The sequence below is a fragment of the Bidens hawaiensis genome, unplaced genomic scaffold, assembly GCF_021521415.1.
Source record: "Bidens hawaiensis isolate Kalapana, Puna unplaced genomic scaffold, B.hawaiensis_p1.1 tig00000820_1, whole genome shotgun sequence".
Taxonomy (NCBI): Eukaryota; Viridiplantae; Streptophyta; class Magnoliopsida; order Asterales; family Asteraceae; genus Bidens; species Bidens hawaiensis.
In genome coordinates, this window is record NW_027491048.1 from 2,902,662 (window position 1) to 2,972,891 (window position 70,230).

General features: G+C 36.4%; 4 protein-coding genes and 1 pseudogene across 5 annotated transcripts; 3 read left to right on the forward strand and 2 right to left on the reverse strand.

Annotated features, from left to right (window-relative positions):
• Window positions 1-1,966: 1,966 nt before the first annotated feature.
• On the reverse strand, window positions 1,967-2,468 carry LOC143540120 (glutaredoxin-C1-like). Its single transcript, XM_077033267.1, has one exon. The coding sequence runs from the start codon at window positions 2,382-2,384 to the stop codon at window positions 1,974-1,976; it is 411 nt and encodes a 136-aa protein (XP_076889382.1). The 5' UTR covers window positions 2,385-2,468; the 3' UTR covers window positions 1,967-1,973.
• A 5,929-nt stretch (window positions 2,469-8,397) lies between these two features.
• On the reverse strand, window positions 8,398-42,668 carry LOC143541349 (SNW/SKI-interacting protein pseudogene; annotated as a pseudogene).
• Window positions 42,669-44,495: 1,827 nt separating this feature from the next.
• Window positions 44,496-47,684, forward strand: LOC143542616 (serine/threonine-protein kinase PBS1-like). 2 transcript variants are annotated; one of them, XM_077035176.1, is made up of 5 exons: window positions 44,497-44,799; window positions 45,902-46,107; window positions 46,181-46,370; window positions 46,473-46,864; window positions 47,149-47,684. In XM_077035176.1, exons 1-5 carry the CDS (start codon window positions 44,676-44,678, stop codon window positions 47,611-47,613), a joined length of 1,377 nt encoding a protein of 458 aa, XP_076891291.1. In that variant the 5' UTR covers window positions 44,497-44,675; the 3' UTR covers window positions 47,614-47,684. The 2 variants fall into 2 exon arrangements, with proteins under 2 accessions (XP_076891285.1, XP_076891291.1); XM_077035170.1 differs by having other exon boundaries at window positions 44,496-44,799; window positions 46,181-46,864.
• Window positions 47,685-59,018: 11,334 nt separating this feature from the next.
• LOC143540131 (glycerophosphodiester phosphodiesterase GDPD1, chloroplastic-like) lies at window positions 59,019-63,362 on the forward strand. The gene is made up of 7 exons (XM_077033278.1): window positions 59,019-59,427; window positions 61,021-61,080; window positions 61,182-61,262; window positions 61,370-61,570; window positions 61,663-61,758; window positions 62,715-62,911; window positions 63,019-63,362. The coding sequence occupies exons 1-7, from the start codon at window positions 59,080-59,082 to the stop codon at window positions 63,221-63,223; spliced, it is 1,188 nt and encodes a 395-aa protein (XP_076889393.1). The 5' UTR covers window positions 59,019-59,079; the 3' UTR covers window positions 63,224-63,362.
• A 1,610-nt stretch (window positions 63,363-64,972) lies between these two features.
• Window positions 64,973-67,653, forward strand: LOC143542631 (11-beta-hydroxysteroid dehydrogenase-like 4A). Its single transcript, XM_077035181.1, has 6 exons — window positions 64,973-65,224; window positions 65,396-65,594; window positions 65,695-65,774; window positions 66,898-67,029; window positions 67,120-67,272; window positions 67,348-67,653. The coding sequence occupies exons 1-6, from the start codon at window positions 65,030-65,032 to the stop codon at window positions 67,552-67,554; spliced, it is 966 nt and encodes a 321-aa protein (XP_076891296.1). The 5' UTR covers window positions 64,973-65,029; the 3' UTR covers window positions 67,555-67,653.
• The last annotated feature ends 2,577 nt before the right edge of the window (window positions 67,654-70,230 follow it).

Consider the following 70,230-nt stretch of genomic DNA (forward strand, 5'->3'; position numbering starts at 1 on the left):
CTTGTGACCTATAGGTTACAAAACCAACTCCTTACAAGCTGGACCAGAGTTTCAAATGTTAATAAGATGGTTTCTTCCTAATTTATAAGGTGGTTCCTCTAATATTTTTCATATACTAACACTATTATTTCGAAACTCAGGTGGTTCCGGAGAACCACCCATTTATGCTATAAATCTGCCCCTGGGCTTGTTGGCTCCCATGAACCGCAACAATGTCTAGCTACGTACTCCTTTTAACGGACCTCCCCTCATAGAGATGGCATGCAACGCCTTGTGGACCGCCCGTCATAATATATTATGTTACATATATAATATGTTAGTATCAAAGATCCTTTGTATTACCGATTAGTGAACAATGAGCATCATTCATTTTCTCCAACGTATACTGTTAAGTGTCAAAGAACACTCGTGTTACTCGTATAGTGATTTTTTTTTTTGAAAATAGGAAGAAATTTAAGGATAAAATGGTTTTTATGAGAGAGAAAAGTTGTATTATGTAACTAGGAGATCCGTCATTTGAAATGACGGATGTCAAGTAAAACGTAGGCCCTGTTAGAACTTGTCTGGAGAGGTGGACGACTATCAGGTGTTCCGACATTTCAAATGGCGGATCACGAATATTTTATTTATGTTCCGCCATTTGAAATGGCGGATGTCAATTTTTGTGATCTGTCAGTTTGACTGACATGTCACAATTCCCAACGTAGGCTACCCTTATATGTCCAAATGTAATTTGATGGACATCGTCATTTGAAATGGAAGATGTCATCTTGACATCCGTCATTTCAAATGACGGATGTGAATAGTGTATTTTCTGACTAATTTGACCACACACTACATTCTCTTTTTATTATTTCTTATTTTCTAAATAACTTTTTTTTAAATAAAAAGTTTTTTAACATTAAACACTAATATATGTAATTTTGATAAAATACTCTTTTTCTTTTTATTACTTATTAGTTTTCGAAATATCATTATTTAAAAAAATACAAAATTTAATATTAAAAAGTTTTTCGTTTTATTAAAAACAACATGTGTAATTTTAATATTTTGATGGACATCCGCCATTTGAAATGAAAGATGTCAGCTTGACATCCGTCATTTCAAATGGTGAATTCAAATAGTTTACTTTCTGTCTAATTTGACCACACATTATCTTTTCTTTTTATTGTTTCTTATTTTCTTAAATAACTTTTTTTTAAAAAATAACAAGTTTTAATATTAAAAAATAACAAGTTTTAAAAAGAGTTATTTAGGAAATTAAAGACTAATAAAAAGAAAAGGTAGCGTGTGGTCAAATTAGTCAGAAAAGTACACTATTAACATCCTTCATTCGAAATGACGGATGTCAAAATGACATCTTTCATTTTAAATGACGGATGTTCATCAAATACATTTTGACATATAAGGGTAGCCTACGTTGGGAATTGTGATATGCCAGTCAAACTGACGGATCACAAAAATTAACATCCACCATTTCAAATGTCGGAACACGAATAGAATTTTCATGATCCGTCATTTGAAATGGCAGATCACCTAGTAGTCGTCCTCGTCCACCTCACCAGACAAGATCTGAAAGTGCCTACATTTTGCTTGCGATCCGCCATTCCTAGTTACCTAACACAACTTTTCTCTCTCCTAAAAACCATTTTATCCTTAAATTTCTTCCTATTTTCAAAAATTTTACCTCGTATAGTATGGGTAGCTGTTTCGTTTTTCTTTGATCGGTTAACACACACGGTTAGTTACTTGGTGCTTGTTGTGTGTTACTTAGTGATTGTCATAGAAATTAATATCGCCCGGAATATAATGACAATGAGATCAACGTTAATGTTATGTTAGAACAATCAATGTCACATTGTACAACCACTTGAATCCAATCAAAATATCATTTCTTTTCTAAAACCACCATTACATAATAATCAAGTAATCAATAAACATTACTAATCAAACATATCCCATCAACTAATCACCTAAAGCCAAAGAGCTCCAGCCTTCTTAAGAAGTGGAACCAATGTCCCATTAATATGTGAACCCATCACTCTATCCATCGATCCCACCAACTCACCACCAATAAACACCACAGGAACCACCGCAGAGTTGCCCATAAGTCTAACCAAAGCCCTCTCAATCTCTCTACCTCTAACCGGATCCTCATCGAGTTCGTAAACAGTCGGGTTCACACCCATGCCGCTAAAGAGACTCTTGACGGCATAACACATGCAACATGTGCTCAAACTGAATATTACAACCGCATTTTGTGACACTAGCTTTGCAATTCTCTCTAGTGGATCAACTGCATGCACCGTCGGGTAGTAGTGGTGTCGAGTTACCGGTATGCAGTTGTAGTAGTATCCCGTGGCAGATACTGCTTGATATTGCATTGTGGTATTTTATGATTACTATTATTATTATTGTTTATTTACTTGTTAAAGAAATGATGAGTATATGATTATGATAATATGGGAGTATATGTGTTGATGGTGGTGGTGTTTATATAGGGATTGACTAGCATGTTTGTAGAGAATACAAAAGGTGGTGGGGGACATGAATATCGTGTTTCAATACAAGAATCAAAATAATTCTTTAATCCTAGGGATATGTTTTATGTGACATGTGTTGCGTAACAAGCTTTTACCCTTGTTGTCAAATCAAATCTTTTGAACTTTGTATGTCTTATTTTTCATTGTTCAAAGACTACTTTTTAAGTACTCTAATATTAATATTAGTGTTTTAAAACATGAGTGTATATATATATATGTGTATAATTTATTGTATATGATTAAGTGATACTTAGCTCATGCTATGATTATGTGATACTCTATGTTGATTTTTATTAGAAACTTCAAGTTATTACAATTATAGGATCATTAGAAATATAGTTTGAGTATTTAAAACTTAAGTTGAACTTAATTAAGATTTTATTTCGGGTAATATGCATCATGTGAACAAAATTTAATAACATGAGATGATAAAGTCATAAACGAGTATCTAAGACCTATAGGTATACATTTGAACCCGATAGATAACGACTACTACTGGATATATTACAGGTATAAGACTGAGTATGTTCTTTTTTCTTTTTTGAACGACCAACAATATATATTTATTAAAAAGCTAGCAAGTCGCTAGACATCAATACATGCACCAACACGTCCAATAGACACGACACCAAAGCAAAATACCATGGAACACACCTAACAACCAAATAACCCCAAAAGCACTAAAGGACATTACAACCGAAAACAACACCAATCTCCCAAGAAAGCCCGTCTTTTTTCCCCTATTCTTGATCAAGAGAAAACCCAAGACTTTTATCTCTTCCACCAAGCTTGACACTTGAATCGGCGTCCCGGAGTGTACCAACGCGTTCCTCTTTTTCCATAAACACCATGTCGCAATCAAACATAAAGCTTGGAAAGCCTTTGCTTTCTCTCTAGGGAAAGCCGAGAACTTATGAAGATTTACCACATCCCGAAAACTAAAAAGGAACAATGCGGGCAACTCACACCATTGAGCGATCACACTCCTCATAGTCTGAGCTATACCACACGAGACAAATTAAAGAGTTTTATTATAAAGTATGAACTAAATTTATTTTAAAAAAAACAAAGAAAACAAAAAACCATATCGTTTTCTTCCATTATATACATGCATCTAAATATTCCACCAAACAATCGATAAAAACATCCTTTTGTTTTATCTTCTATATGAAACATTATAAATATTAATCCTAATCTGAAAAATTATGTTTACAAATGTTTCTTTTCAAAAGATGAACATCTTTTTGTTTTTTCTTTTCAAATAAATGTTTAATTCAAAAAATTTAATTGAAGACATAAAGTCGCTTGGTTTCTTTTGGTTTTTTGAATAGGGGTAAAAACAATAATTTAGATTGGTTGAAATGGTGTAAATTTGAGCTTATGTAAAGTTTTTTCGTTGTTTTGGGTTGCTCTCCAGGTTGTGGAGGCAGCCTGTGGGTGTTCGCGGTTCGTTTCGGTTTTTTGGTTGTTTATAAAAAGCTTATAGTTCGAAAAAAAAAGAGTGGAGTATAGTGTACAACTTGCCTTGTTAAAAATATGATAAAATGATAGGGGTATGTTAGGGTTTGAAATTTATGTAGGAGGGAGAGGGACAAGCAAACAAGATTATAGGGGTAGAGTTTATGAATATTCACAAATGTTTTGATTGTATGATATCAAGGAGGCAAACTAGTTTAGACTGTACCATGTTGGCGGCTCCGTTGCTTTTTTGCACGTTTAAAAGACAAGCACACACATGTTACATATATACGTACAAAAGTATAGATACAAATATTAGATATGCGTGCATGAGGCCCCGTATGTCATTGCTGTCGGAGGCTCAACTTTTATGTGTACTATTTTGCATGCGTAAGGCCTCATTTTCTGTTCCTTTTATTTTCCAGTTTTTTTTGAACGGTCAACTAAATAACGTCGGGTACTTCGCATGCGGTCACCATTGGCTAAAGGTAGCCCGAGCCAGCAACTAGTCCGGACGGACGGAGCCCCTAGCGGTCACCTATTGAGGGATTCACCGGATAAAACCCGACCACCACGCCCGCCAAATGGCACGACAGCGAGGGGCTGGTAAAACCGGGTGAGATCAGGACTCGAACCCTGGCAAGCCAGGGTCATCCCTCATATCTCCCATATAAATTGGTGATAGTTATAATAAATATTATCTTTCTTAATTTAATTTTGTGTTAATTTAGTAATTAGTATATTAAACTTGAATCATATTCGCGATCTCGTAACTCCAGTGTACATCAAAATTCATAACATTGGAAGACATCGCGCTATATACAAAGTATAACTGTATAAGTATAGTTAATAATCTTAATTGGTTAATATCAAGTGAATTTTCTTGTCGCAATAATATACTAGTCTATACTCTATACACATGCACCATCAATATTGTTGTGTGTGATATATGTTAATGTGCATAGGATTAGAAAAACAACGTAACTAGTTTAAGTAATTCAAAATACACGGGTAACATATTTATATTATAAACTGATTAGTAACAAATTTTATTATAAAATCTTTTTTCGAAAGTTGTTTTTAAGGAGAGAGTGTATAATCTGGTGGATAAAAGAAGGAATAAAAAAGGTGCAGAGTGTGTTGACTGTTCACCTAAAGTGACGACATGTGTGCAGCATATGTGGTGTTTCACGACCAGCAGGCGGCGTAAACGCACTCTTGCCCAGCCAGTCCTTAACACTTTAGCACCACATGTAGGCTTGGATCGGTGAGGTCTAGTCTTGGTTGGACTTTGGTGACCTATATTGGGCTTCTTAACTATAAGTAATAAGTCTATTGGGTTCGGGCATGGAGCCATGGACAATGTCATGTCTAATAGAATTTGTTCAAAGAAACTTTGTATTTGTTAAAATAACTATCCGAGTTTACTTTGTGTTGTAAACTTGTAATACAAACAAGTTTTTATTCTTGGGTCATTAGCCAAGGTGTAATCGAGTTGACTAACTCACGAGCTACTTAAACCGACTCTAATGTTATTTGAAATCGACACAGTTTAGAGTCAAGCTCAAGCTACAAGAATAAACTTTCGAGTTGAAAGTTAGACGCTTAGATTAGTTAAGCCATAAATCGTGTCAACCTTACTTAACTTACGTGCCTTTCAAAAATTGAAAAACTTTTACTTGTGTGATTTCACATATTTACCCTTTTTTGTATATGTACATGTGTAGATCTACATAATTATCATATTATGCACTCGAGTCAAGCGAGGCAATATGTAACACGATCCCAAGAGAACCGTCACAGGATATTGTCTGCATTGCCCTTGATGGGTTGTCCATCACCTTATTTAACGTTTGTGATTTTACATAGTTACCCTTTTTGTATATGTACATTTCACGGTATTATCTTTTCACCCAATGAATTTCTCGCCCAGGCAAAACACGTTTTGGTAGTAAAGGTTTTCACCAGTTATTAGAAACACTATTTTCTCCTAGGGATGAACTCGGTACTGGGAAAATACCGGTATCAAAATCCCCAAATATAGGTACCGGTACCGAAGACCAAAATTTGGGAAAAAACTGGTAATGTAATGATCTCAAATGTCAAAAGGTTGGTATCAAAGGTGTCCAATTCGGTACCAGTACTTGATATCATTTGCTATCGCTAAGTCCTTCCTCTCAACCAATGTGGGATTGTGGGACTTACACAAATATAAATTAACTTTACTGATTATTATTTTATTAATTAGTTAATACCAATAGTTAAGTCGAGCTTAAAATGCTTAATTGTCGAGTTTGGGTTAGGCAGCATCAATTAGCTATACTTGTCACATTTTTTTTTTCTAACAACAGTTATTTTTTAACATGGACTTAATTTGTTGAACACACAGTTGTTTGTGCTCACCGTGAGTGACCAATTGATTTTAAATGCATTAGCTTCTAGATGTCGTTTAAGAAACCAATTGAAAGACAAACCACTTTTCAGTGATCAAGTCATCAAACTGGTTGCGGTTGGTCTTACGGTCTTACATTACAGACAAACCGCTTTTAGCGTCTTGTGGATCAGTCAACAATTAATATTCACATGTAATTAAATGTGAGGCAGTGAGCAACATATATTCATATGTAATACAATGTTCACATCCACAAAATTACATCCCAACTGTCATATTAACTGATTGTATCTCAATCTCCAAACAATACTCATTGAAAATCATAATTAGGCCAAACAAGTTGATTTGATGATAAATGACTGCAAATTTAAATTTAAAAATATGAATAAAAACATAATTGAATACGAAAGAGCAATGATGAATGATACAAGTAACATCTTTAGCTAAAAGTGAATAGTAGTGTTTTTTTTTTTGTGCATATGGGCCATCATTTCTCATCAACACTCACTTGACGCAATCCAACCATAATCATGTCCACATTTTTCAATGGTTCCATTCTTATCCCCATTCTTGTACTCTTTCTCATAATGTTAGGCCGGGGGTAATGGTGTGCAAGGCCAACCATGGCATATGGCAGGGTAGTCGACGGTCATAGGCCCGACTACCCGTTAGGCCCGGATTTTTTTTTTAAAATTATATGTATTTTGATGAAAAACTATATCTATACTTAATGTTTTAACACAATTATAAAGCAACTAACTTGGTCTAGTGACAAAGGGTTTTGACTTCTAACTAAAAGGTTGTGGGTTCTAGCCTCATTTGAAACATGTTAAAGCCTATATTTGTACATAGTTTTTTAAACAACCCATATTATAACCAAGGAAGCCAATTTAAAAAATAGATTGTTTAAAACCAACAAAATACTCTTATTTACTTTAGGCCCAAAATATTTTTCGCCTTCGACCAATTTTTTTTTTTTCAATTCTCAGAGCTGGCCCTGATAGTGCGCGAATTAGGTGGCAGCAGGCTATGGTCGCGCATACCACTACCACCCTCACACGAGCTTGTAGCATCAAGAACCTGAAAAAATAAAGATTGAACATTAACAAAATCATCGCTTCTAGCTTCAAGAACCTAACTGTTAGTTTTCAACTTACACCTAAGGAACATAGATATTAATATTAACTTAATTTAGTTCCATCATCAATTATAATAAACCACAATAGGAGGTCAAAACCAACAATGCAACAGAGTGCAGAGAATTAAAACATTCGCATAAACAATAAATATTTTTTAAAATCAACCAGAAACAAAATAAGCACAAAATCGAGTATGCAGAATCAGTTTATTAATTGATACAATATGGAGTATTACACTTTTATTTAAAAGTAACAAGTCTGTCTTGAATACATTCAACCAACATCAAAACAAAACAATTCAAAACTAGCAGCCAACACTTAAACCACTCGCCGATCTCATGCTCCCGGTCGGTTTGTTGACCCCTTAATGTTGTATAAATTGCGTACCTGGAGGATGAATTCGATCAATGAAGCAAACCTGTAATTATGATTTCAATCTTACTTTCTTGAACAGTTGCCTGGATTAATCTCTGAATCGTGAATCACTTTAAGATAAACCTATTTGCGGGTTACACGCAATGATTTATTGGATAAGACAGAGATTTTCTGTAGTTGGAATTGGATTTTGATGATCCTATGAATATGATGAAGAACCAGCGAAGAAGTAACCGTCTTCTCTGTTCTTTGAATATTCGATGAGATGATATGTTGTTATCCAGAGAATGAAATCAGCGACATATATAAATCAATTCCCATATCTCACGTGAGCCCAATTGATTAATCATAAGCCCACTTATCATTATACTTAAGCCCTAGTATACAAAGCCCAAATAACATTATTATTAAACAAGCCCGCACTCCCGCGTCACCTAACTCGTTTAATCTCTAACGTTATTTCCTCCATCGACAAGTTAATCCAATAACACTAAAATATCCAACACTTAACCCGTGTTATAAACTGGTCCAGACCAAACTGATCATCATACATGATAGTGCTATCCTTGACCGGTCTGTATAAAGCGGACAAAGTAGTAGGCTGGGCAGTAAGCAAGCCCTTGTCATAAACACTGTACCGATCATCGGTTGCAAAACCAAACCCGGAGTCCATACCCTTCTCTTGATTGAACAAACGCTGGTCATACATAACTTCACAGCCTGCACCGGCAGCCGAAGAAGACGCCATACCCAAAGCCACTTTTTCACTCATGTCACGATCCCGTTGTTCTCGGGTGATCTTACGCTTTTTCCCCTTGGCGGGTCCATCTTTAGCCTCCAGCCGCCTTTCCCTCTCCCGTTCTTTATGTCTTTCCTCCCGGATTTTCTCTCTTTGGACCCGCTCTTCTTTCATCTCATGATTATTTCTTTCAGACCGTGCTTTTTGAGCCAACGCACGTAACTCTTGCTCTTTCTTTTCTTTTTCTTTCAACATCATCTCCTCTAGCACTTTGGACCTGATACAAAGATCTTCGCGGGCATGTTGTTCAGCTACGTATAAAGCTTCCGCAAACTGTGCAAACCCGTCATTAACTTGAACTTGTTCAAGCCCCCTGCCCGCACCATCTGTAGCAGCTAAGCGTTTATCGAGTGGGATCGTGTACCCTTGAGGGTTTTTCCAGTTGGAAATGCAGGGCGGGACCTTCCAATCTTTTTGGTCTTGAACCGGGGAGTGCATGACCAGCACAGGCGGGGAGCGGTTGCCCCGCGCTTGTGTTTAAACTTAACGGGTCAACAGGCGTTTCCACCATCCTGACCATTCTTTGCATTGCGCCTGCACCCGAGTGTTTATACTTTATAAACTTTAAAGAATGTTGTTGGGACTGTGCAGCATGAGTACTAGCTAGCATAATGTTTACAAGAGCTTTAGTTGTTTCTAGTTTGGTTTTCTCAATCATATCCTTTTGTTTTGATGAATCTTGAAACTCATCTAAAAATCTAAAATCTGTATCATACCGTTGTTGTTGTTGTTGGCTCTTCGACACTATTAATGAAACCTTAATTCGATACCCTAATACGATGATGATAGGAACACTATTTCTATTATGTAGTGTTTGTGGATAATGATATGGATCACAAATAATATTGTAGGTATTTATATATAGAATAACAAGCTTGTTCAACAAGTAACGTGATCTCAAGGGAACCGTCACAGGATATTGTCTACTTTGTCCCTTGTGGGTTGTCCATCGCCATATTTAACGTGTGTGATTTTACATATTTACCCTTTTTGTATATGTACATGTCACGGTATTATCTTTTCACCCAATGAATTTCTCGCCCAGGCAAAACACTTTCTGGTAGTAAAAGTTTTCACCCATTATAAGAAACACTACGTTCTCCTAGGGATGAACTCGGTAATGGAAAATACCGGTATCAAAAATCCCCAAATATAGGTACCGGTACCGAAGACCAAAATTTAGGAAAATACCGGTACTATAACGATCTCAAACGTCAAAAGGTTGGTATCAAAGGTGTCCAATTCGGTACTCGATATCATTTGCTCATCGCTACGTCCTCCCTCTCAACCAATGTGGGATTGTGGGACTTACACAAATATAAATTAACTTTACTGATTATGATTTTATTATTTAGTTAACACTGATAGTTGACTCGAGCTCAAAATGCTTAATTGTCGAGCTTGGGTTAGGCAGCATTAATTAGTTATACTTGTTACAATATTTTTTTTAAATAACAGTTATTTTTTAACATGAACTGAATTTGTTGAACATACAATTTGTATTTAATAAATAATCAATAATCACAAATCTTATTGATAGATACCAAATGTCGTCTGGGGTGCATAGAAGGAGTTAATTAATTGTTTGTGCTCACCGTGAGTGACCAATTGATTTTAAATGCATTAGCTTCTAGATGTAGTTTAAGAAACCAATTGAAAGACAAACCACTTTTCAATGAACAAGTTATCAAACTGGTTGCGGTTGGTCTTATGCGGTGTTTTGAAACCCGGCCCGGACGTCAACAATATTCTTTTAGCGTCTTACGTGGATCAGTCAACAATATTATGTGAATACCATGTATCTAAATGTGAGGCTGTGAGCATCATATATTCATATGTAATACAATGTTCACATCCACTGATCCACACAATTACATCCCCAATTGTCACATTAAAGGATTGTATCTCAATCTCCAAACAATACTCATTGAAAATCATAATTAGGCCAAACAAGTTGATTTGATGATAAATGAGTGCAAATTTAATTTAGAAATATGAATAAAAACATAATTGAATACAAAAGAGCAAAGATGAATGATACAAGTAACATCTTTAGCCATATGGGCATCATTTCTCATCAACACCCACTTGATGCAATGTGAAGAGGTATGTACCCGCCTCAACACCGAGCGAGGCGGGTCAACCCACAAGATATAGACAAGAGGCTTGAAATCAAGACATTATGAAGGCACAAAGCCAAAACCTATGCGCACGGCACATATAACATATGCTCAGGCATCACATATGCTCACGCATATCACATCTGCGCATGGCGCATCCGCGCGTGGCGCATATCACATGCTTGTGCATATCACATCTGCGCATGAAACATCTGCGCGTGAGAATAAAGAGAAGACCTCGCGCATCCTCAGGATAGGCGCGTATCGCACATGCACATAATCAACATCGTCCTTATCCAAATCAGGATTATGGCAACCTTGATTGTGCACGTCAGACAACCTTCCAGAATGTATCTTTTTAAGGAATAAGAATATGCTGATGTTGACAGCTGCCAATGAAAGGTGGACAACTCAGCAAAACCCATGTGCTACCACGAGGTTATAACCAATGAAAAAGCACCAGGTGTCCCCAAGGACACGTGGCGCAAATCAATTGGAGGAGGCCAACAAGGCTGAGCCCAATCAGTGGTGTAACACCCCGACCAAAGGCGGATTATACATCGGGGCGCCACATATTGTTTCATTACTCGTGACACTATTTGGGTGTCAATATTTAATAAATACATTCATTCACGCACGCGCAAAGTAAACACAAGATAACATAAATCAACATAAATCAATATATTATAAGACAAAATATTCGAACAATAATAACTTGACTTGTTACATTTTAATCTAGGTCCAAAAGTAAAAACGTCCTACGTGTCCACAAGCTCCAAATGTAGCTACAGCAAACCTGAACATGTGTTAAAATAAAACGTCAAACACTTGCGTGTTGGTGAGAAATCAAGTTTAATACAATACATAGATAACAATAAATCTGCGCGCAACACGTGTATGTCTGGTGTTTAACAAGGGTGCAATCAGATTGTGATCAAGCCTAAATAGATCATAGCTCATAGTTCATAGTTCAATCCGTGCTCCCAAATGAGCACAAAAACGAGAAAACATCTGTGCAAGTGTAAACAAAGAAAACCGTAAACGATAGGTCTCCCGTGTTCATCTAATGGATCCATGAAAACTGCGGAATAGGCCGAACAAAGCGGTTAATGATACACACATACAAATAAACAGCCAAGTAAACGTCCTCAACACATGGGATACTGGGCGACTAAAGTTCATAAATAAGTTTAAGACTCTAAGTTTGTATGAACACATGAACATCCCAAAACATTGAAAATAAAAAGGGATTAGGTACGAGATTACTCACTTGATAAACGATGCGGTGTAAGATAAAGCAAGAACCAACTTTAAACAAGCACAAGTTAACCTATAATTAAAGATTATTGTTTTAACGATTTGCTTTAAGTCTTGATTATAAGTTAGCATAATTAATAAGTAACTTAAACACATTATTATATATAATAGATTACCGGAAAACAGGGCAGAACAAGGAGGAAGACGGAGGCAGAGAGGGAGGCGGCAGAGAGATCAAGGAGGAGGTTAAAATAAGTGTTTGTGTGTGAAGTGTTAGGAAAATAACATTATTATTTATAGAGAAACCCTAGGGAACACAATCCCTAAAAAAGGGGAAAAGATCTCAAAAAGTAAAAGATTCCAAAAGCAAAAGATATCAAAAGATATGGCAACTGCAGGGGGCAAAGGAAAAGCTGACAGGGAACAGTAAACAGGCATGGGCGGGTCAGATAAAGGTACTGGTCAAGCATGGAAAAAGCAGATCTCAAAAGATAATGTCAGTCACTTTTTCTGTCAACCATGGGGTTGGTGTGCATGCTGCGCCAAAAGTAACTTTTCAGACATAAGATAGGTCAGGTCAACAGCACAGAAGATAAGACAACATAAAAGCAAACGGCTAGATTAAACAGAAGGAAACTCAAAGGGTTTAGCGCGAGAAGGCTCGAGCGCACGCGCGAGGGCGAAGGCTGACAGAACAAACCTTAGCGCGCCGCGGGAAGAACTATTATCCTTAGCGCGCCGCGGGAAGAATTACCATTCTTAGCGCGCCGCGGGAAGAATTACCATTCTTAGCGCGCCGCGGGAAGAACTTCCGTTCTTAGCGCGCCGCGAGAAGAACTACAATTCTTAGCGCGTCGCGGGAAGAACTACCGTTCTTAGCGCGCTGCGAGAAGAACTACAATTCTTAGCGCGTCGCGGGAACAGTTCGCCTCGCGTATCGCAGGAACAACTGGTCTTCGCGCAGGCTTCCTTGCAAGGAGTCTGGCGCGTGGAGCTGCGCAGACAACCTTAGGCGGGAAGAAACAAAGGACAAGCAAAGAGTTAAGAGAAAAAGGGGGTTCAAGGCGTAAGGGCGGAACGACGTCAAGAGAGAGAAAGAGGCGGGACGACAACAAGAGGGAAAAGAAGGCGGAAAGAGAGAAGAAGAGGGACGGGACGGCGGGAAGGAAAATATTATTATTAAAAATAAAGTATAAGTATAAATAAATATTAAATCATAAAAGAAAGAGATCGGATCGGAGAAACGGGTACCTGGGTCGGGTCGGATCGGGTCAGATGTCACAGTCTCCCCTACTTTAAGAAATTTCGTCCCGAAATTTATCTCGAAGTAGGTTGCGCAGAGAACAGGTGCGGGTACTTGATCTTCATTTGATCTTCCCTTTCCCATGTAAACTCGGCTCCGCGCTTGGACTCCCAGCGAACTTTCACGATAGGGATACGACTGCGCTTGGTTTGCTTAACCTCGCGATCCATAATCTCAACAGGCTTCTCAACGAAATGCATAGATTCATCAACTTGAACTTCATCAAGTGGGATGTGAAGGTTCTCGTCAGCTAAACACTTCTTAAGATTGGATACATGGAACGTTGGATGCACATTACTGAGCGCGGGCGGCAGGTCAAGTCTGTAGGCAACTTTTCCCACACGCGCGAGAATCTTAAATGGTCCAACATATCGAGGAGCAAGCTTTCCTTTCTTCCCAAAGCGGACAACACCTTTCCAGGGCGACACCTTGAGGAGAACAAGATCACCAACTTGAAATTCGAGAGGCTTTCGCCTGCGATCTGCGTAACTCTTCTGTCGGCTTCTGGCAGTCAGCAGATGATCACGGATCTTGGCGATTTTATCGGTTGTCTCTTGAACAAGTTCGGGTCCTGTGATTTGAGTTTCACCCACTTCGCTCCAACAAATCGGGGAGCGGCACTTACGACCGTAAAGTGCTTCAAATGGGGCCATACCAATACTGGAATGATAGCTGTTATTATAAGAGAACTCGATCAAAGGCAGGTGCGAATCCCAATTACCTCCAAAATCAAGAACACAAGATCGGAGCATATCCTCAAGAGTTTGAATAGTTCGCTCAGACTGTCCGTCAGTCTGAGGATGATATGCAGTACTCATGTCCAAGCGAGTTCCTAGCGCAGATTGGAGAGATTTCCAAAAGCGAGATATAAAACGGCCATCGCGATCGGATATGATGCTCAAAGGAGTACCATGACGGCAGACAATCTCTTTGACATAAAGCTGCGCGAGTTGCTCAACACGGTAGTTTTCACGAATGGGCAGAAAGTGAGCAGACTTAGTCAAACGATCCACTATTACCCAAATGCTATCATGTTTGCTTGCTGTCAAAGGTAACTTGGTAATAAAGTCCATCGCTATACCTTCCCATTTCCACATAGGAATTTCTGGTTGTTCGAGCAAACCAGATGGGCGTTGGTGTTCAGCTTTTACTTTAGAACAAGTCAGGCATCTAGCTACGAACACAGCAATATCCTTCTTCATACCGGGCCACCAATAAGTAATGCGCAAATCCTTGTACATTTTATCGGCGCCAGGATGAACGGAATATCGAGATTTGTGCGCTTCACTCAGGATATCAGCGCGAAGATTCTCATCAAAGGGAATCCAGATGCGATTAAGATAACAGAGAATTCCACTCAGATTAGGGACAAAGTGCGCTTCCGCGCCACACGCTAACTCGGCGCGAAGGTTACCATTACTGATGGATGCGCGCTGCGCGTCACGAATGCGTGATTCAAGATTGCTCTGAATCGGCGCAAAGTGAAGCTGCGTGCGCGGCAAGATACAGTTAAGCTGGCAGGGTTTACGGCTGAGCGCATCGGCTACCACATTAGCCTTACCAGGATGATACCGGATCTCACAATCGTAATCGCTGATGAGTTCGTTCCATCGGCGTTGCCTCATGTTAAGTTCCTTCTGATCAAAGATATGCTGAAGGCTTTTATGGTCAGTGTAGAGGATACACTTAGTACCATAAAGGTAGTGTCTCCAGATCTTTAAGGCAAAAACAACTGCGCCTAGTTCGAGGTCGTGAGTTGTATAATTCTTCTCGTGAACCTTGAGTTGCCTTGATGCGTAAGCGATAACCTTGCCTCGTTGCATAAGAACACAACCGAGACCTTGGTTGGATGCATCGCAATACACGACAAAATCTTCATTACCCTCAGGTAGCGCAAGAACAGGAGCTTCACACAACAAACGCTTGAGCGTCAGAAAGGCTTCTTCTTGTTTCGAGCCCCAAATATACGGTTTACCTTTGTGCGTTAGAGCTGTTAAAGGCAAAGCGATCTTCGAGAAGTTCGAAATGAAGCGCCGGTAATAACCAGCTAAGCCCAGAAAGGAACGGATCTCGGTAGGAGTGGTCGGCGTAATCCAGTTCTTGATTGCTTCAATTTTGGATGGGTCGACATGGATACCCATCTTGTTCACAACATGGCCAAGAAACTGTACTTCATCAGACCAGAATTCACATTTGGAGAGCTTGGCAAAGAGCTTCTCGGTTCGAAGCTTTTGCAATACCAATCGAAGATGTTGCTCATGCTCGGCCTTGGTCTTAGAATAAATCAGAACGTCATCGATAAACACAATCACGAATTTATCCAAGAAAGGCCTACACACCCGATTCATTAGATCCATGAAAACGGCGGGTGCGTTGGTTAAACCGAAGGACATGACCAAGAATTCAAAATGGCCATAACGAGTACGAAAAGCAGTCTTGGGAACATCTTCATCGCGGATACGCAACTGATGATAACCAGAACGGAGATCGATCTTGGAGAAACAAGAGGCACCTTGGAGTTGATCGAAGAGGTCGTCAATACGCGGTAAGGGATACCGGTTCTTAATGGTGAGTTTGTTCAACTCGCGGTAATCAATACACATGCGAAACGATCCATCTTTCTTTTTAACGAACAACACCGGAGCACCCCAGGGCGAAGAGCTAGGGCGGATGAATCCTTTAGCAGTCAACTCCTGAAGTTGGCTCGCCAATTCTTGCATCTCAGCGGGCGCAAGACGGTAAGGAGATTTAGCTACGGGGGAAGCACCAGGGACAAGATCAACACGAAACTCGACTTCACGAGCGGGAGGGATACCAGGAAGATCATCAGGAAAAACTTCAGGGAAATCACGCACAACAGGGATATCGCGAAGCTTCTTTTCTTCAGCAGGTTTAACCACATGGGCTAAGAATGCAATACACCTTTTCCGCATGAGCCTTCGGGCTTCGGCGCAAGACATAAGTTTAAGACCGTTGGAGGGTTTCTCGCCGTAGATGTGAAGATCACCATTTTCTCGAGGAATGCGAATCAACTTCTTGGCGCAAATAACTTCGGCGCGATTCTTCGAGAGCCAGTCCATACCAATAATAACATCAAAACTTCCAAGGGGCATGGGGATGAGGTCGATTAGAAAATCGTTTTCGTTAAGGTTAAGCATGCAATCTTTAATCACTGAGTTAATTAAAACAGTTTCGCCATTAGCCAATTCAACTGAAAAATTTTCTTTTAAATCGTTGCGCGGTCGCGCAAGCTTCTGCTCAAACGCGCGAGAAATAAAACTTCTATCGGCGCCAGTATCAAAAAGTATAGATGCATAATGTCCGTTAAGCAAAAATGTACCATTAACTACGTCATTATTCGCTTGCGCTTGGTGCGCGGTTATATTAAAAGCTCGTCCGCGTGTCACTTGGTTTGAAATCTGGTTCACCGGATTCGCTTGCGTAATCTGAACTTGTAGTCTCGGGCACGCGTTCCGGAAATGACTGGGATCACCGCAGTTAAAGCACGATCTGGGTCGTGGGTTGTGGTAGGTTGGTTGTGGGTTCTGCGGGTAGGCTGGTGGTATTGGCGCAATTGGATTGGCGGGAGGGACTCTATAGTATTCGGCTGAGTGACCAATGCGGCCACATCGGTTACATTGTCGACACGGGGTCTGAGTTGGGTGGTGAAGTCTACAGGTTGGGCAAAAGGGTTGGTTTCCTGTGTAAGGTTTCTTAGTTGGCGGGACAGGGAGTGCGGGATTGGTTAAGGCATAGTTGTGGACTATAGGAGGTGTTGGGTAGGTCGACAGTGGGTTAGGCGCGTAAACTGGAGGTTGATAGGTGGGTTGCTGAACAATGGGCGGGTTGGTAAGCGCATAGGCTTTGCGCCTGCGCTTGAGGTTGTTACGGTTTGAGGGTTCGGGTTTGGTTTCTGTTGGTTCAGGGGCAGTCTTGGTGGGTTTGGTCTTCTCAGTTCCCCGCAGGAACAGGGTTCCTGCTCTGACATGGTTGTCGCTGAGCACAACGGCCAATTCGATGGCGTCAGAGAGGGTAACTGGGTTTCTGGCCCATACAGAATCTTGAATTTCCATGGGGAGACCCCCAAGGAATTTCTCTATGGCTCGGCGGGAAGGGGTAACAAGGTGAGGGACAAGCAGACTTAGTTCATGGAAGCGCGTCGCGTACTCGCGCGCTTCACCGCTGTATTGCTTAAGATTCCAAAATTCCTCCTCCAAGCGCTTAACTTCGTTGGGAGGGCAGAATTCTCGTGTCAGAATTTCCTTGAATTCCTCCCATGTCATGCTAGAAGCAGCTTCTGCGCCACGCGCATGAGCTACTCCATTCCACCATGTAAGCGCTCTAGATTCCAGGACACTGGAAGCATATAGGGTTCGTCTGTCTGAGGGGCATTGGGTGTGGAGGAAAGTGTTTTCAATCTTCTCGAGCCATTGGAGCATCACGGTGGCTCCTTCAAGACCTGTGAACTTTGGAGGGTTACCCGCATTAAAGGACTTAATGTTGTAACCAGAGGTGTTGGTATTGTTTTGGTTTAAAGCTTGGGCTATTGCGGCGGCCATTTCCTGGGAACGTTGCAGCGAACGTCTGCGCGAGGCTTCTCTCCTCTGATGACGGCGAAATAGCGGAGGCATTCTATAAAAGTTTTAATTTTGTTAATATCTTGGTTTTAATGCAAAGTATAACCTCGAAAAGCTTGGTTTCACGGAGTCAGTTACTGTCAAAAGTTAAAGTAAATTAAATGACCCTAAATGCAGACTTAATAAAGGTAACAAATTCGAATCAAGAATCGACAATTCATGTATCACCATGACTTTCCGAATTCCCAATTTAAAATATACGAGCAAACGAGTATTGGAGATTGACGATTCATGTATCACCATGACTTTTCAATCGTCAATATAAAATATACAAGAAAATGAGTATTGGAGGCTGACAATTCATGTATCACCATGACTTTTCAAGTCTCCAACCTCAGAACATAATCGTAAATGGAAATTGAAAATCAACTATTCATGTATCACCATGACTTTTCGGATTTTCAAATCCAACTAACGAATATGTAAGTAAAATCAATAAAAAATCGAAATTCAACAAAAAATCGAAATATCGCGAAATAAAACATAAAATCATATACTGCGCAAGCGCGAGCATATTCATAAATAACGAGTAATTAACAATAAGCGCGCAAACATGAGATTTCTCTCATGCGCGAAAAGGGACTCTTAGGTATTCTAGGCCGTTACGTCTAACCACCTATCCTAAAGTCAACGAGCTCTGATACCAATCTGTAACACCCCGACCAAAGGCGGATTATACATCGGGGCGCCACATATTGTTTCATTACTCGTGACACTATTTGGGTGTCAATATTTAATAAATACATTCATTCGCGCACGCGCAAAGTAAACACAAGATAACATAAATCAACATAAATCAATATATTATAAGACAAAATATTCGAACAATAATAACTTGACTTGTTACATTTTAATCTAGGTCCAAAAGTAAAAACGTCCTACGTGTCCACAAGCTCCAAATGTAGCTACAGCAAACCTGAACATGTGTTAAAATAAAACGTCAAACACTTGCGTGTTGGTGAGAAATCAAGTTTAATACAATACATAGATAACAATAAATCTGCGCGCAACACGTGTATGTCTGGTGTTTAACAAGGGTGCAATCAGATTGTGATCAAGCCTAAATAGATCATAGCTCATAGTTCATAGTTCAATCCGTGCTCCCAAATGAGCACAAAAACGAGAAAACATCTGTGCAAGTGTAAACAAAGAAAACCGTAAACGATAGGTCTCCCGTGTTCATCTAATGGATCCATGAAAACTGCGGAATAGGCCGAACAAAGCGGTTAATGATACACACATACAAATAAACAGCCAAGTAAACGTCCTCAACACATGGGATACTGGGCGACTAAAGTTCATAAATAAGTTTAAGACTCTAAGTTTGTATGAACACATGAACATCCCAAAACATTGAAAATAAAAAGGGATTAGGTACGAGATTACTCACTTGATAAACGATGCGGTGTAAGATAAAGCAAGAACCAACTTTAAACAAGCACAAGTTAACCTATAATTAAAGATTATTGTTTTAACGATTTGCTTTAAGTCTTGATTATAAGTTAGCATAATTAATAAGTAACTTAAACACATTATTATATATAATAGATTACCGGAAAACAGGGCAGAACAAGGAGGAAGACGGAGGCAGAGAGGGAGGCGGCAGAGAGATCAAGGAGGAGGTTAAAATAAGTGTTTGTGTGTGAAGTGTTAGGAAAATAACATTATTATTTATAGAGAAACCCTAGGGAACACAATCCCTAAAAAAGGGGAAAAGATCTCAAAAAGTAAAAGATTCCAAAAGCAAAAGATATCAAAAGATATGGCAACTGCAGGGGGCAAAGGAAAAGCTGACAGGGAACAGTAAACAGGCATGGGCGGGTCAGATAAAGGTACTGGTCAAGCATGGAAAAAGCAGATCTCAAAAGATAATGTCAGTCACTTTTTCTGTCAACCATGGGGTTGGTGTGCATGCTGCGCCAAAAGTAACTTTTCAGACATAAGATAGGTCAGGTCAACAGCACAGAAGATAAGACAACATAAAAGCAAACGGCTAGATTAAACAGAAGGAAACTCAAAGGGTTTAGCGCGAGAAGGCTCGAGCGCACGCGCGAGGGCGAAGGCTGACAGAACAAACCTTAGCGCGCCGCGGGAAGAACTATTATCCTTAGCGCGCCGCGGGAAGAATTACCATTCTTAGCGCGCCGCGGGAAGAATTACCATTCTTAGCGCGCCGCGGGAAGAACTTCCGTTCTTAGCGCGCCGCGAGAAGAACTACAATTCTTAGCGCGTCGCGGGAAGAACTACCGTTCTTAGCGCGCTGCGAGAAGAACTACAATTCTTAGCGCGTCGCGGGAACAGTTCGCCTCGCGTATCGCAGGAACAACTGGTCTTCGCGCAGGCTTCCTTGCAAGGAGTCTGGCGCGTGGAGCTGCGCAGACAACCTTAGGCGGGAAGAAACAAAGGACAAGCAAAGAGTTAAGAGAAAAAGGGGGTTCAAGGCGTAAGGGCGGAACGACGTCAAGAGAGAGAAAGAGGCGGGACGACAACAAGAGGGAAAAGAAGGCGGAAAGAGAGAAGAAGAGGGACGGGACGGCGGGAAGGAAAATATTATTATTAAAAATAAAGTATAAGTATAAATAAATATTAAATCATAAAAGAAAGAGATCGGATCGGAGAAACGGGTACCTGGGTCGGGTCGGATCGGGTCAGATGTCACAGTCTCCCCTACTTTAAGAAATTTCGTCCCGAAATTTATCTCGAAGTAGGTTGCGCAGAGAACAGGTGCGGGTACTTGATCTTCATTTGATCTTCCCTTTCCCATGTAAACTCGGCTCCGCGCTTGGACTCCCAGCGAACTTTCACGATAGGGATACGACTGCGCTTGGTTTGCTTAACCTCGCGATCCATAATCTCAACAGGCTTCTCAACGAAATGCATAGATTCATCAACTTGAACTTCATCAAGTGGGATGTGAAGGTTCTCGTCAGCTAAACACTTCTTAAGATTGGATACATGGAACGTTGGATGCACATTACTGAGCGCGGGCGGCAGGTCAAGTCTGTAGGCAACTTTTCCCACACGCGCGAGAATCTTAAATGGTCCAACATATCGAGGAGCAAGCTTTCCTTTCTTCCCAAAGCGGACAACACCTTTCCAGGGCGACACCTTGAGGAGAACAAGATCACCAACTTGAAATTCGAGAGGCTTTCGCCTGCGATCTGCGTAACTCTTCTGTCGGCTTCTGGCAGTCAGCAGATGATCACGGATCTTGGCGATTTTATCGGTTGTCTCTTGAACAAGTTCGGGTCCTGTGATTTGAGTTTCACCCACTTCGCTCCAACAAATCGGGGAGCGGCACTTACGACCGTAAAGTGCTTCAAATGGGGCCATACCAATACTGGAATGATAGCTGTTATTATAAGAGAACTCGATCAAAGGCAGGTGCGAATCCCAATTACCTCCAAAATCAAGAACACAAGATCGGAGCATATCCTCAAGAGTTTGAATAGTTCGCTCAGACTGTCCGTCAGTCTGAGGATGATATGCAGTACTCATGTCCAAGCGAGTTCCTAGCGCAGATTGGAGAGATTTCCAAAAGCGAGATATAAAACGGCCATCGCGATCGGATATGATGCTCAAAGGAGTACCATGACGGCAGACAATCTCTTTGACATAAAGCTGCGCGAGTTGCTTAACACGGTAGTTTTCACGAATGGGCAGAAAGTGAGCAGACTTAGTCAAACGATCCACTATTACCCAAATGCTATCATGTTTGCTTGCTGTCAAAGGTAACTTGGTAATAAAGTCCATCGCTATACCTTCCCATTTCCACATAGGAATTTCTGGTTGTTCGAGCAAACCAGATGGGCGTTGGTGTTCAGCTTTTACTTTAGAACAAGTCAGGCATCTAGCTACGAACACAGCAATATCCTTCTTCATACCGGGCCACCAATAAGTAATGCGCAAATCCTTGTACATTTTATCGGCGCCAGGATGAACGGAATATCGAGATTTGTGCGCTTCACTCAGGATATCAGCGCGAAGATTCTCATCAAAGGGAATCCAGATGCGATTAAGATAACAGAGAATTCCACTCAGATTAGGGACAAAGTGCGCTTCCGCGCCACACGCTAACTCGGCGCGAAGGTTACCATTACTGATGGATGCGCGCTGCGCGTCACGAATGCGTGATTCAAGATTGCTCTGAATCGGCGCAAAGTGAAGCTGCGTGCGCGGCAAGATACAGTTAAGCTGGCAGGGTTTACGGCTGAGCGCATCGGCTACCACATTAGCCTTACCAGGATGATACCGGATCTCACAATCGTAATCGCTGATGAGTTCGTTCCATCGGCGTTGCCTCATGTTAAGTTCCTTCTGATCAAAGATATGCTGAAGGCTTTTATGGTCAGTGTAGAGGATACACTTAGTACCATAAAGGTAGTGTCTCCAGATCTTTAAGGCAAAAACAACTGCGCCTAGTTCGAGGTCGTGAGTTGTATAATTCTTCTCGTGAACCTTGAGTTGCCTTGATGCGTAAGCGATAACCTTGCCTCGTTGCATAAGAACACAACCGAGACCTTGGTTGGATGCATCGCAATACACGACAAAATCTTCATTACCCTCAGGTAGCGCAAGAACAGGAGCTTCACACAACAAACGCTTGAGCGTCAGAAAGGCTTCTTCTTGTTTCGAGCCCCAAATATACGGTTTACCTTTGTGCGTTAGAGCTGTTAAAGGCAAAGCGATCTTCGAGAAGTTCGAAATGAAGCGCCGGTAATAACCAGCTAAGCCCAGAAAGGAACGGATCTCGGTAGGAGTGGTCGGCGTAATCCAGTTCTTGATTGCTTCAATTTTGGATGGGTCGACATGGATACCCATCTTGTTCACAACATGGCCAAGAAACTGTACTTCATCAGACCAGAATTCACATTTGGAGAGCTTGGCAAAGAGCTTCTCGGTTCGAAGCTTTTGCAATACCAATCGAAGATGTTGCTCATGCTCGGCCTTGGTCTTAGAATAAATCAGAACGTCATCGATAAACACAATCACGAATTTATCCAAGAAAGGCCTACACACCCGATTCATTAGATCCATGAAAACGGCGGGTGCGTTGGTTAAACCGAAGGACATGACCAAGAATTCAAAATGGCCATAACGAGTACGAAAAGCAGTCTTGGGAACATCTTCATCGCGGATACGCAACTGATGATAACCAGAACGGAGATCGATCTTGGAGAAACAAGAGGCACCTTGGAGTTGATCGAAGAGGTCGTCAATACGCGGTAAGGGATACCGGTTCTTAATGGTGAGTTTGTTCAACTCGCGGTAATCAATACACATGCGAAACGATCCATCTTTCTTTTTAACGAACAACACCGGAGCACCCCAGGGCGAAGAGCTAGGGCGGATGAATCCTTTAGCAGTCAACTCCTGAAGTTGGCTCGCCAATTCTTGCATCTCAGCGGGCGCAAGACGGTAAGGAGATTTAGCTACGGGGGAAGCACCAGGGACAAGATCAACACGAAACTCGACTTCACGAGCGGGAGGGATACCAGGAAGATCATCAGGAAAAACTTCAGGGAAATCACGCACAACAGGGATATCGCGAAGCTTCTTTTCTTCAGCAGGTTTAACCACATGGGCTAAGAATGCAATACACCTTTTCCGCATGAGCCTTCGGGCTTCGGCGCAAGACATAAGTTTAAGACCGTTGGAGGGTTTCTCGCCGTAGATGTGAAGATCACCATTTTCTCGAGGAATGCGAATCAACTTCTTGGCGCAAATAACTTCGGCGCGATTCTTCGAGAGCCAGTCCATACCAATAATAACATCAAAACTTCCAAGGGGCATGGGGATGAGGTCGATTAGAAAATCGTTTTCGTTAAGGTTAAGCATGCAATCTTTAATCACTGAGTTAATTAAAACAGTTTCGCCATTAGCCAATTCAACTGAAAAATTTTCTTTTAAATCGTTGCGCGGTCGCGCAAGCTTCTGCTCAAACGCGCGAGAAATAAAACTTCTATCGGCGCCAGTATCAAAAAGTATAGATGCATAATGTCCGTTAAGCAAAAATGTACCATTAACTACGTCATTATTCGCTTGCGCTTGGTGCGCGGTTATATTAAAAGCTCGTCCGCGTGTCACTTGGTTTGAAATCTGGTTCACCGGATTCGCTTGCGTAATCTGAACTTGTAGTCTCGGGCACGCGTTCCGGAAATGACTGGGATCACCGCAGTTAAAGCACGATCTGGGTCGTGGGTTGTGGTAGGTTGGTTGTGGGTTCTGCGGGTAGGCTGGTGGTATTGGCGCAATTGGATTGGCGGGAGGGACTCTACAGTATTCGGCTGAGTGACCAATGCGGCCACATGGTTACATTGTCGACACGGGGTCTGAGTTGGGTGGTGAAGTCTACAGGTTGGGCAAAAGGGTTGGTTTCCTGTGTAAGGTTTCTTAGTTGGCGGGACAGGGAGTGCGGGATTGGTTAAGGCATAGTTGTGGACTATAGGAGGTGTTGGGTAGGTCGACAGTGGGTTAGGCGCGTAAACTGGAGGTTGATAGGTGGGTTGCTGAACAATGGGCGGGTTGGTAAGCGCATAGGCTTTGCGCCTGCGCTTGAGGTTGTTACGGTTTGAGGGTTCGGGTTTGGTTTCTGTTGGTTCAGGGGCAGTCTTGGTGGGTTTGGTCTTCTCAGTTCCCCGCAGGAACAGGGTTCCTGCTCTGACATGGTTGTCGCTGAGCACAACGGCCAATTCGATGGCGTCAGAGAGGGTAACTGGGTTTCTGGCCCATACAGAATCTTGAATTTCCATGGGGAGACCCCCAAGGAATTTCTCTATGGCTCGGCGGGAAGGGGTAACAAGGTGAGGGACAAGCAGACTTAGTTCATGGAAGCGCGTCGCGTACTCGCGCGCTTCACCGCTGTATTGCTTAAGATTCCAAAATTCCTCCTCCAAGCGCTTAACTTCGTTGGGAGGGCAGAATTCTCGTGTCAGAATTTCCTTGAATTCCTCCCATGTCATGCTAGAAGCAGCTTCTGCGCCACGCGCATGAGCTACTCCATTCCACCATGTAAGCGCTCTAGATTCCAGGACACTGGAAGCATATAGGGTTCGTCTGTCTGAGGGGCATTGGGTGTGGAGGAAAGTGTTTTCAATCTTCTCGAGCCATTGGAGCATCACGGTGGCTCCTTCAAGACCTGTGAACTTTGGAGGGTTACCCGCATTAAAGGACTTAATGTTGTAACCAGAGGTGTTGGTATTGTTTTGGTTTAAAGCTTGGGCTATTGCGGCGGCCATTTCCTGGGAACGTTGCAGCGAACGTCTGCGCGAGGCTTCTCTCCTCTGATGACGGCGAAATAGCGGAGGCATTCTATAAAAGTTTTAATTTTGTTAATATCTTGGTTTTAATGCAAAGTATAACCTCGAAAAGCTTGGTTTCACGGAGTCAGTTACTGTCAAAAGTTAAAGTAAATTAAATGACCCTAAATGCAGACTTAATAAAGGTAACAAATTCGAATCAAGAATCGACAATTCATGTATCACCATGACTTTCCGAATTCCCAATTTAAAATATACGAGCAAACGAGTATTGGAGATTGACGATTCATGTATCACCATGACTTTTCAATCGTCAATATAAAATATACAAGAAAATGAGTATTGGAGGCTGACAATTCATGTATCACCATGACTTTTCAAGTCTCCAACCTCAGAACATAATCGTAAATGGAAATTGAAAATCAACTATTCATGTATCACCATGACTTTTCGGATTTTCAAATCCAACTAACGAATATGTAAGTAAAATCAATAAAAAATCGAAATTCAACAAAAAATCGAAATATCGCGAAATAAAACATAAAATCATATACTGCGCAAGCGCGAGCATATTCATAAATAACGAGTAATTAACAATAAGCGCGCAAACATGAGATTTCTCTCATGCGCGAAAAGGGACTCTTAGGTATTCTAGGCCGTTACGTCTAACCACCTATCCTAAAGTCAACGAGCTCTGATACCAATCTGTAACACCCCGACCAAAGGCGGATTATACATCGGGGCGCCACATATTGTTTCATTACTCGTGACACTATTTGGGTGTCAATATTTAATAAATACATTCATTCGCGCACGCGCAAAGTAAACACAAGATAACATAAATCAACATAAATCAATATATTATAAGACAAAATATTCGAACAATAATAACTTGACTTGTTACATTTTAATCTAGGTCCAAAAGTAAAAACGTCCTACGTGTCCACAAGCTCCAAATGTAGCTACAGCAAACCTGAACATGTGTTAAAATAAAACGTCAAACACTTGCGTGTTGGTGAGAAATCAAGTTTAATACAATACATAGATAACAATAAATCTGCGCGCAACACGTGTATGTCTGGTGTTTAACAAGGGTGCAATCAGATTGTGATCAAGCCTAAATAGATCATAGCTCATAGTTCATAGTTCAATCCGTGCTCCCAAATGAGCACAAAAACGAGAAAACATCTGTGCAAGTGTAAACAAAGAAAACCGTAAACGATAGGTCTCCCGTGTTCATCTAATGGATCCATGAAAACTGCGGAATAGGCCGAACAAAGCGGTTAATGATACACACATACAAATAAACAGCCAAGTAAACGTCCTCAACACATGGGATACTGGGCGACTAAAGTTCATAAATAAGTTTAAGACTCTAAGTTTGTATGAACACATGAACATCCCAAAACATTGAAAATAAAAAGGGATTAGGTACGAGATTACTCACTTGATAAACGATGCGGTGTAAGATAAAGCAAGAACCAACTTTAAACAAGCACAAGTTAACCTATAATTAAAGATTATTGTTTTAACGATTTGCTTTAAGTCTTGATTATAAGTTAGCATAATTAATAAGTAACTTAAACACATTATTATATATAATAGATTACCGGAAAACAGGGCAGAACAAGGAGGAAGACGGAGGCAGAGAGGGAGGCGGCAGAGAGATCAAGGAGGAGGTTAAAATAAGTGTTTGTGTGTGAAGTGTTAGGAAAATAACATTATTATTTATAGAGAAACCCTAGGGAACACAATCCCTAAAAAAGGGGAAAAGATCTCAAAAAGTAAAAGATTCCAAAAGCAAAAGATATCAAAAGATATGGCAACTGCAGGGGGCAAAGGAAAAGCTGACAGGGAACAGTAAACAGGCATGGGCGGGTCAGATAAAGGTACTGGTCAAGCATGGAAAAAGCAGATCTCAAAAGATAATGTCAGTCACTTTTTCTGTCAACCATGGGGTTGGTGTGCATGCTGCGCCAAAAGTAACTTTTCAGACATAAGATAGGTCAGGTCAACAGCACAGAAGATAAGACAACATAAAAGCAAACGGCTAGATTAAACAGAAGGAAACTCAAAGGGTTTAGCGCGAGAAGGCTCGAGCGCACGCGCGAGGGCGAAGGCTGACAGAACAAACCTTAGCGCGCCGCGGGAAGAACTATTATCCTTAGCGCGCCGCGGGAAGAATTACCATTCTTAGCGCGCCGCGGGAAGAACTTCCATTCTTAGCGCGCCGCGGGAAGAACTTCCGTTCTTAGTGCGCCGCGAGAAGAACTACAATTCTTAGCGCGTCGCGGGAAGAACTACCGTTCTTAGCGCGCTGCGAGAAGAACTACAATTCTTAGCGCGTCGCGGGAACAGTTCGCCTCGCGTATCGCAGGAACAACTGGTCTTCGCGCAGGCTTCCTTGCAAGGAGTCTGGCGCGTGGAGCTGCGCAGACAACCTTAGGCGGGAAGAAACAAAGGACAAGCAAAGAGTTAAGAGAAAAAGGGGGTTCAAGGCGTAAGGGCGGAACGACGTCAAGAGAGAGAAAGAGGCGGGACGACAACAAGAGGGAAAAGAAGGCGGAAAGAGAGAAGAAGAGGGACGGGACGGCGGGAAGGAAAATATTATTATTAAAAATAAAGTATAAGTATAAATAAATATTAAATCATAAAAGAAAGAGATCGGATCGGAGAAACGGGTACCTGGGTCGGGTCGGATCGGGTCAGATGTCACAAGTGGAAACCCTAGCACTATAAATACTCAATCACTCAGTTACATCCAAGGACAGACAATTACACAAGTATTCAGCTATATCAAGCAATACACTCCAAATTTCCTTACTCTGATATTATTATCTTCTCCTACAAATACTTATTCTCACACCGGAGGGTTACCCCAAAGAGGACCCCTCTGTCCCTTTCTGAGGGGTAAGTTGACGGTGCTGTTCATTTTGTAGGTGGAAGAATCCAGATCCCAGAGATCCATCGGTGAAATAGCATAATCACACCCGAGAAAAGTAGATCGTCTACCAGTGAGTCAATCCACGCTTCTTCATGTCCACATTTTTCAGTGGTTCCAATCTTATCCCCATCTTGTACTCTTTCTCTTAATGTCATGTTCCCATTACTACAAAGTCATCAACATAATCATTTTTATATGTTTATACATAAGTAAAATCTATCTACAATAATATATATAAACGAAACCATAAAAATCCTACGTGTCACGATGTGTTCGCTCCCCCTTTTCTGGAGTTATCAGATTTGCTTGATTTTCAAATGAAAGTTTCTCATGCATTTGACCCGAATTCACGGGTATGGGTCTTACCAAACCCAGATATTCCTTAAACGGGTTATAACATCTCATTAAATTACCAAATTATTGATGTGAAAATTCTATAAAATAGGATATAGTAAAAGTTTTTATATGATTTTTTTAAAAAAAAATAATTTATATTTAAGAAACAATTTTATAGTAAAAAAAATAAGTGGGTCTTGGGTCTTACCAAACTCATATAACCTTTAAACCGGGTTATAACATCTTAGTTATTTGTGAAACCTTTTTATCATCAAACTCTAAGTATATTATAAATTTCATTATAATAAATAAAATTAAACCCAAAAAGATATATAAATATTAAAAACGAGTAATGTAAACAGCCCCCGTAATATGGGGGATAAAAACTAGTAATATATATATATAAACGAAACCATAAAAATCTTACGTGTCGCGATGTGGTCGCTCCCCTTTTTTTTGGAGTCACCTAATTTGCTTGATTTTTAAATGAAGGCTTCTAATGCATTTGACCCGAATTCACGGGTATAAGTCTCATCAAACCCAAATATTTCTTAAACGAGTTATAACATCTCATTAAATTAAAAATTAATCTCACCAAATATTTGATATAAAAATCTTATAAAGTAAGGATATATTAAAAACTAATATATGATTTATTTAAAAACGATATATATTATTTATAATTAAAAAACCAATTTTATAGTAAAAAAAAAATCAAACCCATATAGTTTTTAAACCGGGATATAACATCTCATTTATTTGTAAAACAATTTATCATCAAACCATAAGTATATTATTAACTTTTATAAAATTCAAAAAATAAATAAATATTAAAAACAAATAATATAAAACAACCCTCGTAATACGGAGGATAAAAACTAGTATCTTATAAACTTAAGATCTATAACTATATAATACTTAAAACGCATTTAACTAAGTCCAATAGTTGCTCAAATTTTTATCTAAAATAATTTTATTTGTGTCATTACTATAGATATCTTTACGAACTGAAGTTGAGAATAATGAAAACAAAATGGGCAAAGACAAATGGATATTGTAATATATGTATTGAGTTGTAGATCCAGTATACAGCAATGGGTCCATGGTCTAGAAAATGTACATAATAATTTAATATTATACCATCTTACTTGTAAACTATGAACTCAAAAACATCAAGTGACATCATATGCGATTCAAATCATAGTGGGACTAGAAACAGTAGCAGGAAAAGGAAAGCTATTGAATCTAACGGAAGTTAAAACCCAAATTGATAGAAACCACTGACAGTTCAACTAAAAATCATAATAAAAATCCTGAACCCAAAACGAATGAAACTCAAATGAACATTTGTGCAATGTGAAGTTGTGAAACAAGTTAATTTAATTGTTGATGATTTTAGTATCATCAAGTTATTTGAGTAAGTGGATTTACATGGAGATCAAACGTATTTACCTAGAGATCAAACGTTAAGCCATAATAACTATAGATGTGAGTTACAAGAATAGGAAGTATGGACTAGGGGTGTTCATCGGATTGAATATCGATTATTCGGGTTGTTTAGATTGATTTGTTTGTATTTGAAATTTTTTTTCTGAATCCGAAAACAGGATCGACCCGAATTCAAATTTATTTAACCGAGCCGAAATCATCTGAATTCAATTCGGATCGATTCGGTTAAAATCCGAAAAAACCAAACTCAATCTGAAAAACTGAATCTTTATTGTACAACTCATAAGGATTCTTACATGGGATTGAGTTATTGAGGAACATACCCAATGAAAAGTGGAATCGAGCCGTTGACGGTGGTTGTGGTTGCGCCCTAAAGGCCTAAAGTGGAATGAGTAGATGGATTTGAAATTTTGGATGTGTAAATTGATTTCTCTACACTTTGGTTTTGAAAATGGAAGCTTGGTGGGCCGGGTTGGTGAAATAGATTACTAGACTCATAACATATAGCCTACAAAAATTAAAAATAAATAACCCCAGATAACCTAGTTCGGATAATTCGGTTATCCGAATTCAAAATTTTCAAGATCCGAAAACCGAATTGGAAATTTTGATCGGTTAATATCCGACCCGAAATTCGGATCATTTTTTTTTTGTTACGAACATGGTTTGGTTTACGGTTTTTTCGATTTTCAGTTATATTGCACACCCCTAGTATAGACTGTAGAGTACACGCTTGTTCAATTGTATTATATGACTTTAATACCAAAGAACATCTAAGGTTAGCTCATATGCGAGCTATGCAATTGTACAAGGCCTGCAACTTTCGGGGCCTAAAAGGTACTTTACAGTAGGACCCTTAAATAAAAGAGTATTATGGATTAGTATTAGATAAGTAAAAGAAATATCTTATATTCTTTTTTATATTCCGATCATATTTGTTTGCACCATATAGGTTAGAGATCTAGATTTAAATGCATACAATAATGGGTTTACACTTTACAATGTTGAAAGCGATGGTGGATGCAACGGAAAGGATTCTACATGATCGCTTTCTTTAGGCCCATGAAAAAAAATAATTACAAAACAAAATAATGCCACAAAAGAATATAGTCACAAACATTAAAAAAATCAAAGTCAAACATCTTTCAAATTCTTTCTTAAGCCTAGATTTCATTTTTCACATTCTCTTGCAATACAAAGAAATGTATTTTTTGAATTTATGCGAGTGTGTGATTTATATGAATCAAAAGTGTAAAATGATTTGTAATAAAAGTTGGATTATTTCATTAAATTATTTAACAAAAAGATTAAAGATAAAGAAAAGAAAAAGGAGAATGGATGATTTATATAATGGTCAATTAATGTCAGAAGATGCCAAATGTTTTAAGAGTATAATTTAATCACTGATTAAGGGTAATGGTGCACTTTTTTAATATACCTTTGGATAATGGGCCACTAGTTCATCTTCATTCCATCATTTGAAGAAAATCAATCATAAGTGAAACCCTCTGGCCTAACTGAAACCATTATATGTGGGACTTGAACCCCAAATCTTCCCTTTTTAAATTAAGTATTTAGTGTTTCCCCTCAACCACTTAGAGAAATCAGTACGCATGAATAACATCCTTTTCTTTTAACGACAAACAAGCATTTATTGAATTAGCCCATCAAATCAAGGTGCTAAAATGCAAGTGTCCAATTACAAATTACCTTGATCATTTGGAGACAAGATCTTCTTCTCCCACGCGTCCCATTATATCCTTTTGCTGTTTTTCTTAATCGTCCATAAGAACCGTCTTCTTTTACCCTTTGGATTGTGAATGACTTGCACAAGAGCTCGAAATGAAGCCAAGTAATAAGCACCTCTTGAATAAGGGCTAATTTTCCTCCAACCGAACATGTACTAGCTTGTCAAGAAGATAAGCTGTCATTGAACTTCTCAAATTAGACTCCAATGCTTCACTAAATTTAAATTTACTACCACGGGGAGTCCGAGATAATTAAAAGGGAAGGATTCCTTTTGACACCCACGTATCCTAGCCATATCGTCCCATTGGTTCACCGGCATGCCAATTCGTAAGATTCTACTATTCCTTAGGTTTATCGTACATCCAAGAGGCATAGAAACACCTAAGCACAAGGGTCAGGTTTAAACCATTTGATAAAGACCAATCATCGATAAAGATAATGTCATCCGCGTAAAACAAGTGTGAAATCATTGGTCCGTCTTCACAAACTTTAGTGTCAATATCACTCTTAATTTACTTGTCATTTGACAAGGTTGAAATAGTTTATTGTGAGCCGAGATTGACGTTACTCACTCATGATTTAGATGAATTAAAATTGACCACTAATAATCTAGTTCCACTTTACAATACCTAGAAATTTGAGGCAAAATGGTATAATGATTATAAGGCTGAGGGGTTTGGGGGGCTTTAATGGGGGCTTTAGTGGGGGCTCCAACCAATAATATTATGACGTGTGGCAGAGAGAGAAACTGGATAAGGGGGTTGTTGGAGCCCCCGTTGGAGCCCTGGCCCTTGGTGTGGAGGGGCTCCAACAGGGGCTCCAGCGAAATTTTTTATTTTATTTTTTTATAAATATATTCAAACAACGTATTATTAAAAAAACTCATAAATTATTAAAAAAACACACATTAATAAAAAAAAACATTAATATATAAAATTCAAATTACAAAAAAAAAACATACTAAAAATTAAACAAACAATAATACTTAATAATAACACTAATCTAATACAAGATCATCGGGTCGCCTCGCCCACAAATGTTCAACCAACTCATGTCGAAGATTCCCGTGTATCTCACGGCTCTTGATATTTGCTATGTTATGAAGTCTTTGTTGATCACTGATTGTAGACGGTTGTGGCGGAATGTCACCTTGGTAGTTTTGGCAGATAGCTTTGCCCTCGTCTTCTAACGTCATGTTGTGTAGGATCAGACACGTGTAGACGACGTCCATTATCCTCTCCCGAGTCCAATAACGTATCGGGTTCGCCAGTACATAATATTGTTTTTTCAGAGCTCCAAAAGCTCTTTCAAAATCTTTTCTAGCAGACTCTTGCTTCTTCGTAAAATACTTCCGTTTGTCGGCGATTGGATATGTAAAAGCTTGAACTAACAAAGCCCATTCGTTGTAAATACCATCGACCAGATAGTACCCGTACTTGAAGAGTTCTCCATTTGCAACAAAAGATTGAGGTGGTTCAACCCCGTCGATAAGGTCGTTGATCAAATGTGACTGATCGATAACATTAAGGTCGTTATTTGACCCAGCAACACCAAAAAAAGCATGCCAAAACCAAAGATCATGTGACACCGCCGCCTCAAGTATAAGGGTCGGCCCTTCATGATCACCACGGTGGAACTGACCTCGCCAGGCAGTTGGACACATAGCCCATCCAACATGCGTACAATCGATGCTACCTAGCATCCCAGGAAAACCATGTTTTTCTGCGTGCACCTCATATATGCGTTGGATGTCATACATTGTAGGTTTACGCAGATATCTCCGAGAGTAAATCGATATGACTCCTACGTATATAAAATAATCTATAAACATATAATATATATTACAAAATGTAATAAATATTTAATAAAAACTAAAATTAATGTTTTTTACCTTGGCAGAAAAAATGAAGGGATTCACGTGCAACCCTTTTCGACATCTGTAAATACTCATCCAAAGCGTCCGACGAGATGCCGTACGCTAATTGACGGATAGCAGCCGTGCATTTTTGAAGAGAGGTAAAACCGGGGAGACCCCTAGCATCCTCCCTTTGTTGAAAAAAGGGATACCGTGCCTCTAAATCACTTGCTATACGCATGAACAATTGTCTGCTCATTCGGAAACGAGTTCGAAAATCCGACTCCTCGTATACCGGTTGAGGGCTAAAATAATGCCTAATCAAAGTATCGTTAGCACCCGATCGATCACGATCACGAGGTGGTGCTCTAACTCTCGGGACTCGAGGTTGATGGGCTTGATTTTACAAGAGATCCACCACGGTTGCGGTAAAAACTCCCCCTACATGAAGAAGCAAATCATCCTCTTCGGAGGAGTCAGAATCAGACGAGTACCACGACATTTTTTTTGTGTTAGTTTTGAGAGGATTTTAGGAGGAAAGGTGTATAATTGTGAAATGAAGTATATTTTATAAAGGTATATATTTATAGTTTAAGAAAATATTTTTTTTTTAATTTAATCAAAACCATCAACGGCTCTTTTCCGACTTCCTATGCAACTTTACTCTCTCTTCCCCCGCTAACCCCATCACGCCTGCATGTTTTTTCGCGCTAGCGCCCCGTTAGCGCCCCGATGGTGTGGTGTTAGCGCCTGGGGGCGCGAGCGGAGGGGCTCTAGCGCCCCCGTTGAAGCCCCACACCCCTCAGCCTAAACTAATGATCAAGTTAACAATCTCTTTCACATGTCATCATTCTGTACATACAAGATGTTTTTTTCCAAACAAAATTAGTGTTTTGTAGGCATGTAAATGGACCAAACGAAATCGAATAAGAACTTGTTTGTATTCATTTATTTAAATTTAAATGAGCATGAACACATAATCACACAGATATTTATGTTTATGTTTGTTTGTTTGTTTAAAAGTTTGAAATGTTCGTTTATTTAAAATCAAAACGAATAATTCACTAACATTATTGAACAAAGATAAACAAAAAATATATGAACTAATGTAAATAAACACGAACAAACATAAATAAATAAACATAGTAAAATGAACACAAACGAACAAATATAAGACATTAAATAGATAATCATCAAAACGTGAATATAAATGGACATAAATAAACATTCATAAGCGAAAGAAAAATGCGTTCATGTTCATTCGTTTAATAAAATGAACATGAACTAAAAGTTCATGTTCGTTCATTTATCAAATTCAAATGAACGAATATAAACGAATTTCCCGGCAAATTATTCATAAACAGTTCACTGAACATTTGATTCAATCATAAGCTTAGTGTTTTGAATAATTTGTGTGTGTTATTAGGGATGGTCATAAAACCCGAACCCGATGGGAAAACCCGAAACCCGACATAAATGGGACAGGTAATACCCGACCCATTAGAGTTTGGGATTAGTTTTAAATTTTTTCACGGGTTTGGGACGGGTTTGGGATTTCTAATATACCCAATTACCCGACCCGATTACCCGATAACATAAACCCATTTACCCGATTATATACCCGATGCACCGATATAGCTTATTATATTTTATATATATATATATATATATATACTATATTAAAAATATATTATTTGTCTAAACTTGTTTATGTTAACTATTTGAGATATTTTATCTTTATGGTAATCATCTTTGTAATCGATTAGTTATATTTTGTTAAAACCCGACGGATTTTTAGCCAGATACACTCGACAGATATTTTATCAAAACTCGATAGGAAACCCGAAACCCGATGGGAAAACCCGAAACCCGACGAGTAATTACCCAATTAAAACCCGACGGGTTTGGGATGAACTTTAATAACCGGGTATGGGTTTAGGAATACCTAAACCCGACTGAAACCCGACCCATTGCCATCAATGTGTATATATGGTTATCTTTGTTGTAACTAATAGTTAAATATATTAAAGGGATGTGGTGAGTTTGTATTTACATTTCTATAACTACTTGAATCCCTTTTTGGAAAAAATATTACTCACTGTTACCAGAGTGATTTAATATCAGTGTTATTTTATTCTAAAGTTTTAAATAATAATTACAATATAATATAACTTTGTATGTCATGTTTTTTAAATTATATTTGTATTTTAGCCATTTTTATTTGATAACTAAAAAATAAAATTGGCATCTTGATAACCTTTACTATTGAAAAAAAATGTAATATCTTTTTATAAGCGTTTTGAACCAATTTATCTCAAACGCAAAGAAGGTTTGGAACCGAAATGGTTCTTACATATATCAGTTATGCAATCGGTCGTTTTTGTTACTTATTTTTTAACCTTCTTTACCCCATAGAGATATTAAATCCAAGGGGGTATTCCTTTTTCCACCGTAATTTTGAAAATGAACGTTTAAGGTTGGGTTGGGTCTGATCGGGTTAGGTCAGATTTGAAAGCGTTATAGACTTGGAACCAACTTTATTTACACCTCTAGCCACCACCTCACCTCCCTCATAATTGCTATCATCATTATAGCCGCCGCCACCTAACCAAACTATCTTCAGTTCTTCACCCCTACAGTTGTCAATGTCGTCATTAAAGATGTTGCCACGATCATCATCTCTATCACTATGCTCCATCAATACAAATTTACAAACCAAATATAATTATCTTGTCAACCAAGTGTATTATAAATTTGATTGAGTTTCTTTGAAATATGAAAACACAAATCTTAAAACTAATTCATTTAAAAAGAATAACCAACTTATGGTCACAATAATTTCCTTCGAAAAGCTTTTCTATGACAAGTCTATACCCACAACAAATTTAAGACCCACCAAAGATGGCTATGTATTAACAATCAAATGTTGAACATAAATTTATATCCCCCTTTTACTAGTATAAAACTACCTATTAAGAATTATTTCTTAGATGTTTTTTAACCGATAAGTATTTGTTAAATTGTATACACCATATAGATTGCCACTTAGATAGTTGACCAAGTGATAGATACTTATGCTTATTGTTGGGAGGTGACATGTTCGACCTTGGCAACGAGAATAGGAGGGGCACCATGTGGGTACCATAATCGGATAAGGTCCTCTCTTAAAGTACACCACCCCTTGTTGTTAAGGTAGTGGGCTAGGGCAGTGGTGTGAGGGTTGTAGGCTTGTAGTCACCGATTCATGTGTAGGAGTGAGGAGAGTAAGTGAACCCCCAATCATTATATTTTTTTCGAACTGTATATATTATAAACAGACAACAACCAAAGCCATAAAGAGACAACACCCCTCTCCACAAGCCGGAGAGGAGCCCGACAATTACATAAAATTGAAATTACACCACTTGGACCAAACTAAAGACTTGCATTTGGACATGTTCTTGAACCATAAAAAACCGAGAGACCTAATATCACCTACTATTTCCTCTATCATGACTTCTTTGTCTTCAAATAGCCTCTCATTACGGGCTTTCCATAGTCTCCAGCAAGCGATAATTACTATACCATGAAAAACGTCCCTTTCCCGGACCTACAGCCCCAATCTTTATATGACCCATCATTCTATCATCTTTATATATATGTATTTAAAAAAACATAGGAAAAAATGGTTTTAGGGTATTCGAGAGGATTGTTGTATGTGACTAGCGTATTTTAGTATAGTTTTTATTTTACTGAAAAACCAAATTTATAAAAGAAACAAGGAACCCAAGTAAGTAACTAGAGCCCAAAGAGTACAAAACGAAATGAACCTTAGCGCAAATCACATGACATTGCATGGTTTGTAGAACTTTTAGTGTACCTTAGTGGAACACCCCTCCCACCTTAATAGTTTAGGAAAATTTTGTAATTTAAAAGTGGTGTAGTTTGATACTTTGATGTTAAAAAAAAGAAGAATTTATTGCAGTTAATATATTTCCTTTATCTTATCAAGAAAGTCATTAATACGTTTTTCTTTTGTTAAACGATTCTAATTATAAAATTTAATATTTTTATGTTGCATAAGTCTGACTTTCTTACTACTATAAATGCCTAAGATCTTAGGTCTTAAAACAAAACTCAAGAAGGTTATTCTTTATTAGACTACTAGGGTATAGGCCCGCATGACACGCGGGTGGAATAACTTGTCACTAAATATATTGAAATATAAAAACCTTTTTTGGCCGTCATTTTATACTTAACAAATTTTATACTCTTCTAAAACAACATGTTTTGAAATATTTTCAAAATAGTTACAAAATATAAAAAAATTGGAATTAGTCAACTTTAAAAAATTATAAAATTTTGTTTGATTTTTGACCAATCTTGCAACAAACTTTTAAATGATCACTGACTAATAATATTTTGTTAAAATTGGAAAACTTGAAAAATTTTTACAATAAATGAATTTTCAAATAACTTTAGAAAGATTAAAAAATTTATGTTGACTTTGAAAATAATTAAAGGTAAAAAAATATGATGCAAAATCAATGAAAACAAAATATAATCGTATAGGAAATAAATTATCAAATATTTTTAATATTCTTTGAAAACATTATGAAGACTTAGACTATCAAATTGTTTGGATGTTATAATTAGAAGATTTATATTATGTTTAAAAAACTTTTTAGTTAAAATAGATAAAAATATAATACGTGTTTATTATATATTATTGAGAAATTTAGTGACATTAATATTTTGTGAACAAAAATTCAAAAAAAATATTGAACATACATAACCAAATTTAAAATGGTGAATATAAAAAGAAACTTATGTTTCGAGTGTGGAATCTCATAATCAATTGAATCTACTACAAATAATAACAATAAGAAATTAATATGTGATTAATTTAATTTTTGAAATAGAAAGTGACATTAATATTTTATGAAAAGTTGTCATTTTTAATAATATTCACTAAATCATATCTGTCGAATAATATTTATAAATGATGATAAAACGGTTATTTAATTTATGATATATTAAGTATTAATTATTAGAAATTATGTCAATTTAAATATTGTGTTATAAAATAACGCGGTTATTATTTTAGTATTAGTTAATAATTAATATTCATGTAAATTAAAGTAAGATTACATTACAATTATGGTAAGTATTTTTAGTTCGACAGTCATTATTTTGAATATAAAATGATAACTTGTTCTAGTTAATGCCAAATCACAAAAATTAAAATCAAATCGGTTTTAATTTTACTAATATGACTAATTAATTTAGAAATAATTACCAAAATGAAAATTAAATCGGTTAATTTGAAAACTTCAAAAAGTTATGGAAAGATTTTGAAATGAGTTTAAAATTATGGAAAATATTAAAACTTTTAAAAATTTGTTGAAAGATTGGTTAATTTTCGAATTTAAAAGAGTTTAAATATGTTAATTAAAAAGGAGTTTAAATTTTGTAGTTTTAAGTTTGAATTTGGTCTTCTATGTAAAGATATAAATAATTTGAAGTATCTTGATTAATGGGAATAATAATATTAATATATGAAAAGTTGTCATGTTTAATAATATTCACTAAATCATATGTGACGAATAATATTTATAAATGATGATAAAACGGTTATTTAATTTATGATATATTAAGTATTGATTATTAGAAATTATGTCAATTATATTGTGTTCTAAAATAACACGGTTATTATTTACTAATACGACTAATTAAGTTAGAAATAACTACAAATAGAAAATCAAATCGGTTACTTTGAAAACCTAAAAAAATTATGGAAAGATTTTGAAATGAGTTTAAAATTATGGAGAGTATTAAAACCTTTAAAAATTTGTTGAAAGATTGGTCAATTTCCGAATTTAAAAGAAGTTTAAATACCTTATACTTAAAATCATGAAAACTTTATAACTTATTTATTGGGTTTTCCATATATAACGTAATTGGTTATATATAGAAAATATAATGTATCTTACAATATAATAACATAATAATGTTTTAAATCAAATATATTGAAATATAAAAATGGTAAGGTGTAAATGTTATTATTTCTGTCAAAATAAGATGTAACAACTAATTAGAAAAGGTAATGAATTAATAATAACAAAATTACTAAAATTATAATAATTATTATAAATTATAGAGATTATCATTAATAAATAGATAAAAATAAGATACAAAAATAAAATTTTCTTTAATACATCGGTTCTGATTAAAATATATTAAATGGACAAAACCAACAACTATATATGATTGATTATATAAAAATCAAATAAATTACATGAATTGTGAAAAATATATAAATACATGAACAATAACAAAAATATACATCAATATTAAACAAAAAATAAGATATCTTATCAACAAATCTTCAACCCATGAAATTAGCTATATCAACTTGGGAACATAACCTGAAATGAGAAAATTAAATATTAATATTCGTTTTACAAATAATAAATTTTAATCGTGGTAATGTTACATGTTATGAAAAATTTACCCAGTAATTCATAAAATTCAACTTTAATTTAAATTTAAAAATTTATAAATTTTAAATTGCACCGTTTTAGAAATAATAAATTTTAGTGATGATAATTTTATAAATTATGAATGTTTGTTTAATCAGTCATTTAAAAAGTTCAACTTAAAGTTAAAATCAACTTCAATGTTTGACCATGCAATTAAAAAATGTTTGACTAACTTAAACGTTTGACCAGCAATTAAATAAAAAAATCAACTTAAATTTAAATTTGAAAATTTAAACTTTTTAATCAAATAGTTTTAGAATTAATTGTTCTGCAACAATAAATCAACTTAAAAAAATCAACAAAATCAATTGTTCTGTTTAATTAAATAAATTTTTAACCATAAATAAATGGTAGAATTAACAAATATAATTTTAGCATTTTCTTTTTCTTCCAGAATTCGTAATTATGGCATCAATCAATTGGATTTTTGGAAACCGTAATTACAGGGCCAATTAATTGAATTTATAGAAACGTCGTAGCCTTCCAAATTCTTACTCCAAATTGGCGTTCACGGTTTCAACTGAATCAGATCGTGGTTCGAATTGAATTGGTTGGCGATCCTAAAAGCATCAGGTACCATTGAATTGAAGATCTGAAACGCCAATTGAAGAAATTGAATTGCGATCCAAAGCGTACCCAGATCGTATTCGTATCGCGTTTGGGTACACACGATCCAGATCGAAATTCGTGGCATGTTAAGCGATCCTTGTGACTATGGATATAACACATGAACAGAAAAACTTACCGGAAAAACGTAAAAACGTAGAAATATTAGCTTCATCGCAGTTTTTGATTTAGAACCTAAACTGATTTTAAAAAAATCAGTTAACAATGAAAACAAAGATAAAAAGGTTAGATCTACAATATCCGGAAGAAAATATCATGTTGCCGGAAAAATATATAACCTTGCCGGAAAATCATATAACATTGTTGACCATTAGAGTATAATATATAACCTTACCAGAAAATGACTAATCTCGATCTACATTACCCGAATATAGAAGATGGTGGATGGTGGAATTAGTAAGCCGAGAGAGATAGGGAGAGAGAAATAGAGATTAAATACAAACAAAAACGGAAAACAAAAATCTTACCGGAAAACCGTAATAACTTCAAAATATCAATTCAATCTTGGATTTTGATATACAGCCTAAAGAGATTATTACAAAATCATATAACAATTAAAATAAATATAAAACCATATCGGAAAACCTTACCGGAAAAAGATATTACCTTGTCGAAAAATCAAATAACATTGTTAGCCATTAGAATATAATATATAACCTTACCGGAAAACGATTAATCCCGATCTACATTACCGAAATATAGAAGATGGTGGATGGTGGAATTAGTAAGTCGAGAGAGAGAGAGAGAGAGAGAGAGAGAGAGGGAGAGGGGGAGAGAGAGAGAGAGAGATTAAAATGATTTTTGTGGAAAATATTAAGGTTTAAATAAGTATTTTGGTGTTTGGTCAACATGACACATGACACAATATTAGAGCTTCTGAAAATGGTAATTTGATAACTGGATTGCACATGTGGACAACCTAGTTGAAGACCATGTGTCCACATTGTATTGCTTTAATAGTATTTAAAGATTTGAAAATTTTGAACAGTTTGAAATACCTCACTTTCAAAAAAAAACAGGATAATCAATTGCATATGAAAACTACCAACGAATATCAAGCTTTTTTTTCATTTAATTGGATAAAAATAGAACGAATTGAATTAGTGTTATTCTTCGTATTATCCTATTAGGTGTGGTTCTTACTTTGGTAGGGGTGGTAAGGTGGTGAAGTTGTAATATAGAAACTTAAAGGTTCAATATCTCTAAAGTCAGTCTGACATTTAGCTGTTAAAAGAAAATGTTATTCCTTGTATTTATGTTGATTGTACTAATTTTAGAGGTGTGCGAGAAATCGAAAAAATTGATCCGAAACCGGAAAATCAAATCAAAACAAAAAACCGATAGTTTAGTTTTATGTTTCTGTAAAAACCGAACTTACAATTCGGTTTTGGGCTAACATGTAATAAAAATCGAAAAGACAGATCCGAACTAATATTTTTATTTAAATTTTCTATTTTAAGTAATATATAAGACCCTAATATAAGTAACTCAAGTATTTTTTGCATTTGCTCAAACTGATTTATACTTAGATTCATTATTTTCGGCCTAAAATTTTCAAGATTAAATGGTAAAACTCGAAACCGAAGCTAAAAATCAAAAAACCCGAACGATGTCAAAAACAAAAAAAAAGCGCACGTTTCGGTTCATGAATTGGTTTTAACCCAAAACCAACTAAACCGAATCGTGTACACCTAACCAGTTTTTCTGTTTAATGTTTTGTTTTTTTATCTTTTATAATATTGTCTTTATATAGTAAATGGAGTACTTTCCAACTCCCAAGAGTTACCATTAAGAGCAATGGAAATACCTCTCACGGGGGCACCGTGAGAGGCCTTTTGGCGGCGTGATCCCGTGAAACACCACCCCTCTTCCTCCGTGAAGGGGGCGCAATCCACTCTCCGCCATATCTTTCACGGCATTGTTGAAGGGGGCCCACTTGATTTCAAACGACTATATAGCCGTTGGAGGCTATATAATTAAAAAAAAATTACCTATAAATACTCCACTATTTTATACAAAAAAACATACCAAACTCACACCTTTCTCTCTATTTTTTATAAACTTTCTCAACTTTTATAAAAAAAAATATCATGGATCCCAACATGCCTCGTCTAACTCCGGAGCAATACGCGTTGTGGCTCTCCAACTATTTCGGTCATATTCCCGCACCAAACGTCAACACACAACAACGAGGTGTTCCTGAACCACCTCTATTCCAAAACTTCCCAACCCAAACTCAAACCCCATCGGTCAATTTGGGGGACCCGGATTCAGTTTCGGAAACCCAACCACATGCGGCGGATAATGAAATACCCGAAACCGCCCAACGCAAGAAATCCGTACGCCGGAAAAGTCACAAGAAGCAAACGTCGATGACCGAGGCGGCTCGATCGATTCAGAAGTGGTCGGTGCAGGAAGAGCTTGCTTTGGCGCAGGCGTGGGTTGACGTCTCCGAGCATCCGATCGTTGGTATTTATTTTAAATAGTTTTAAAATGTTTATATGTGTATTTTTTTTAAAAATGTTTATTTTTGTTATTTACTTTCTTATTTATAGATAACGAACAAACTATCGATGATTTGTGGGATCGGGTCGAGGTGAAGTTTTTTGTAGCTATGGGAAAGGGTCCCGACTATCGAAGGAGGGATCAAATCACGGGGAAATGGACTCACATCAACAAGAAGGTGAACAAGTAAATCGACGTGTACGAGGAGTGTGCTAGAAATACAAAAAGTGGCACGAACGACGTCGATCTTCATAAGAAAGTGGCCGCTCGCTACCAAGACGATGGCCACACCGAAAATATCCCTGTGGAGTTATGGGAGGTTTTGACCGCCTCTCCGAAGTGGCAGCAACTACGATTAGACGAGAGGGTGTCGGGGTCAAACAAACAATCCTCGGCCGACGCCGACATTGACGCCAGTCCCGGCGCATCCGACGGAAGGTCTAGGACTCATGTAAACCTAGACGACTTGGCCGACGAGGACCCCATTCAGCGCCCGATTGGAAGGAAGAAAGCAAAATCCATTGCTTCAGGGTCTGCGTCGGGGTCCGCTTCCGGAGCTGAGGAAGTCGGTAAACTAATGGTTGAACAGATGCGACTGTTCAACCTTAGGGAGGATGAGAGGGAGAGGCGGAGGATGGAGAAGGAGGAGATGGAGATCATGGCTGTCGACCTTGACACGTTAACGGGCTTCAAAAGGAGGTGGTACGAGAAAAAACAAAAGGAGATAGCCGAGAAAAACGAGTGGGTTTAGGAGTTTTTTTTTAATAAGTAATGTAGGTTTTTTTTAATTTAATGTAGCTCTTTTATTTAATGTGTTATTTCAAAAAATTTAAATTTATAAAAATATTAAAGAAATTAATATAATAATGGTTTCACCCCCTGTTTCACACAACCCATTTCCAGTGAAAATATGGATGTGAAATGGATATGTAAAAGCTGATGTGACGCAGACGTAAAAGAGAGATAAAGTTTCACTAGCTTGTTTCACCCCACCCATTTCCATTGCTCTAATTAATTAATTACCAAAACCAAAAATCTACTTCACACACACTCCATTAACTTGGTCAAAACAAAGTGTTATTATTAGTCACCAAGACCAAAAATCTAATGGCTTATGTACTCTACTCCATTAATTTAGTGCGAATGTGTGTGTATCATGTGAGAGAGAAAGACACACACACACAACCCCTTGAATAAAATTACATCATATATCATAATAATAATATTATTAATAATAATAATAAGATGCTCTATACATACTTGCAACTCCATTCTTTATTCTTTCAATTCAATTCCTTCAATTTCCCATCAATCCATCTCACACCCAACATTCAACAACACTTTCTTCATCTGGGTTTCATTCAAGATTATTATTATTCATCATTTTTCAATTTTTTATTTTAAATAATGGGTTGTTTTTCTTGCTTCGATTCGACTCAAGAAAAACATAAATCGAATACCCAGAAGCCCAAAGCTGATCGGACTGAAGCTCATTCATCTGCACCTAATAATATCTCAAGATTGCCTTCTGGTATGTTTTAGTTTATTTGGTCTGATTCAGCTTTATGCATATGTTATGAAATTATGAATTTTTGAATTTTTGAATAATACCCTTTGATGTAATAAAAATATTGTTTTTATTGGCACATTGATTTGATGGTTAAATTTTGTGCATTTTTGGTATGTAAAGATCCATGAAGTTGTAAAGTTGTTAAATTTATGACTGTTTGTACAATGGAGTTTTATTAATTTTAAGTTTAAATATATTTGATCTGATTCAGCTTTATGTATATGCTATGAATTTATGAATTAATAAGATTTTTTTTTCTCACTTTTATTATGATATATATCATGATTATGATTTGATGGTTCAATTTTATGCATTTTTGGTATATAAAGATCAATGGAATTGTAAAGTTGCTAAATTTATGTCTGTTTGTACAATGGAGTTTTATTAATTTAAAGTTTGAATATATATGATCTAATTCACCTTTATATATATATTTTTTTATATTATGAATATATGAATTACCTTTGATGTAATAAGATTTTTGTTTTCACTTTTATTATGATATATATTATGAATTTTATGATTTGATGGCTAAATTTTATGCATTTTTGGTATGTAAAGATCCATGAAGTTGTAAAGTTGTTAAATTTATGACTGTTTGTACAATGGAGTTTTATTAATTTGAAGTTTAGATATATTTGATCTGATTCAGCTTTTTATATATATATTTATATTATGAATTTATGAATTCCCTTTGATGCAATAAGAATTTTTTTTCTCACTTTTATTATGATACTATGAATTGATGGTACAATTTTGTGCATTTTTGGTATTTAAAGGTCCATGAAGTTGTAAAGTTGTTAAATTTATGTCTGTTTGTACAATGGAGTTTTATAAATTTAAAGTTGGAATATATTTGATCTGATTCAGTTTATATATATATATATATTATGAATTTATGAATTCCCTTTGATGTAATAAGGTTCTTTTTTTTCATTTTTATTGTGATATATATTATGAATTTATGATTTGATTGTTCAATGTTGTGCATTTTTGGTATTTAAAGATCCATGAAGTTGTAAACTGTTAAATTTATGTAATCTTGATTGGATTTATATTGTAGGAGTGGATAGACAGAAATCAAGAAATAATGCAAGTTTGAGGAAGGAATCATCGGGTTCAAAAGACGGGTCGTATGGTCAGATTGCCGCTCATACATTCACATTCCGGGAGCTTGCAGCCGCAACGAATAATTTTAGCCCGGGTTGTTTTATTGGGGAAGGAGGGTTTGGTCATGTGTATAGAGGACGTCTCCCGGGCAGCGGTCAGGTATAAAATGTTGAATCTTTTAGTAAGAACAGTTTGGGTTAAACTTTAGGCTGATTAGTTCCTTGCTTTATAGATTGTAGCTGTCAAGCAATTGGATCGAAACGGGCTGCAGGGTAACCGTGAATTTCTTGTGGAAGTTCTTATGCTTAGTCTTTTACATCATCCGAATCTGGTGAACTTAATCGGATATTGTGCGGACGGTGACCAACGATTGCTTGTTTATGAATTCATGCCATTGGGATCATTAGAAGATCATCTGCACGGTAATCATCTTTTGTACTTTCTGATTATTTATTTATTTATTTATTATTATTATTATTATTATTATTATTATTATGCAATAATAATAAGTTTACTCGTTGCAGATCTCCCACCCGAAAAAGAAGCATTGGATTGGAACACGCGAATGAAGATAGCAGCGGGTGCAGCCCGAGGTTTGGAGTTTCTTCATGATAAGGCTAATCCGCCGGTTATCTATAGGGATTTCAAATCATCAAACATATTGCTCGGTGAGGGGTTTCAACCAAAGCTTTCTGATTTTGGGCTAGCGAAGCTGGGCCCCACTGGAGATAAGTCTCATGTGTCCACACGGGTCATGGGAACGTACGGTTATTGCGCTCCTGAATATGCGATGACTGGTCAACTCACGGTTAAGTCAGATGTGTATAGCTTTGGGGTCGTGTTTTTAGAGCTTATTACGGGTCGGAAAGCCATTGACAGCACCGCACCACAAGGACAGCAGAATCTGGTCACTTGGGTAATTGTTTCCGTCATGTATTTTTCTTAATTGATATAATGCTGCTCACAAGTGTTTTAGGTGGATTGGGTAACAATTTTTTATTTTTACTTTTTTTTTTTGGGGGGGGGGGGGGGGTATGTGTCGGTTTTGGGCTCAAACCGAACCAGAAACTGCAAATTCGGTTTTTATGTTTTTGAAAACTGTTTTGAGTTGACCCGAGACAGTTTTTGTCCAAAAGTTAATAATTTTTATAAAAAATGACCGTGTCAAATGTACAATAAACGTGTTTTGTGCATTTACAGGCACGGCCGTTATTCAACGACAGAAGGAAATTTGCAACATTAGCGGACCCGAGGCTCCAAGGACATTATCCAATGAGGGGTCTGTACCAGGCTCTAGCGGTTGCATCCATGTGCATACAAGAATCAGCTGCGGCTCGACCACTTATAGGAGACGTGGTGACCGCCTTATCTTATCTTGCAAACAACACCTATGATCCCAATGCGGGCCCGGGCCAAAGTACGCGGTACAACAATGGTGAGAGAACCAGTAGAATTTCAAAGAATGAAGAAGGCGGCGGGTCGGGTCGGAGCAGATTCGGGGATCTAGAAGGTTCTGAGAAGGGAGATTCGCCTCGGGAAGCTCAAACTCCAAAGATATTGAATCGGGATCTTGACCGTGAACGGGCTGTTGCCGAGGCTAAAATGTGGGTGGAAAAAAGACGACAAAGTGCACAAGGAAGCTTTGATGGGAATGTTAACGGTTAAGAGACGAGTGTCTGCTCGTTACTGTGGTGTTTTGAGATTTTGATCACCGCAATTTGAGTTTTTTTTTTCGATACCCCCGAATTATGAGAAATATTAGGGAGGTGGTTTTGTATACCAAATGATGAGGAGAATGGGAAAACTTATGATGGTTTTAATTTTATGGTAATTTTGTTTTGTATGTACTATGTAGTGTTTTGTTGGTGTCATGTTTTTCTTGTGCAACATGTTGGTCAATGATAGTGTTTTGACTCACCACAACATGCAAATGAATATCATGATATTTACTAATTGAAAGGCCACTTGAAGGTCTAGTGGTTGTATTGAGAACTAGATTCTTAACTTATAAGGATTGGTCATTAGAACTTGATTCTTACAAATTTATGATATGTGGTATGAATGTATGATCCCATATGTGACTTTGTAGGTGATTGAGAACAAAAGATTCTCACACAAATTGTGATTGTGAACTATTTGATTTGTGATATTTGAATTGGGCTTCTCACACCTAAGTTAAAAGATTCACACCCAATAGTCTTATGATGAAAGGACTTATGAGAACTTGCATGTAAATAAGTTAGCATTAATTTAAAAAAAAAAAAAAAAACTACTAAATTGAACAAAGTTTGTAATCGGTTTTCCATAAAAAGAAACTACTAAATTGAACAAAGGATAGTAGAACTCCTATATTCATCAAAAGTTTGTTTTTACCAAAGTGTGGTAACTTTTATTCAGCTAAGTTTCACATCATTACCTCATTCATTTTCATCTCTATCATTTAGAACTTTGTTATACTTGTCATTCATCTTTTCAACAATTGTTTTTCTACTTTATAATATAAATAATAGTTATAAATTTTATATAATTCATTTAACATAATTTTTAAGGATGTTCTTTATGGTGGGTGCATCGAAGCCCCTTCACAATGTCACGTAAGAAACGGGACTTCAAGCCCTTCTCCATAAATATCCGCTGTGGTTTAAAGCCCCATTAGCGCCCCATTAAATATACACATACATAATGGAGAGAGAACGACGCTCCCAACCCTTCGCGTCCCTCAGCAGTGTGTCGCGGCTTCCTCACCCCAAGACCGCCCATAGCGGACTGTAATGCTTTTGGTTGAAAAAAAACATAACACAATAATAATAAAATATTACATATAATTAATACTTAAAACTCACCTTTTGTTTTGTTTTAAGTACAACTTGGTTATTAATTTAAGTCGATCCAAGCATGTTTCATAGCTTATTACAAGACCAAAATATACATTATTAGAATACAACTCAGTTTCGTTAATATTTACATCAAAATATATTGGGAAAAAAATTGTGTCTCTAGTTCTTTTTTAAATCTAATGAGCAAAGTTACTAGAGAAAAATCAAATTAAATGTGAAACAAGTGAGACTACGAAAACGAAAATCTTGGATCACTTGCGGTGTTACACCCTCGCACATGCATTGTGCCTTACGGGGTGTATTGTGCTTAACCAACAATGAAACTTTTACGATTATAAGAACACAGGGCAAATGTTCGATACCGTTCAATACAGCCATATGAATTATATGAAGACAATGCAAAGGCAACCTCATATAATTAACTCTCAGTTAACTTAAGGATTAAGGAAAATAAAAAAGTAGGGGTGGCAATCTTGACTCAGGGGTTGAATAGGTTGTATCAAAATGTATAAGATGGGTTAGAATGGATCAAACTAAAAAAAAAGAAAATGATTGAAACGGGTCAAAACGGGTTGACATTTCTCAGGATTTTTTTATGAAACGAGAAAAATGGAGGAAACTTTTTGGTATTTATTTAAGTTTTTGATTTATATTTCGAGTTATAATTTTTTAATATTTTTTTTGAATTTTTTGGTGAGGGGTTTTGAAATCTCAACCCATTTTGACCCATTTCAAAACCCTTTACCAAAAAATTCAAAAAAAAGTTTAAAAAATTATAACTCGAAATATAAATAAAAAACTTAAAAAGTATAAATACCAAAAAATTTCCCCCGTTTTTCTCGTTCCATAAAAAAAAGAACCCGAGAAATGTTAACCCGTTTTGACCCGTTTCAATCATTTTTTTTAGTTTGATCCATTCTAATCCATCTTATACATTTTGATACAGCTCATTTAACTCATGGGTCAAAATTGCAACCCCTATAAAAAGACATCTTGTACTTTATTGTAATTTTTTTTAAATGAAAGTTACAATTTCATTTCATGGTAGAAACATAAATATTACATCAACATAGCAGGTAGGCGGGCGGGCAACAAGCTGCGTCGCCACCCCTTTCTAAATTGCAAACCCTAACCTGTTAAAGACATACCCCTGCCTCTTATTGTAATAGAAAACAATATGCCTTTAGTTGATTATTCCACATGTTTGGTGTACTCTTTTGTCAATAATGAAACACAATTTGTTCATAGGAACACAGAGAAGTAACTTTGTAATATATCCGGAAAGTGCCAACACTCATTGTACCCAACTACCCATATGCTTGCTAATCAGAGTACTCACAATAATTGTCCTCTTTTTTCTGAATTTTTATATAAATTTTGAAGGAAATCATATTAGGATAATACAATATTATTAAAAACGTAAAGTATTTTACTTGGTAGTACATCTTAGGATAACCATTGTTTATGGATTGGACCAGACTGAGAGGAGACTAGACATGATCGAGGACTTAGAAGATGTAGAAAAGCATACAGGATACATGACTGCTACGAGGTTGAGTAGTCTCGGTTTAGTGGGGTTTTTTCTGTTTGATCTAGAATGGTTTTCGAAGATAGAATCCATTTAACTAGGAGACTACGATGAAAGAATTACTAAACAAAAATGTATCCTTGATAATTTTAGCTTCAAATATCTCCTAAAGTAATTAACAACATAATGTACATGTGAAAAACATGATTTTTGATGAAAGAAATTAACAACTTTTTAGTTTTTTCTCTTATTTTTAACTTTTTTTATGAAAGCTAATCAACTTGTTAAACTCTTTGTATATCAGTATATATAACTCAAGCAGTAAAGTATATACAATAATTAAAGAGTATAAGGGTTAGAGATTATACAAATGATTTATAGAGGTTCAAGTGTGAAGTGTATGTTGACTAATCCACTCTAGTCCACTTTCAGATCATTCGATCGAGAGTTTTTTTCACTAGTCATTTCCCTAAAAGATAGGGATTACCAATTCAACGTCTCACTAGATAAATGTATTGATCACCTTCTTCAATACTTGTGTATCTTTGAACATTGAATGGGCAGGTTAGAAGAAACATTGGGACAAAATTTTTGTGAGATTAATGTTTAGCCTTGTTTTTGAAACAACGTATCCAAGATTGCATGAAGTGTATTTTTTCAAGCAAAACAAAACATAGGCTTCTATGGCGATAATTCTATGATGATCCGTTCCTTTCATATAGGGATTATGTGGCATATCTTCCGCCATACTACATAGTCGAGTAAAAAAAGATCAACAAGTACAACCCCACTACCTGAGTTACGTGTAATATTACCTTGATTTGTTTTACTCGTTTTGTTTCGTTTTTGTCTCAATTGACTCCATGTTTTTAATTTCATTAAATACTTTCGATGACCGGTTACCTTCCAAATTTCCATCATCGTCACCACACCGCCACCACACAACTAAGGTCCTCAAGAAACCCTACAATTTTTTGGTCAACGGAAATGGTTCATGGTCATGATTTTATTTTCGGTTCTGACATCTTCTTGTCTAACTTCTTCCAATCTGCTTGTGACATCTTCGGTTTTATTTTTCTCTTGCAGGTTATTTGTGTTTGTGTGTGTGTTGCAATACCCGAATCCCTAACAAGTGGTATCAGATCCGAGGTTACGGTTACGCACGGGAGAAACACAACGCGAGAGAAATTGTTTGAATCGAAATAGGGTTAAGTGTATTTTTGGCAACGGGCCATCAACTAAGTTGTTCGATCGGTTTGGGGTTGGTTCGTGAGCTTGAAGTGGGTTTTGATTATTAGGCGGCTGGCGTTTATCGGGCAGTTTAGCCGGGTGGTTTTGGTGTGGCTGTAGTTTAGTGGTTTCGTTTAGTCATTGTCATGGCAGAAGACGGAAATGTGATGATACGAAAGTTTTATGGGCAGAAGTTTGGTTGGTGGAAGATGCAGGTTGAAGCGCTACTTTATCAGAAAGACTTGGATGTAGTGTTAGAAGATGAATAACCAGAAAAGATGTCAGAAGCAGATTGGAAGAAGTTAGACAAGAATCTCTGTCGTTGTCGGAAGATGTGGCATTTAATATCATGAAGGAATCCACGGCGCGTGGTATGATGGATGCACTATCCAACATGTATGAGAATCCCTCTGCAGCAAATAAGGTCTATCTTATCCGAGAGCTAGTGACTACAAGAATGAAAGAGGGTGGTCCTATTGCAACGCATATTAATAATCTTAATTCGATCCTGTCCCGCTTAGTGTCAGTCGACATTAAGTTTGATGATGAAGTTCAAGGTCTTTTGTTATTATCCTCTTTGCCCGATAGTCGGTCGCAAACAATGACTGCGGTTTGTAGTTCGTCTACAAAAATTACTTTTGATGGGATTCAGGATTTGATTCTTGGAGAAGATTCAAGACGCAGAAGTTCAGGTGAATCGGCTGGTAATATATTAGTCACAAAAGACAGAGGTAGGGGAAAACAACGAGACAGTGGGAGCAGGAAGAGGAGTCAGTCTAGGACTCGTAAAGATATTGAATGCTGGGGCTGTAAAGAGAAGGGACACTTTAGGAATCAGTGTCTGAATGATAAGAATGAAAAGAAAGAAGTCAACACTGCAGAAGAACGTTCAGAGGATGAGTTTTTAGTTCTTAGTGTTGAGGATAATGTTGATTCCTGGGTCATGGATTCTGGTGCTTCATTCCATTCTACCCACAGGCCACAGCAGTAAAGCATTAGAATTTGAAGGAAGGCGATTTTGGTAAGGTTAGACTGGCGAACAATGATGTTCTTGATGTTACGGGCATGGGTGACCTGAATTTAGTTACTTCAGCCGGTTCATGGACCTTGAAATAGGGTTGTTCAAAACTGGATATCCGAACTTTCGGATAGTGAAAATCACTATCCGAATCCGAATCCGAAACTTCGGATATCCGAACCTCGGATATCCGAATATCCGAACCTCGGATATCCGAATATCCGAAAAAGAAATAAAAAAGAAAATTGTGAGGGTGGGACTGATGGAGACGGGCGACGGTGGTGCTGCGATGGTGGTGCTGGTGCTGCCGTGATGGTAGGACGGATGGTGGCGGTGCTGCGACGGTGGTGCAGCTTCTGCGGCTGCCGTGAGGAGTAAGGACGGAGGGAATGAGGATTAATGTGTGACAAAGAGGCGCTTGGCTGTTGCTGCTGTGTTATGTGTTTGTGTTGTGTGTGCTTTAAGAGATAAGGTTTTATATTAAATATAATATAAAATAAAATTAAAATACCGGATAATTCGGATATCCGAAAAATATGAAAACTGCTATCCGAATCCGAATCCGAATTTTCGGATATCCGGGATTCGGATATCCGGGATTCGGATATCCGAAAATTCGGATAGTTCGGATACGGATAGTCGGATAATTCAGATACGGATTCGGATAGTTTTGAACACCCCTACCTTGAAGGATGTCAGAGTGATTCCAAGCTTAAATAAAAAGTTGATTTCTGTCGGGCAGTTGGATGAACAAGGACATGAGGTTAAATTTGAGAACGAGCAGTGGAAAGTTGTAAAGGGAAATCTTGTCATTGCTCGAGGAAGAAAGAGGGGTTCATTGTATATGGTTAGTTTATCGTCTAAGGGAGTGACCGACCCAGTTCAGAAGAAGACCAAAGTCCGGTTCACAGAGTCTAGTGGGCAGAAGAAGGTTTGTTTTGCAGGAGATAAATCCAGAGCCATAGGTCAGATTCGGGTTGAACGTGCTAGAAGAGGTTCAGAAAAACCAGTCAAAGGTTTTCGTGACAGTGGGAGCACTGGCAGTCAGTCAGTCAAAGCTTTAGCAAGAGTTGCCAGACAGTGGGTTAAGAGAACCAATATTTCAGCGGTTAAAGTCTCTCCAGAAGATTACCTGCTTAATATAGAGAGTGTTGTTTGTTCTCAAGGTATTCCAGGACTCGGCAGTTCGCGTAAGTGGGAGCCGGTAGGGACAGAGAATGAGTCAGTGGCAGTTGTAGCCATGACTGATGTGTTGGAGCTAGGGGGAGCTTCAACGGGCGTTCATGTTAACTGATGAGAAGGCAGATGCAACCAGGAAGACGGGGAAGATTACAAGAGATACAAGCGATCATCGGTAGGCAGTTTGAATATTATCAAGCCTCCAAGTGGGAGATTGTTGGGTTTATTGTGGAGGCTCTATTATTTTGGGTCCGGTTCAAGAGAATTATGGAGCAGAAAATTAGAGATCAAATGGGTTGACCCGATTTGTTTTAATTAAAGCCCATATTAGTTTTCTTGATGATTAAGTGAAAAATCCTAATCATGTATTTATTTATACTTAGCCTTGTACTTGTAATTCTTTATCACGAGTGAGACAGTAGCAATAATAAAATACCCTGGTTGCAGCCTGTGGACGTAGGTTAGTTTAGACCGAACCACGTTAAATCTTGCGTGTTCATCTTCATTTTTATTTCTCTTGCAGATTATTTGTGTTTGTGTGTGTGTTGAAATACCTGAATCCCTAACAATCGGGCCTTTAAGAGTTGTTAGGTGAGACGAGTGGAGCAAAAGGGGCAGGGCTTGCAATTGGTGGCGTTGCGTGATGTGGATTGTAGTCAATGGTGGTGATGGACGGTGGTGATTACAACCAGTAGTGGTGTTGGGCGGTGGGGTTTGGTGTCAACAACAAGGACTAAAACCGAACTTGACTCAATTTTTTTCCCTCTAAAGTCTACTATTTAGATTTATTAGGCACGAGAGTTGTATTTGAAATAAAGTATTTATATATAGTAAACTATACTTAATACTGGTACCGAACTGTCACCCGTATGTCGATATCCATTTGAGCATATCAAAACTTTATTTGTTGGGTTCCATGAGATAATTTTTATGTAATTAAATCAATTGCGAATAACTTTTCATTTTGTAATACACATTTTTTTATCAGACCGAACTAATTTTGGTCGAACAACATTTGTACTGGTATTCGTATTCATTTTTTGGGTTTCTGGTTTCGATTTTTGACATTAGTTGGTTTTGATATTTTTTCAGTATTTGCCATCAACGGTATCGAAGTGGTACTGCACCACAACTGAAATTTGTAACTCATGATAACTTGTATTCGATTCAGGGACGAATGTAGTTACTAACCAGGGGTAGCCTCCGCCACCTCTCAGTTTTTCGTCGGTAGTGTAGATTTTTTTTTATTTTTTGGTGATTTTCGTATTTCGCTACCCGTGAAAAAAAATATAAAATTACCCATCTTTGTTTAAAGTCCAACCAAATTAAAAGCTAAAACCAATTAAAGCCCAACCAAATTAAAAGCTAAAACCAATTAAAGCCCAACCAAGGTCTAAAGCCCAAACCAAATAAAACAATCCCTTATGCTTGGACACTTAGTTTAGGCTGGACATCAACATTCAACAGAACAGAGTTTCATTTAGCCACCGTCCACCCCATGTTGCCCTCCTCTGGTCATCGTACCTCCACGCTGCCGTCGAGTAGTCGACAACCGATGATCCCTCATCCCTATTCCACAGTTCGACTTCTACTTGTTCAATTTAGATATTCTTCTACTTTTATCTAAAATTGTAATAGTTTAATTTGATTATATAAATCTTTAATTTGGAATTGTTATGGGCAATTGAATATTTCAATGAGTTATCATGGTTTATTGGATATTTGAATAATAAATTAGAATTGATTAGAGATTTAGGGTTTATGTGTAAATTGTAATTGATTACGGATTTATGGTTTAAATTTTGTTTCTTCGAAAATTAGGGAGCTTTCAAGATGAAACGAAAAAGTCTTATTAGGAATCTTTTTAAACGAAAATTCCAAACAAAATGATGACATCGATCAAACACCAAGTTCAGAAAAAAATTAATTATATGAAATACGGTAAAAAAGAATTCGATTATTGTATAAAATACTGTAACAGAATATTCGTTTACATCGTATGGGATACGGTAATTTATTTTTTTAATGTTAACATAAGATTTTTGTTTAGATCCACCACTTATTCGATTTTAGTTATTATTATTAGAACATGCTATTTTTTTGGCATTATGCATATACAACTCAAAATTTTAAAGTTACCAAAAGAGTTAGGAAAAAGGTGAAACTTTAGAAAGTTAACAAAAGAGTATGAAAAAAGGGTTGTTGTGGAGGTACTTTACGGCATGGCCCTCGCGGTGATTAGGTGATGAATTTATAACCTTGTAATATATGTCTATATTTTATGCATTAGGACATGTTTACCTAATGAGTTAGAAGAAAGATTATAAGAATAATATTAAAAAATTCTTTAGTTGAAAGGTTTACTTCAAAACTTAACATATGACATACAACTTTCATAGACTTTTAAAAACAAGGGGTAACTTTACATGATTGTATACAAACTAGTAAAAAAACCTTGCCGCGTTGCGGCGAAGGGGGATGAATTCAACCGGTATTAGTTATCAAAAAATTACTTTTTAAACAACCAAAACAATAACATCACATATAATTTATGAATCTGGTCGGTATCAGTTAAGTTTGTACCAATATTGGCCCTAAACCCAAAAAATAAATTAGTAAACGCCCAAGATAATAGTGACACTCGTATATCTTATGATGCAAAAATATAACATATTTAAAATGGCGTTTATTCGGTCGGTAGAACATAGGGGTTGCTGCCTTGAATTGACATGAATTCGGTCGGTATCGGCTACGTTCGTTATGATACCATAGGTAAACCCAAAATAATTCTTTCAAGTTAACATATGGAAAAACAATACAAAACATGAACAGACGTTGTGGAAGCAAGTCGGCACGAAATTGTTAAGTATCACTTAAGCTTTTTACGATACCGAAAGAAACGGGTGACAAAATCAAGTTGTAATGTAATATACTAATATGTCTAAAATAACTTCGCATGTGTTTGATTTGTTGATCTCTTTTATTATTTAGTTAAGATATAATTACTATTTAAAAATTATAACAATTAAAAAGTAATCTAGTTAAGTTAAAAAATATGAAGGAAAGAACCAATAAAGAAAAAACAATAAAAGCTTAACTAAGATAACCAAGTTAAAAAATATAATAAATGGGAAAGTAGGTAGCGTGGCTTAACAACAGCCACAAAAAGATGAACAGTTATGTTATGTGAGTAAACTAACACTTCCCTTGTATATGTATAACTAGTATTTACACCTTTCGCGTTGCGGCAGAGGTGTAAAACCGTGTATTTACATATCCACTCCACTCGAAAGCATGAAGTTACCATCACCACCGCCTTCTCTCCTCTCTCACAGCCAGTAACTAACCTTAACAATTAAGAAAACTGAACAAAAAGTAGACGTAAAAATATTGAACCACACGTACTCGTTGCATTGTGTTAACTCACAAAAAGTTGACCATAACATAAACTATAGAAAAAATAACTAAGTCAACTTAACATCTATGCGATGCAATGAGGCCGTTGAACGGGAAAACAGACATAAAAACACTCAACCACGCACATGCGTTGCAGCTCGTTAACTCGTTAAATTCAAATGTAAGCGTCAAACAAAAAAAATTGTAAAACATGAAAAGTATAGGGGGCCAAAGTTGAAAGTGGAAAAATGTTGACGACTAATACTAAAAATTATTTGTGACATATTTGTAAACTGTGAAAAGATTAGGGACCAAAAATAAAAAAATGAAAGTTAGATATAAAAGAGTACTACATATACAAATTTGAATGCATAATGTACAATAAATTATTGCATAAGTCTCTCATTTTTATTATTATATAAATTTTTAAAGTAGTGTTTTGATTATTTTACTTAAATTTTAAAAATGTTTCAATAAAGTCATGCCGATTACATGTTTTATTTAAATTCTAGGTTTTAACATAGTTTTTAGCATCTATTTTTGTTTTAATTAGGAAAACTTTTTTCCTTTTTTTTATGTCGATGTGGACTGGTGACGTGGATATTAGGTTTTTATTATTTATATAATTAACATGTTTATTATATATTTTAATATAATTGCGTATATTGGAAATCCGGATCTCCATATCTTCTCTTCCATTTTATTCTTGACAAAAAAAAAAAACTCGATGATGGCTCGATTTGAAGGTTTAGTGACCCAATTTTGAGAAAAAAATGCATGAGAGATCTAATTGAAACAACTTTGAAACTTTGTAATTAGAACCGGTTTTAGTATTGGTTAGAATATTTTTCTTAAAAAAATAAATTTATATTACAGTCAAAATTCATCACCCAACATGCCAACCACTATAAGCTTCACATGTTATCGTACTCTTCAAAGTTCAAACAACCCTGTTTTTGTAACATCCTTCTAATCTTTTTGTTATGTGTTATCGTACTCTTCAAAGTTCAAACAACCCTGTTTTTGTAACATCCTTCTAATCTTTTTGTTATCATTACAAATATATCTTTTATACATCTTGTGCAAAAAGAAATGTTAATAAAAGTGATGTTTTTTGTAATTTTTCTTAAACCCTTTTAATGTAATTTGGAGACTATATATATATATATATTACAATGAAATGCGGTTTCGTCAATGTGGTTTGTTCAAATATGTGGTTTTAGTCAAATAGTTTCAAATTTGCAATTTTTGTCCCTGTGGTTTCATTTCACTTGCAATTAAATCAGAATTCACAAATCCCGTTAAGTCTGGTCGTCAAACCCATTATCGTGTCTTTCACGTGAGGAACATTTTTGTCATTTTTTCCTCAAATACACCCCATCCCCTTACATGAGGAGGCTTGCGAATTATGACTAAGGTTTATTTAGGGGGAAAAAGAACAAAGTTGCCCCTCATGCGAGGGGCACGCTGATGAATTTAACGACCAAACTTAACGGGGTTAATAAATTCGGGTTTAATTGCAAGTGAAATGAAACCACAAGAACAAAAATCGCAAATTTGAAATTATTGGACTAAAACTGCAGATTTGAACAAATCATACAAACGAAAAACCGCCGTTTACTCTATATATTATAAACTATGTAATAAAATTACCAAATAAGCCTTTGTTGGTTGAGTTGATTAATGGAGGGTTGATCAATGAATAACAATGATCATATATACAAACTAAAAAGACAGGTGTACGTACGTAGGTTGTTTGTTTGTTATATATCATGCTCTAGAAGTTTAATGGTAGGGTCATGGGTCATACATAATATATATTATATTCTATTGTATATTATGGATGTCACATTATAAGTCATTTGAAACACCATTGTTACGTGAGATGAATCAAAGTTGAAACAAAGCCTTAGAACATATATTCCCGTAATTTCTGGGTGATCATGGATACCATCTTTAAATTCATCTCCCCTAATAACTCCTCCCAAATCCCCCTTAATATGGCTCTTAAAACGGCTCATATTACACGACTTCCGAATCTTGATCATGTTTCTTCAAATGTTTCCACATTCAATACTTTTCATCAAAACCATCATCATGACGACGACGACAACAACAACGGCAATGTTAAGAAGCCGAATGGGGAGTTTATGGTCATCGGGCACCGTGGGACCGGGATGAACTTGTTACAATCTCCTGATCCTAGAATGAAAGTTGTTAAAGAGAATTCTATTCTTGCATTTAATTCAGCCGGGAAATATAATCTGGATTACATAGAATTTGACGTTCAGGTATTATTATTATTATTATTATTATTATTATTTAAAATATTTTGATTTGGTTTACGTTTCCGGTAAGTAGAGTCGTGTGAAATTAATTAGGTGATGGTTTGCCGGTGGCCGCGGCGATTATTGGTCTAAAACGACATTATGTTTGTCCTTACGTTTAGGAAACACGTGTTTGGAAGACTGACAAAACAAGTTGCTTATAGTGTTTGTGGGCCCACGCCCACGTATTACGACCATTATATTAATTTGTTGATTTATGTCGTTTTCTGTAGCTCCGTTTTTGATCTAGTTTAAGGAGGACAAGTAATCTTCAAACACAAATACAAATACAAATTTATACACACGTTTTAGATATCGATGAGTGATGGCTATGATATGGTCAAACAACAATGCTTTTAATTGTTGGATTTGTTAAACCAAACTTATGGAAACTTGTCGATACCTTGAAATATGTAAAAAAAAATAAGTTTAAAGCTACCCTGGGTTTGTCTTGGTCATGTGCGGAAAATGTAACCGCACATGGATCATCATCTCGTGAGCCCAATCTGGCTGAAAAACCATTCAAGTTTTTTGCTTTTCTTTTGATTTGCTCGAGTTTGATGTATACATGAACGAAAAACTTTAAACTCTTTAATATATTTTTATTTTTTTTATTTTTCATAAAACTAGTTGCTTTGTCTTAATGTCACTGGAATCATAATTATTGTAATAGCATTTCATAAATAAATATTTAAGGTTTAAATAAGGGGATCACTACAATTAAGCTGATTAAAATACCCAAGTTAACCCAATTGCTAAAATACGAAAGTTTGGGCCATCTAAACCCATTTGCTATATCTCATCTAAAGCCCATTTAAACCAATTAAAAAATGAAATATTTAATTTTTGAACCTAATTTTTAAAAATTAGGTAGCGACAATAATAGGTCATTTTGCTACAATATTACGATTATCTTTGTATTATTGATTTTTATATATGTAAGTTTATATTTTAGTGGCTCGCTTTTCCTTGTCGCCCGTGGAATCCAAAATTCCCATATGGCTCTGCTGATACCGTAAAGAAAAAAAATCACATAATCATGTATTATTAATCAACTATAGATAGCTTTAATAATATAAAGAAAACCTAATTAAGTCATAAATTATAATTATGGTATAAATAATCACAATAACTAATGGGATTTGTAAGGAGGACAAGTAATAACTAATGGGATTTGTAAAAAAAAAACGAAAGAAAATATATGCTTCTTAGATAATAAGGGAGGACGAAATGCATCCTGGGATCCCAATCCTCACGTTGATTTCATCCCGTCCCCAGTGAGCGCCGGGAGATTATCTCCCATCCGTCTCTCTATTATTACTTGTATTCTTTGTTGCTTTTACAATTTGGGATGACCAACCCGTTGTTGTTTCCTCTTGACACTTGATCATAAGTTGATATGAACCTTATTCAAGTTGTCTTTATTTGTTAGTTATCTATTTAGTTTTATTCAAGAGACTGATTTGTTTGTTTGTTTGGTGTTTCGCTGAACATTTCTTGATCTAAGTTTTGAGAAACTTAGACAAAAAAACGTAAACAACACACCTCCTTTTGTAGGTGACCAAGGATGACTGTCCAATAATATTTCATGACAACTTCATCTTCACTGAAGATAAGGTCAGTTCTCTTCATTTTACTATGTATCATGTTTTACAACCCACACGCGGTATAAATACAACTTTCATAAAAACATTCATTTCTCGGGTGTTTTATTTCAGGGAGTACTAATCGGAAAAAGAGTTACCGAAATGAATTTAGACGAGTTTCTTTCGTATGGACCTCAACGGGAACCTAACAAAGTAATAATGTTTCTTGCCATAAGCGCATATTCGATATTCCATATTCCATATCATATATACATGTTCTAATTTAATCCGTTTGACGGTTATGATCTTGATAACATCAGGTGGGTAAACCTTTATTTAGACAAATAAAAGATGGGAGGATTTTCGAGTGGAAAGTTGAAAAAGATGATTATCTATGCACATTGGAAGAAGTGTTCCAAAAAGTTAACCATTCTCAGGGATTCAATATCGAGTTTAAGTTTGATGATAACATTGCGTACAAAGAGGAAGAGCTCGTTCGCGTCATACAAGTTGTTCTTCGCGTATGCACTTGTTCTAAGTGTTTGATATGACATTGTCTTCTTTTAATATAAGTGTTACCATATTCATGGATTTTGGTTTTCTTTTTATGCAGATTGTTAACAAGTATGCTAAAAACCGACCTATTTATTTCTCAAGCTTTCAGCCTGATGCAACTCTTTTGACCCGGAAACTTCAAAGCACTTATCCTGTAAGTTTCATGTTACATATATCATATGTTTACATTTAGAAATAATTAACATATTTGAAAGCAATTACACGCGTTACGACATTTTTACTCGTAACCTATACTGATTACCTATTTGTGTATCGGCAAATATAGTTGGTTCTTTGAAATAAAATCTTGACCGGTATCGGATACTCCTCCGTCCCAGTCAAAGTGTTAGTTTGAAAAACACAAAGTTTAAGGAAGATTAAATTATTGTTTTTTTTGCTCACCAAATGACAATAATGGCCTTGAAAACTGGGTCCATAAATATTGTTTATTAATATTAGTTGTGTGTGTTTAAGGGTAAACTTGGAAATTGACTAATAAATTTTAAAATTGGACATTTGTATTGGGACAAATAAAAAGGAAAATGTGGACATTTTTAATGAGAGGATGAAATACTTTTTAGAAAGAACTTCACACAATAGAAACCGAGTTTTCCAAAGGTTCCACTAAGTTACTCAAAACTATTTTTTTCTTTTAAAGTTAACCAACTTTGGTTAGGTGTTTCAGTTACTACTAGTGATTTTTTTAAATAACTAGAAGTAGAAGATTATAGTGAAAAACAATATTCACTAAAGAATAACAAAGCTTAAGAATTGTTCAATTTTAGTTAAATAGTAATATAAAATAATCACTAAATAGCAATGATAATTTATATATGATCCATTTAGGTTGCATAATCTTAAAACTTTTTAATTTTTTTTTAAAAAATTTACAATACTTGAAGAACAAATAAAAATTGAGTGAGTATACAGGAACATAAAAAGCTTGAGTGACTTTAGTCTGCACTTGAAAAACTTGGCTACTATTGGATAAATTTTTTCAACGTTTTATGCAATTATGAATTAACTCTATATCATGCAATGGTATAGGATTCATTACTAAATAAACCATTCATCTTATTATGTTTTCGCTTGTTGTAATGTCACGATTAGGTCTTCTTTCTAACAAATGGAGGGGTGGAAACATATACCGACGTTAGGAGAAATTCTTTAGATGAAGCATTGAAATTGTGCACAGCCGGCGGATTAAATGGAATTGTTGCTGAAGTGAGATCCATCTTAAGAAATCCAGGAGTAATTAAAAGAATTAAAGACTTAAAACTCAGTCTCATAAGCTATGGCCCGTTAAAGTACGCGTGTTCATTTTCTTGAAAACATCTCGAAATTTCAAGATTCTTTTTGTTTCCCTTGTCATGTTACATATTCACACTTAATGAAACATTTGTTGTCGTTTCAGTAACGTACGAGAAGTGGTCACTGCACAAATGTTGATGGGTGTTGATGGGGTGATTGTGGACTTGGTTCAAGAGATCACTGAAGTAGTTGCGGAATTTGGAAAAGAGAATATGGTCGAAGAGGAAAACGACGAGGGGATCAAGTGTTCAGAGAAGCAACTTTCTAGTCTTATGGAGGTCATTGGAATGAAATATATTTGTAGTTAATTTGTGTGTAAATTATGCATATAACCGTCTTTTCCACATCATCTCAATCTATTTATGTGGAGTTGGCAATAAGCATATTGATGTATGCTATATCTCATCACAAACGTGTGTTAAGGAGGATAAAACTGTAAAACTTAAGTTTATATAAAACTAGTAGTTATTCTTATCATACAACATTATGCATCATTATCGTAAAATAGAATGATAACTAGTTCGATGCATAGTTTTATGAAATCTAATCATGTGGTAACACTTGATTTCTTTCTACCAAAGTTCTAGTTTGAGTCTTGCTTTCATTGGTTTTTTATTGTCATTGCATATTGAAGGCAATATGTCCAACACAAGGTGCCATTTACATGATCTTGTTGGTTTGTAAGTACTGGCGGGGTCATGAGTTTTCCGATAACAAGTTCTCATTGTTAAAAAAATACAATTATTCGTGTGGGCATTGTGTTACTAATTTAGGGATTTGGCAATAATTGACATGAATGTTGTTAGAATGGGTCACATGGATTTGTGTTACACAGAGCTAATTATACGACTATACGTAAATAAGACGTTGGAAGTAAAAATATGTGATTTATGTTAAAACACTAGAATAAGGTGGCTTCAACAGAAATTTGGTAACTGGACTGCATTGACAGTGGGCTTCACAGCTAATTTGAAATCCAATATGTGTGGGCCAATTATGTTAAGGCCTGCCTAAACCAACCCAAATGTAGACACGAGCCGAGCCGAACCGAGCGAAGACTTGCTCGTTGCTTGGCTCGTTTAAAATCGAGCTGAACCGAAAGGCTGAAATTCGAACTGAGCGAAAATCGAAAAGAGCCAAAATCAAATCGAGCATTTTTCGATCGAACATCGAGCGATTTCGAGCATTATTTATTTCTTTTTCAATTTAAAAAATTTCAATAACGAACAAGTTTAAAGGTTGTAAATTATATATTTTATAAATAAATTAGTAGTGTTTAGACAAACGTGTAATATATTGTAAATTTTTATTAAAAGTAAGTTTGAAGTGAGATAAAATAATCATGTAAACAAACTTTTAGTATTCTAAAACTTGAAGGGAACAAATAAAACTATAAAATTAATGGAATAGAAAATTTTTAAAGGGGTTTACAAAATTCTAAGCTTATATTTATGTTTTTTTGTCTATATATTTATATATTTGTTCATATACAATTACATATAAAATAAATTAAAAATATTCGAGCCGAACCGAACCGAGCAGACCTTTGCTCGTTTGCAAACCGAACCAAGCAGAGCGACTCGTTTAGAATCGAGCGAAAAAACAAGCGAAAGTTTTCCAAGCAATTTTCAAGCGAACGGCGAACAAGTTCGAGCCACGAACAGTTTGGACGACCCTATTTAAAATACTGCATTGGGTTAGTTTGGGCCGAAGATACTCTTTTGCAACAAACCAACTTTTTTATTTTATCATGATTCTTATTAAAACTTGTGTTTCTAGGTATCACTAATGACGCATCAAAGGTATACCATCAAAGGTATCAACTAATGACGCATCACTTTCAGTGACCATAGAACATAAATATATACAATAATATTACAGACATTGTTCGTTGGCCATGTGACTCATTACTCGATGACTACTTGGATGGACACTTGTATTTATTTTCCTGACAATGAAATTAAAATAATAAAAAAAAAACAGTTGACCGGCAATACAGTCGGGTGGCTGGTAGATGGTGCACGTTAAGGTTGGATATTTAATTGCTTACTAAGAATCTAACCTTAAAAAACAATATAAGAAGTGGTTGTGTCACATGTGTGGATAAACCAGACATGTATGAAGCCTACTTCAATAACAGGTTCACAAACACCCTTGTGTTTTATGTTTTCTTGTTACTTGTTCTTGTTGTTTCTCCGTTCCTTTTCGCTTGGGAACTCGTCAATTCCATTCGATCATGTTTCCGATTTAAGGAAAACATGTCCGGAAAAGTGGTGTTGATCACCGGTGCTTCATCTGGACTTGGAGAGGTATGTATTATATATGTATATATATCATATATGACTCTTACCCAGTTCTCTATTATAATTTGATCATTTTATTTAATATATGAAGTTTATTATTTAAAAAAAATATATAAGCGACTCTTATTTAAATATCTTTAAAGAAAAGATTGAACATTTTTTTTATTTTGTTGGCAGCTTATGGCATATGAATATGCAAAACTAGGCGCATGTTTAGTGATTATATCGACAAAGAAACCAGAGAGCCGACTAGAGCTTGTAGCAGACAGAGCTCGTGAACTCGGCTCTCTTGATGTTCTTTCTATATTTGCTGATGTGTCAAAGGTCGATGATTGCAGGATGTTCGTGGATGACACCATTAAACATTTTGGCCGTTGTGGGTAACCCGTATATAATCTTCTAATAAATTATGTTTTTCACCATCACTAATTTGTGTGAATTAACATGGATATATATGGTAATCAATTGTTTTGCAGTGGATCATCTTGTTTGTAATGCTGGAATTGGAGCACTTTATTCAATCAATCATGATGTCACCAAATTCACACCTGTTATTGTAAGATCAAATTAAAAACGTAACCACTCTTGTCAAGACGTCTAAAATTGAACAATGCTAAGTATGTTATTTATTTTAAATTAATAAAAATTACTATTAAACACTGATTTTCATTATAGTAATATATGGACCCTACAAGAAAACTGGGTTATTACCAATCAAAGCTTGTAATTATTACATGTTTTGAGTTTTGAAATGCTGAAAACTGGGTTATTACCAATCCCGCCCATGCTAAAGGGAACGTTGTGTTTAGTAGGGTAGGGTTTGCTATTCAGAAGGGGGTAGCGGCGCAGCTTGTTGCCCGTCTATCTGCCGTTAGTCTGTAATTGTCCCGGTGTAAACATCAATAATATTAATAAAAAAATTAACCGTTAAAAAAAAATAAAAATTTCATTAATTACAATCTGTCTACACATGTGAACTTTAGGGGGTGTTTGGGATTGCTTATTTTCATCAACTTATAACTTATAAACTTTTTAAGAAATAATAAGGTGTTTGAGATTGCTTATGTTGTGAGAGGAAAAATTCCATAAGTTATATTTTTGTAACTTATTAACTTAATGAAAAGTTTTAAGGAAGGAAAATAAGGAATCCTAAACACACCTTATACTTAATTTGCATATCTATAGTTTTTCACACTTAGAACATTCATATCGAGTCTCTTTATTTATCCTCTTTTCCAAATTTTTGTGATTTTTATTTTTTCGCTTTTTCATCCGAATCTCAATCTCCAAGATTACCGAGATTTTGTAATGCTGAATCTTTGTATATAAAGAGATTACTATTAACATATCTAAAGTTAAAATATTAGTATTGATTACCCTAATCATTTCGGTTTTTACATCAAGAATGCATTTAGGCTTGTACTCCAAACATAGAAGATAGAGAAAGAAATAATATAAAATAAAAATAATAATATGGATATAGAGTTAGAAATGAAGACAGATAAATATTCCAATGAGAATGTATGCAATTTCTATCGTTTACACAAAACTTATGATTTTAACGTCTCTACTAAACTTTTGTTATGGACGTTACATATGTTCGTAGTATTCTTAAAAAAAACTACTTTTTGATATTATGACGACGATACTGAATTTTTGTATGAATATAATATATGCAGGACATAAACTTTTGGGGATCGGTTTATCCAACTCATTTTGCGATCCCACACCTCATGAAGACCAACGGAAAGATAATCGTAAATGCCTCATGTGCTGGTGTGTTGAACCCACCTAGAGGTGGCTTCTATAATGTAAAGAACCGAATTCAAGCCTCTATTTGTCATTTGCCGTTTTTCTTATTTAAGTGTAATACCTTATGGTGCATAATGTCTCTTTATCAGGCAAGTAAAGCAGCATTGATCAGCTTCTATGAGTCCCTTAGATTCGAAGTTTCCCCGACAATAACGATAACAATCTTGACACTCGGGTACATACAAACAAACTTCATAACAGCCAAGTATTCTAGCAATAGTGTTGGCGTTCGTTTAAGAAAAGTAAGTGTTAATTCATTTCACTTAAAATTGCAACATATCATATCTATGTAATGCAACTAAAGCTACGTTTGACAGGATATGAGAGATGTAGTCCCAACAATGGATGCTGAACCGTGTGTGAAAGCCGTTATTGATGGCATACGCAAAGGAGCAACGTTTATTACAGAACCAAGGTTCATTAAGGCTCTCTTCTTAATCCAGTTCTTGTTCCCACAACTACACCAATTCTACTTCAATATGTACTTTCCCTCAAAGAATAGGAAAGTGAAAAGAGTTGAATAGACCTTTGCTTGAAAAAATAAGTCGGTGTAACTGTCGGATGCAAACCTTAACTCGTTTCTTATTTCGCTAGTTTCAGGTTTCTTAACATATATGAGACCTTGTATGTATTTCGTCCTTCTTAGTTCTTACATAAAGGCCTTGGCAACAACACTAGTGTATTGTTTAATTATGATCGAAAGTGTTAATATTGAAACCCACTCTCTTTCTTAGATATGATATATTAGTTATCACCGGGTAACTATATTAGTTAGTGTTTATTTATTATATAGATGAGAGTTATTGGCAGCATCTTTTTCATTATACTCGTATAAATAGTTAGTAAAGAATCTTTTCATTATCTATAAGCAATGGCTGAGCTATACGGGTTTGCACGGGTCATTTTTGTGGAGTGTAAATATATAGCGTGGACCTTGTTCGAAGAAGATAAAAGCTGTCCATATGCACTTGTACAGTTTAAGGTGTTAGATAAAAATTTGTCTTTTCAATTGGTGAGGGTTAAAGCGATGGTGACAGAATTAAAAATAAAAAAAAACCTGTCATAAATAAAATAAAATAATAGAAAAATAAATAAACAAGCTACATTCTCTAAAGAGATCCTTCTTTGTATTTTTATTAAAGCTTGATGTAAGACCAGCTTAAAATAACCTGACAGGAGCCTTGAATTTTTTTAGACCAGAAGTGAGTATGAAAATAGTTGGTACCATCGAAAACAATTCAGGACATTACATTGGGCCTCAAATCTGTTGTAGGAGTTGGACCCCGTAAGTTTTTTTTCTTTATATACTTGGGTTAGTTCGGAATTTCAGAAAGCCAGAAAGATAACCGCATAGTATACGGCTGGTTGCAAGAATGGGTGTTATCGGATTGGATATGAGTTATTCGGATTGTTTGGATTGGTTTGTTCGAGTTTAAAATTTTTTTTTCTAGATACGAAAACCGAACCGATCCAAATTCAAAATTTGCTAACTGAACCGAATTCAGTTCGGATCTACGAAAAACCCGTATTCAACAGAACCCAAATCTGTATATTATATCCGGCGAATTACCAACAAACAATTAGCAAACACAATGCGAAATGCATAAGTCTTAAACACAACAATATATACTCTAAAAATACAAATGCAAAGTTCAAACAAAAACAAATAAAGAGAGAATCAGACTTAAACTTGTAAATATAAACCTTACAAAATTATAAATAAAAAAATAAACCCACATTACCTAGATCGGTTTTATTCGGTTTACCCGACAACCCTAACTCAAAATTTTCGAGATCCGAAAACCGAAATGGGATTTAGGTTCAGTTAATATCCGATCCGAAAATCGAATTAACGATTCTATTCATTTTTTTTTGTTACGGATACAGTTCGGCTTTTGGTTTTTCGGTATTTTGAACACCCCTAGTTGCGAGGAAGTATGATATATGAACTAGACCCCCTAAATATAGAGTGTCACAACCATGGAGTAACAATTTCTTGTGAGAGACGTATTTTTTTTTCTTGAACGGTAAATTTCTTTTTTCAACTTCCTTCCACTAAAAATTCTAATTGTAAGGATTTGAACTCATTACCATACTTATGAAATGACAAACACTATAGCACTTGACCACTACATGGTCTTGAAGTTGAATGCTACTATCACTATCCAGATAATGTTTTGTGAAACAACGACATATTAACATCCAACATTTACTATTGATAAAGAAAACAGTATAATATATATATAAAGAGAGAGTATAGAATGATGAATGATAGGAATCTTCTCATTGAGTATATCATATCATACAAGAAACATCTATTTATATGATCATAATATGAATATAAACTAAATACTAGTATAGGTATTAGAATCTAGATAGTCACCGCAAAATAAATGTTCATATCAGTTCAAACAATTACTTCATTTGATATTGGTGATTTACTATGAGCCTTTATGTATCAAATAACTATATTCAAACCCTTACAAAATTCTTGAACCCAGAGACGAAAATTGTCATACTTTGTTCTCTTTCATGCATTAATTCAAGATATTACACCATCTTAATATGGTGAGGACATCGAAGCCCTTTATAGTATCATTTCAGCGCCACGTAAACACCGAGGGACATCGAAGCCCTAACCAATAATGTCTCGCTATGGTTTAATGCCCAAAAGGCGCTTATGTATGTATGTATGTATGTATGAGAGAGATAGAGAGAGAGAGAGATGGCCCACCAAAATACCCCATCTTTTCCTCTCTTCCGCACCCGGCGTTCCAACAACCGGCAAAACAGCGCCCCACCACCAAGGGCGCCACTTGATGGTGTTCAGCGCCCATAGGCGCCCGCCATCAACCACCACCACGCCCTATAGTGTCACTTAATTTTTTGGACTCTAGATCTACCATTGCGTAAACATAATAAAAAGAAAAGAAAAAAGAAAATCAAAATATAAGTACATTATATAATAAATATTTTAGTATGTTACACATAAAATGCAATATATTTAATAATATACTAATTTGAGGGTCGTGTACTACACGAGTAATTTTTAAAAAAACAATATTTAATAAATAATCAGTATATAAGAATTCATAAACCCGTTAAACACTGTTAATACAGTCGTTGTATAATAGTCTTTAAAACAATTTTAAAGTAAAGATAATTATAAATATCAAATGTTTAAAAAAAATATGAAGTAA

Coding starts and splice junctions, on each gene's coding strand:
- LOC143542631 (XM_077035181.1), top strand. CDS start 65,030: ATGTATGAAGCCTACTTCAATAACAGGTTCACAAACACCCTTGTGTTT. Junction 67,030..67,119: donor CTAGAGGTGGCTTCTATAAT/GTAAAGAACCGA, acceptor TCTCTTTATCAG/GCAAGTAAAGCAGCATTGAT. Junction 67,273..67,347: donor TTGGCGTTCGTTTAAGAAAA/GTAAGTGTTAAT, acceptor TACGTTTGACAG/GATATGAGAGATGTAGTCCC.
- LOC143540120 (XM_077033267.1), bottom strand. CDS start 2,384: ATGCAATATCAAGCAGTATCTGCCACGGGATACTACTACAACTGCATA.
- LOC143540131 (XM_077033278.1), top strand. CDS start 59,080: ATGGATACCATCTTTAAATTCATCTCCCCTAATAACTCCTCCCAAATC. Junction 61,571..61,662: donor TCATACAAGTTGTTCTTCGC/GTATGCACTTGT, acceptor CTTTTTATGCAG/ATTGTTAACAAGTATGCTAA. Junction 62,912..63,018: donor ATAAGCTATGGCCCGTTAAA/GTACGCGTGTTC, acceptor TTGTCGTTTCAG/TAACGTACGAGAAGTGGTCA.
- LOC143542616 (XM_077035170.1), top strand. CDS start 44,676: ATGGGTTGTTTTTCTTGCTTCGATTCGACTCAAGAAAAACATAAATCG. Junction 44,800..45,901: donor TATCTCAAGATTGCCTTCTG/GTATGTTTTAGT, acceptor TTTATATTGTAG/GAGTGGATAGACAGAAATCA. Junction 46,865..47,148: donor AGCAGAATCTGGTCACTTGG/GTAATTGTTTCC, acceptor GTGCATTTACAG/GCACGGCCGTTATTCAACGA.